Source organism: Kryptolebias marmoratus, linkage group LG23, assembly GCF_001649575.2.
Source record: "Kryptolebias marmoratus isolate JLee-2015 linkage group LG23, ASM164957v2, whole genome shotgun sequence".
Classification (NCBI taxonomy): Eukaryota; Metazoa; Chordata; class Actinopteri; order Cyprinodontiformes; family Rivulidae; genus Kryptolebias; species Kryptolebias marmoratus.
This window is the reverse complement of record NC_051452.1, coordinates 6404466-6472989: the sequence shown is the minus strand read 5'-3', so window position 1 is coordinate 6472989 and position 68524 is coordinate 6404466. Positions and strand designations below refer to the sequence as shown.

General features: G+C 42.4%; 5 protein-coding genes and 1 long non-coding RNA gene across 7 annotated transcripts in view; 2 read left to right on the top strand and 4 right to left on the bottom strand.

The window, feature by feature from the left end:
• pjvk (pejvakin) overlaps positions 1–1313 on the bottom strand; it is a 4333-nt gene extending 3020 nt beyond the window's left edge. Inside the window, exon 1 of the mRNA XM_017440164.3 lies at positions 1088–1313. Coding sequence (XP_017295653.1) covers positions 1088–1298 — 211 coding nt within the window. The 5' untranslated portion in view covers positions 1299–1313. The remainder of the gene's footprint in view (positions 1–1087) is intronic.
• Positions 1314–4415: 3102 nt separating this feature from the next.
• On the top strand, positions 4416–28730 carry LOC108250328 (collagen alpha-2(V) chain-like). Its single transcript, XM_017440163.2, has 55 exons — positions 4416–4622; positions 10048–10266; positions 11717–11938; positions 12023–12039; positions 12109–12141; positions 12222–12254; positions 13248–13301; positions 13673–13765; positions 13848–13922; positions 14014–14058; positions 14134–14187; positions 14264–14317; positions 14398–14451; positions 14542–14595; positions 14686–14739; positions 15423–15467; positions 15549–15602; positions 15684–15728; positions 15941–15994; positions 17142–17240; positions 17329–17373; positions 17460–17558; positions 17631–17684; positions 17762–17869; positions 17954–18007; positions 18085–18183; positions 18731–18784; positions 18895–18993; positions 20003–20056; positions 20139–20192; positions 20274–20327; positions 20789–20842; positions 20938–20982; positions 21084–21182; positions 21266–21373; positions 21822–21875; positions 21986–22039; positions 22445–22498; positions 22588–22641; positions 22734–22841; positions 23035–23088; positions 23170–23223; positions 23950–24111; positions 24185–24292; positions 24375–24482; positions 24692–24745; positions 25772–25879; positions 25972–26025; positions 26116–26223; positions 26725–26778; positions 26859–26966; positions 27048–27387; positions 27471–27661; positions 27743–27982; positions 28055–28730. Exons 1-55 carry the CDS (start codon positions 4535–4537, stop codon positions 28199–28201), a joined length of 4740 nt encoding a protein of 1579 aa, XP_017295652.1. The 5' UTR covers positions 4416–4534; the 3' UTR covers positions 28202–28730.
• On the bottom strand, positions 8333–35636 carry LOC112449875. The gene is made up of 4 exons (XR_005232747.1): positions 35449–35636; positions 34063–34202; positions 17120–17220; positions 8333–8627 (listed from the first exon to the last, which is right to left on the bottom strand). It is a non-coding gene; the product is annotated as an uncharacterized LOC112449875 (long non-coding RNA).
• Positions 35637–41908: 6272 nt separating this feature from the next.
• On the bottom strand, positions 41909–52062 carry calcrlb (calcitonin receptor-like b). 2 transcript variants are annotated; one of them, XM_017440150.3, is made up of 13 exons: positions 51932–52062; positions 49406–49469; positions 47636–47780; positions 46512–46619; positions 46238–46350; positions 46066–46160; positions 45861–45966; positions 45623–45776; positions 45487–45547; positions 45035–45101; positions 44727–44945; positions 44606–44647; positions 41909–43930 (listed from the first exon to the last, which is right to left on the bottom strand). In XM_017440150.3, the coding sequence occupies exons 2-13, from the start codon at positions 49460–49462 to the stop codon at positions 43721–43723; spliced, it is 1377 nt and encodes a 458-aa protein (XP_017295639.1). In that variant the 5' UTR covers positions 49463–49469; positions 51932–52062; the 3' UTR covers positions 41909–43720. The 2 variants fall into 2 exon arrangements, with proteins under 2 accessions (XP_017295639.1, XP_017295640.1); XM_017440151.3 differs by having other exon boundaries at positions 46066–46157.
• Positions 52063–52526: 464 nt separating this feature from the next.
• zswim2 (zinc finger, SWIM-type containing 2) lies at positions 52527–58539 on the top strand. The gene is made up of 10 exons (XM_017440153.2): positions 52527–52645; positions 53427–53582; positions 53663–53739; positions 54586–54626; positions 55376–55604; positions 55821–56072; positions 56784–56868; positions 56982–57064; positions 57133–57292; positions 58072–58539. Exons 1-10 carry the CDS (start codon positions 52631–52633, stop codon positions 58537–58539), a joined length of 1566 nt encoding a protein of 521 aa, XP_017295642.2. The 5' UTR covers positions 52527–52630.
• A 70-nt stretch (positions 58540–58609) lies between these two features.
• On the bottom strand, positions 58610–67596 carry LOC108250330 (protein FAM171B). Its single transcript, XM_017440166.3, has 8 exons — positions 67325–67596; positions 66760–66993; positions 64787–64879; positions 64524–64682; positions 64042–64212; positions 63847–63963; positions 63643–63766; positions 58610–63417 (listed from the first exon to the last, which is right to left on the bottom strand). Exons 1-8 carry the CDS (start codon positions 67542–67544, stop codon positions 62112–62114), a joined length of 2424 nt encoding a protein of 807 aa, XP_017295655.1. The 5' UTR covers positions 67545–67596; the 3' UTR covers positions 58610–62111.
• Positions 67597–68524: the final 928 nt, after the last annotated feature.

Genomic DNA, 68524 nt, shown 5'->3' with positions numbered 1-68524 from the left:
CAGCAAAACAGCTAGCATAGCTGTTAGCAGCGAACTACAAAAAAAAGACCCGAAACAAACCGACAAACAAACAAATGTTGGTAAAAATAAAGGACATGGAGGACATTTTGATGAATACGAAAACAAAATAAACTGTTGGGAAAACAAAAACATTTATCTACATTAAAAAATAAACATCAAAACACCGTTACGCTAGCTCTTTCCCCGTTAGCTAGAAGTTAGCTTAGCAAACAGCTAGTTAAACAACGTTAGAGCTAATTTAGCATGGCCTCCATCTTGTGGCTAAGCTAACAAGCTCATGAAAGCCCATAAAAAGATCCCCTGAAATATGTTTATTTATTTATAAACACAGATAAAAGAAAAAATAAACATTAAACTAAAACAGGCTAATTCGGGGAATAGCTGTTAGCAACTTTAAATCAGTTAGGCTAATTTTAGTAAAGAATTAACCCAAAAAACATCAAACTACTTCAAAATTGAAAGAATCTAACTTAAAGCCAACATGAACGCCATAAAATTATTTTTATTATTATTAAATTTATGCCTAAAACCCTTTTTTTCTCTCTGCTTGTCTAACATCTTTGGTTAAAGTTTACAAACATTACAAGGAGGACAATTAAACGAGGCTTTTAAAGACAAAAACAACCAGATACTTGTTTTTATTACTTTATAACAAGAAATTTTATCACTAACAACAATTAAGCAACTAATAATCATTTTTAAATATGATTTTGTTTCTGAAAATCATCTTAAAACCCCAGAACTGATGATTTTGACAAATTTTTTTTATTGCTGCTTTGTTTTTGGTGATTATTTCACATTTTCTGCAGCACTTTGGTTGTTTTGTAAACGAGTTTATTTAAAAAAACAAATTTTGGCTCGACCTGAAGGCTGACAGGTGGAAATTAAGCAGTTTTTTTGTTTTCAGCATGAAACTAATCGATTTATCTGTAACGACAGCTGTTCTGGTGTCGATCAGAGATGCATTTTGACTCATTTCCTGAGTAAAAACAACGAGCAGAAGACACCCGGATCAGATCTGGGCTCCAGTTCTGTTTCCAGGTTCAGCCCTGGGTCGTTATTTTACCTGCGGTGATCTCTTTATCGCCCACCAGGATGTCTTTGAGGGAGAACGGAGTCGAGGCGTACTTGTTCTTCTTCCAGAAATGCCTCTTCCTCTTCCTGGTCACCAGGCTGAGGGGCTGGTAGCGGTCGGCCTCGCTCAGGCTCGGCACCGGGATCAGCCTCCCCGTGTCGCCGACCTGCTTCACAAAGTTTTTAGTGGCTGAAGCGAACATGTCACTTTATAAAAATCTAAATAAACGGAGGTCAGTGGTGTCCGGCTCGTCTCGGTGAGGAGGCGAACTCAGGAGTGTTCTTTCAGACTCGTGAACTCATGAATGATTCAGGTGACGTGTAAGCGAACCCAGCACCAGGTGTGTGTTACACCTGATCCACGGCTGGCGGCCGGCAGCTTCCGTTCGCGTGACCAATACGACGAACGCCGTCCGTCTTTGACTAAACAGCAACTTCCCCCACAGAAGTTACATGAAACATCTGCTTTACCAAAAATAAACCAGTGTTTTCTTTTCCAGGGTGTCCTTTTTGGTTTATTCTGGATAAAGTCCACTTCTCCTCAGGCCGGCTCCTGTGGGAACGCTAACATCTACTTTAAACAACCAGAAATAACCTGGACTGGATTTTACTTTTCTGTCATTTTTCCCTCCTGGCAAAAAAATAAATAAAGACAGAGGCTCTTATAGTAGCTCAAAAGTATGAATAAAGAGTTAAAATTATATGTCTTATCATTTATTTTTAAACACATTAGTCCAAACATTGTTCAGCCAGCTGCTACCCTGTTAGCTAGCCACAAGCTAACGAGGATTAGCGGCTGCTAACTTAGCCTAGAAATGAAATGAAATGAAATGAAATAAAATAAAATAAAATGAAATAAAATGAAATAAAATAAAATAGCTCCAGAGTTCAGCTCGGTTTGATTTGTTACAGTCTGGTTGAACATTTTTCAGCTCATGAGCTTCAGCCGTAAAACCAAATGGAGTCTGATAAACTTCAATTGTAAACTAAGACGGATGTCCAAAGAAATCAAACCCAAAATGGCCGCTTCTTGTTGATAGTCTGTTAGCAAAATCCGCTAACCGAGCTTAGCAACGACTCTCAGTAAATACGGTATTCTCCAAGGTTAGTTGGCTGCGGCGGCCATTTTAAATTCTCCAGACGTTATTCAGCTGTAGAGGCTCATAAGATATTTTGCTAACAGGCAGACAAACAAGACGAGATGACCGGTCAGAGAAAAGTTTGTAGACTAACTTTTAAAAGATAAAATATTTGTTCTTATCGTTTCATCTTTATGGCTTCCAGTTAAAAAGAGGAGATCTCTGAATATTACTTCATTATAGTTAAAAAACTATAAAAGATGGGTTTCTGTCAGAGACAGGAAGTGTCTTCCCATCTGTCTCCGTCCCTGGACGGCTCTTCCTGTTTCCTTAATGAGAAATCAGTCTGTCCTTCAAGAACCTGAAAAGAGGAAACGAACCACTTTTACTTCGTCCACTGAGACAAACGCTGCGTTAAAACCGAGCGGAGCTACAGCCCCTCACGAAGGGGACCCCGCGTCGCGGTGGACGAGTCCTAGTGTTTGTTTTGTTGTCCTCCTCCGGGACGTCCCTGGCAGACCTTCGTCCTGGAAAACAAATCAAACGGACGCCAGAAACACGCCGTAAACTGCTCAGGCTGGAGCGTCCGGAGGGAGGAAGATTAAACTCAACTAATTATTCCACCCGAGTGGCTCCGAAACCATCAACCAGCTTTAATTTTAGATTAAAGGGCTATAATATATAAATATATAAAAATGTTTGGGTGCTTAACCAGACGTCTGAGCAACACATTGAAAAAATTCAACATTTCATTTAAACATTGATGCAGAGTCCACATTTAACGGTCTAATTCGACCTCCGACCCCTCAGGACAGCACGTCTTTGTTTATTTTAGTTAAAGTGACGATTTAATGACATCCAAACTGGTCCTAACTGCAGCTATCACAGCTTGTCACGGGCGAGGGAGCCATGTTGGATTCTGAGGTTGGTTCCTTGCAGAAAAACCTCAGAAACTGAGTTGGATTTCCAGCATCAAGCGTCGCTCCGGTTGGTTTTTCTGACTTCCAGGTTCGAAGCGAAGAACCAGAAGGACCAGACTTCCAGAGTCTGACGCCACAGAAGAGCGGGGACGTCCACTGGACTCACTGGACTCTGAGCGTTTGTAACCGATGAGATGTTTAGAAAATCCTGGCCCGTTTTCGTGTCCACGGCTTGGAAAACTGGATTTTTCTGCTCCCGTTGTGCCAACCTTGGCAGCCGGCCCCACATTTATGATTTATCTGCAGGCATGTGCTGTTTGAAATGAAGACAGGCAGATTTGGACCAGTCTGTTATTAAATATCAACTATAATCGGTGTGGTTTTTAGGTGTTTGTTATCCTGTGCAGGTGTCAAAATACAGGTTGGAGAGACATCTGTGACAGCTCTGAGAGAAAACCTGTCACAAAAACGTTTTGAAGACGTTCAAAAGTCAAGCAGCAAAATTAAAAACCCTCGCAAACATGGCCGCACATCCTGAAGCCAGCCGAGTGAGGTACAGTTTACAGAAACCGGAAACCAGAAACCGGAAACCAGAAATCTGGACGGGTTCAAGACGCCCGCGACAACCTTGCAGGCCTCGGCGACTCGTCCGAGGAGAACGAGGTGGTTTGGAGACATTTTCTGGACTCTCCTGCAAATGTTGAATCTACAGACGCTAATCTGTAGATTTTCAGTCAAACTAAACTGAAAACGTGTTCAAGTTTGCAAAAAAACATCAAATTTATCAAAAAATTGTGTAAAAAAAACAACCCATTTTGGTTAAGTAGGTGGTGATAACATCCACATTAATATCCATCAAAATACAAAAATAACCCCACACTCTTCATCATTTCCTGTCAATAATAAGTCTAATGGCGTCAGAGGGTTTGCTGTTTAAATCGTCCAGTTAGTGCGGACACTTTGGGTCATTTTTATCCACTTTTCTACATTAATTAGACTAAAATATGAAAGACGGAACATCTTTAAAGTCATTGTTCTTAGACTTTAAAGACGTCAAAGTGACGAGTCATGATAACTCTCCATCAGAAAAAACAAAAATATTCCCTAAAATAACCATCAGGCACTGATTTAAGTGGTTTTCAGGATTGCCCCTTCTTTTTTGATCAGGACTAATTTCAGGCAGCCTTTAATTAGTCCCATCCTTCAGGGCGGCTGCAGAAGCCCGAGGAGGAGGTTGGCTCCGGAATAAAAGAAGAAGAAACGATGAGAGGGAGGGAGGACGGCTGGTAGCAGCAGGGAGGTCTCGGCGAGGAGGTGAGGGGGGGGGGGTAATCGCTCGTCCAGGAGCCCTGTTGCACCCTGGGACATTTGGATTTTCCAGCCTGAACGCTGCAGCTCGGGGTTGGGCTCGTCTGGGACAGTTTGCGAGGACATGCAGACATGTCGCTTTGCTGGAGGATTACGATCTGCCTGGCCCTCACCTTGGCTCAGGTGATCGCCGTGAGCTGCCAAGAGGACGCCCAGGAAGGTGAGTGTCAGCTGCTGTCTGAACGCAAGGACTGGGAAACCAACGCCAGGAAAAACACGGATTGTTGGAGATCTGTCTCCCGTTTTATCAGTTTTCTTTTAAGTGTTTGAAGCTTCTCTGCCTCGGAGCTCGTGAACCTCTCTGACTGGGAAATAAAACCTTAAATCCACCAGAGTGGATTTTACAACCTAATTATAGATCATTTTTTTAATTCATGAAGCTACTAAAAGCCACTAGATGACAAAAAAAATGTCAACTTCTTAATATTTAATAAAAAACTTCAGGTTTGATTTGATATCAGTGCCAAATGTTGAGCCTAAAGTGGCAGAATCTCAAATTTCAGGTAATTTCTGGTTCTCTACCATGTAAAATTCAAAAATAGTGCGTCCCTGGAAGGGTTCCGCTGACTCTAAGGAGCGTGCACGGCTGGCCGGTCTATTTCAGAGCAACGCTGAGGCTGAATGATGGGGTTGCAGATGCCACGGCTATAATGATGTGGCCTTGTGGACGGGACGGACAAAAGCAGGCCACTAATTTTGGTCAGACTTTGTGCCAGAAGCAGACGAGACACACCCAGAGTGAGAAGATGCTGGAGATGAAAATATGCTGCTGCTGCTTTTATCCAGCTTCACCTCCGCTGAAGCGTTCGAGACGCAGAGGAAGAGCGGAAACTTTATTTATAGACGCGCAGCAGATGTTTCAGGTCTGAATCTGTTTAATTAAACGGACGAGGAAGTTTTAGTCCGACGGATGCGTCCCGTTTCTGCCAAAGTCGTAACGATTTAAAGTGTTTGGAGCAATAAAAGTATGAAAAATTAATTAAAGACAAAAACAGCCGACGTGTTCGTGTCCCGACAGGAAGTTTAAAGCTGATGGATTCATGCAGTTCAATATTTAATTTGTTAAAATAAAGACGAACTTCAGGTTAAATAGATTTTATTTGATGTTTTTTTAATTCACAACATATTTTTATTTCTTAGCTTTTTGCTCGGCCTGAGACTTGCTTTTGTTTTTACTTGTTTTATTGTCTTTTTCTGATTTTATTGTTGTTTTAACTGTTTTTATTCTTTGTTTTATAATTTAAATTTGTTGCAGCTGTGGTTGTTTTTATAAAAGAAGTAGTGGAGGAAGCTAATACGCTAACATTTCTGTTTTTACCTGTTTTCTGCTTGTTTGATGAACTCTATGTTCATCATTTCATTAAAGCTTTAAAGCTACAGACAGCAGCTTTATGTTTAGATTGTTTTCAAGTCTTGATTTGGTTTCCTCTCCTAAAGAAAAGTGAAAAGCTAACATGACGTCTCAACTTCTTCATTTCACGCTGAGTCTGAGATTCCCGCCTTTTTCCTTTTGTAGGCTAAGCTAACAGGCTACTCAGAGTTGCTTCAGATTTATCTTTTTTATTTGAATTTTTTTGAAGCATTTATACTCTAAACTCTCCCATATTAAAGGGGCAAGCTAACATAACTTCACCGTTTGGCTTCCATTAATTTTAATTTGTCTTCAAAGCTAACCGTCCGCTAACAGGAGTCTCATCTTCAGTATTTTAATTTTATTTACTGTTGCTTTAAAAGTTAATTCTGTAATCCACAACAAGAAAATGGACAAGCTAACGTAGCTCAATACTTTAGCTAATGTCTTAATTCACATTAAGCCAACAAATCTCATTGTTTTCATTTTCTGTGCTAAGCTAACTGATTGCTAACAGCAACCTTATATTTTGTTTGTCTTGTTTTAAAGAGTTAAAAGTGTCAAGTTCTAAAAAGAGGGGAAAAAACAAACATAACTTCATCTTTCTGCTAACATCTTAAATTCCAGTCACTCGGCAGTTCCCGCCTTTTTCCTTTTGCATGCTAAGCTAACTGGCTACTAACAGAAATTTCAGATGTAGCTTTATTTATTTATTGTTTTTAAGTTAATAAAGTAACTCCCATCAAGAAAAGTGACAAACTAACATCACTTCTTTATTTAAACCGAATCAACATTTTCCCACATTCATCTGTTTGTTTGCTAAGCTAAAAGGCTACGAAGATTTACTTAATTTAATTAAAAGCATTTCAGGAATGTGTGTTTTTGTCCATTAGAGCCTTTTTAATTAAACTCAGAATATTTGATCACTTCTAAAGTTTAAGATTTTATGTTTTTCATTAAATAGTTTCTAGTTTTGGTGTAAATTAACGTTTGACTGATTTCGTCTCGTTATAAAAGTAATCTTCAGACGAATTCAGACGCTGAGGAACTCGTAATCCATGGTGTCAGTTTACATTCATACACATTTCTCCCTGGTTCATGTAAATATTGTTTTTATTCTAATATTAGATATAATTTATTCGACCTAAGGATCCAAATTATGTAAAAAAAAGAGACAAAAGTTGTGTATTCTTTCCAAAATATGAACAAACATGGAGCTTAAACTAGGTGTTTATCATAAAAGTAGAGGTTATAAAACTTGAAATGCTTTTTATTTTATGTTTATTGTTCCTATGGAGGTTATTTTTGGGAGTTTATGTTTATAAATAAGCATAAAGTTGTGAAACATAGTGACTTTTCTGCATTTTGTTTACTTTTTAAAGCTTTCAGACATTAAATTATTCAGTAAGTTTGCTTTATTTGTTGAAATTGGGATCATTAAAGTGTAAATGAGGCTAAAAAACAGGTTTCAGTTTATTTATCTTGACGTATTGGACCTTCAGCTCAGCGTGCGGTGGCTTACTGATAAATTAACCTGGGTTAACAGAGAAAGATGTAGAAGGACGTTAATCAGGCTTTGAATAAAGAGTCGTGGTAAAACAAGATAAAAAGTTGGTTCTGCAGCAGGTTCCTCCGGGTGTGGCCCGACCTCAGCTTTTACCCAAACCCAACATATAATCCAGCCGCTGTGGTTTCCCTGAAATAACTGCAGCGTTTAAACGCCTCGCCACATAATTGGTGCTCAGAGACGAAACTGAAGGTTTCTGAGCAGATTTAATCGGTTCTGTCCTTCTTTTCAGACAAACCTCGTATTTCTGCACGTTCTTCCTGAAATTAACATCAGATATTTGTATAAAAATATGATATAAATGATATAAATATTAAGTTTCAGGGCGATTTTTCTCACCTTAACTGTGAACTGAACCATAAAAGATGTTTTCCCTCAACTAACTTTAACTAAATACTTTATTAAAAAAAACTTTTTATCTCATCTAAAAACTCAGAAACAGGCAGTTTGTTATATCTAATTTTTACCATCTTTATAATTCCTACATTTCTATAAATAATAACTTTATTTAACTGCTTTTTATTCCCAGTTTATTAAGCAGTCAACATTTAACATTTAACTGCCATTACATTTTAATACCCAACTCTAAATTAGAAATAATTACTTTCCAGGATCAAACAATAACTACTTTTTAAAAGGTGACCCATTAACGCGTTAAAGATGTTTTTAAATCCATAATCAAGTTATTTTAATGCCTTTTATTTGAGTTTTTGTGCTTCTAACAGTTTCTACATCATTAAATGATTGTTTTTGAGTTAATATAATTTAAACTGGAGACAAATATCCCTCGCTTTGTTTACGACTCGTAATTGTGACCTGACTCTGCTGATTTCGCTCACTTATCACAAAAAAAACTTTTGGTTGTGAAATTTGCAGATTTAAGGTTATTTTTTAACCAGAGATGATGCACATATTCAAAAAACAGTAGAAACTGGTGTTTTTTAACAGTTTCAGAAGCTTTAACTCATTTCTTCTTATAACCAGGAGCTTTTTATGTCTAACATGAACCAAATCTAACTCATCTGAATCATTTCTTTGATTTAAAATCTTTTAAATGAATAAAACAACAAAAGAAATGTTTATTTTTCCTGTTTATTAGCATTAAAATGAGAGGGTTTCGTCTGCAGACTCACAGTTTCGTACGTTTTGTTTTGTTTGTGTGTTTTTCTGACAGAAATGTTCAGTTTTTGTGTAAAACGTCGGGAGGCGGAGCCGACACGTCCGTCTGGGTTCAGGTTAAAGAGCTCCTGTCAGGGAAGATAAACGAGCTGCAGTTAAAGGATTTAAATTACAGTTAATGACATAAATCAGCTTCGTCTGCACGGGCTGCAGGCAAGAGAATCACGTTTTACGAGTCTTTGCTGCTCAGTTCAAACAGCTTAACTCTAAAAACAAACTTTCAGCTCGGTTCTGGAACAGAACCGGGTCTAAGAACAGAACCAGTCCACATCAGAATTCAGATTTTAGATTTATGTTTTTAAATTAGTTTAATTAGATTCTGTAACACGTCTGAACGCTCATCGTTGAAAGATTAACGAACTAGTTAAAAGCCAAAAGCATCAAAAGGCCAACTAAAAGCTAGGCTAGCTGAAAGCTGAAGTTAGCAGAACCACAGCTACAGGCTAAAAGTAGCAAAAGACTAGCTTAAATAAACAACAGGCTAGCTAAAGCCTAAAAGCAACAAAAGGCCACCTAAAAGCTAAAGGTAGCCATAGGCTAGCTGAAAGCGAAAGGTAGCAAACGCCTACCTAAAAGGTAAGGGAGCAAAATGGTAACTAGAAGCTAAAATTAGCAGAATAGCTCCAAGCTAGAAGCAGCTAAACTAGTAATAGGCTAGCCAAAATCTAAAAGTAGCTAAATGGTAGTTGGAGCCACAAGTAGCAAAGGGCTAACTAAAAGCTAAACTTAGCAGAACCACAGCTGAAGCCTAAAAGCAGCAGAAGATCAAAACAGAGGCAGCAGCTGAAGCAGATTTAAAAGTTTTTGAAGGAATTAAAGAGAATGTCACGTGTTTCTATGAGGAAAACATTTGTAAACAGAGTTAAATATTTAGAAAATTATGAAAGTTACAAAAAAAGCGAGGTGAAGGTTTTCATACAGGAACAGCTGAAATAACACAGAGTTCACAGAAGGACCACAGCTGGTGAATAAACTATAAATAAAACTATAAAAGGCTGTTTCCAGCTGTGGCTTGATGTTCCTGAACTCATCAGCAGGTGGCGCTCTCTGTCCTCCTCCTCCTCCTCCATCTCCATCATAAAAACCGCCACACAAACAAGTCGATGCCTTATATTATTTAAGGGGAATTATTCTGGAAATGTTCCGCCTTGTTCCGGTTCTTTAAATGTGATTTGTTAAAAAGTTTTAAACGAAGGACTGCAGGTTGATAAAAGAGATAAAAACCTGTCAGTGTTTTCCCTGCAGGACAAACAGACCTGATTTATTTTATAACCAGATTTTTCCTTTAGTTTCAAGCAGCAAACCGTCTGATTTTCTACATTAAATCTCGGTTTAACGTCTGACTGGGTGTTTAAAGTAAACCACTTATTTTCAGGATGACAGGCGCCTGAAACCACGAGACACATCAGCCGTTAGACGGCGTGTTGGCTCCCTGCGGCGGAGGTTAACGGTTGAATAACAGAATCTGTCTCCGTCTGTTTGATGAAGACTCCTGCACGGAGAGCGGGAAGGTGTACGCCAACAAGGAGGTGTGGACCCCGGAGCCGTGTCGGATCTGCATGTGCGATAACGGCGCCACGATATGCGAGGACGTGGTGTGTGAGGACCTCGGGGGCTGCCCGAACGCCGCTGTCCCGGAGGGCGAGTGTTGTCCCGTGTGCCTGACTGCCGCTTCAACGCTTCCTCCCGGCCCAGACGCCACCTCAGGTGACTTCTTATGCACTCGTGATCCGGGTCAACCTGGCGTTAGCAAACAACCCAGTTCAAGATGGCTGCGACAGCAAAGCCATCTTTTTAAGCCCAAACATGGCTACAGCTCAGCCGATCCCACGGCGTCTTTGATTAACCTCCGACACGCAAGGCAACGGGCAACAAAGGCTCGTTAACTCGTCTCGTTAACTCTCGTCTTGTTAACTCGTCTCGTTAACTTTCGGCTTGTTAACTCTCGTCTTGTTAACTCGTCTTGTTAACTTTCGGCTCGTTAACTTTTGGCTCGTTAACTCTCGTCTTGTTAACTCGTCTCGTTAACTTTCGGCTCGTTAACTCTCGTCTTGTTAACTCGTCTTGTTAACTTTCGGCTCGTTAACTTTCGGCTCGTTAACTCTCGTCTTGTTAACTTTCGGCTCGTTAACTTTCGGCTCGTTAACTCTCGTCTTGTTAACTCGGCTCGTTAACTCTTGTCTCGCTAACTCTCAGCTCATTAACTCTCAGCTCGTTATTTGATTTGTTAACTTGATTCGTTAACCCTTGACTCGTTAACTCTTGTCTCGTTAACTCTCAGCTCATTAACTCTCAGCTCGTTACTTGATTTGTTAACTTGATTCGTTAACTCTCGACTCGTTAAGTCTCAGCTTGTTAACTCTCGTCTTGTTAACTCGTCTCTGTAACTCTTGTCTCGCTAACTCTCAGCTCGTTAACTCTCAGCTCGTTAACTCTCAGCTCGTTAACTCTCAGCTCGTTAACTCGGCTCGTTAACTTGGCTCGTTAACTCTCGTCTCGTTAACTCGATTCGTTACCTCTCGGCTCGTTACGGGACACCAGGCAACAACGAGAAGAGCAGCTCGCTGTAAGGCCCCGTTCAGACCTCGCAGCACACATCAGTCTTGTCTCGGTCGATTCAAGCGTTCACACCTGGCGGTTAACCCGAGAACGTTTCAGGACATCAGAGACCAGCTCAGACGATTCTGGAAAAACTGACAACACATTCAAACACCAGAGCTATTTTTTTTTATTTTCCTTTATTTGGCTTTAACACGATTCAGAGCCATTTTGTTTTAGTTGTCTCTAAATAAGCTTCATTACGTCATCGATGGGAGGAAAACAAAACAACGATTAGTGGCGTCACAAAGCAAAGACCGAAAGTTTTAACCCATAAAACTCTCCAGAGAAATATTCTCCAGAATATTCCCAAAGATGGCCGTTCAGCCAACTCTTCTTTCGTTTTAACCCCGAGGTGTCCAGGTAATATGTCTGCTGCGGTCGGTCCAGTTGGAGGTCCCGCGGTTCAGACCCCCTCCCGAGGCGGTTTGAGTGAAAACGTTTTCCGCATGCTTTGAGGCTCCTCCCACCTGCAGCCTGGCAGCTCGGGACAGATTTTAGGTTCTTTGAATGAAATGTTCAGTTCTAAAACGGAGAACCCGTGGTTTCTGCGCCACAGCTGCAGACGGCACCGGGGAGAGCTGCGCCGCAGACGGCGAGGTCTACCAGCACAACGACATCTGGAAGCCCACGCCCTGTCGCGTCTGCGTCTGCGACAACGGCGTCTCCATCTGCGACGAGATCGAGTGCAAAACGTTGGCGAACTGCGAGAAGGTCGTGACCCCCGAGGGGGAGTGCTGCCCGGTGTGCGACAGCTTCGCCGGCGCCAGAACCAGGATAGGTGAGGCGCGGCGTTCAGCGTTTATAAATATATTTATAACATTAATGACTGAAAACTGACTGATTTCTTCTCGTTTTATCCCAGAATTGTTGGGTTTTAAGGTAAGTTATTAATTTCGTTCTAAAACCTTGAAAATGGCTCCTATAAAAGCTGGCGTTCTTCTTCTTCAGGGGCAGAAAGGTGAACCAGGTGACATCCCATATGTAAGTAAAACATTTCTGTCAGATCTGGTATCTTTGCAGCTTCCATTCCAGAAATAAACTTTTATTTATTTGTTGTTCAGGCGGTGGGGCTCCCGGGACTCCCAGGACCAGCGGTGGGTGACGAGAACGTTCCTAACGATCGTCAACTTTTTAAAGACTTTTAGCTTCACTTGAAGATAAATATGACCCCAAAAACCAGAAGCAGCTCTTAAATAAACCTTCATCCAACTTAAAATAACTTCAATAACTTCAAACAAAACAATCTTCAAAGGATTTCCCCACATTTAATGTGCATAAGGCAGATATATAATATAGCAAAACCAACAAAAACTTTGGTTTTCTCCAAATTTTGAGCAGAATTTTAAATTTATCCTCCAACAAACAACTTTCCCAACATTCAGTTTTTACAGAATCATCCAGCTGTGATATTCTCATGTTTATTTAATAAATAAAAAGTATCTGAACTAAATGATATCTGGTTATCAAAATAGGACTAATTTACTTAGTTTTTTTTTTATTTCTTGAATAAAACTACGTGCAATAATAAAGATAAAGAACAAACCATTTATGCCCCTCTCTGTCTTCAGATCAAACTCCAGGTTGTCGTATAATTAAACATTATTATCAGACAGTTTTATAAACAGAAGCTTTTACTGTTTTTTACTCTAAATGAAAACTAAATTCTCATCGTTTTGTCCTGAAGAAAACATTAACTCTGGGATTAAAATGAGTCCGTAAAGACACAAACTAGTCTTCTTGTCTTATCATCTCCTTTAAAACTGATCCGTTTTCTCTGCCAGCTGTCTGGAAATCCCTTCGTATAACAGTTTGGGTTACTGTGAAGCTTGGGGATTCCCTCTTTTTGTCCTGACGACATCACTCCAGACCAAAAAGCAGACGATAAATCACCAAATGTCAACAAACTACGGATCGTTTTGAAGCTTTAGACACAGAGAATTTTAATATATAACAGAACCGGACAGTAGAGGGTGCCAAAAACACCTCCGCAGCCATGTTTTCATGACCCGAGTTTCCTTTTGTCTGCTGATGAAAATGTACAAATAAGTGATAAATAAAAATAAATAAATGTTTGTTGTCCTCCTCAGGGCCCTCCAGGAGCTCAGGGACGCTCGGGACCGAGGGGCTTTAAGGGCCGACGGGTGAGTCAGAACCAGATTCAGCTCAAACCTTGAAGCTTTTATTTCTTTCACTGCTTTTTGAAGGTTTAAACTTTGTGGTTAAAATGCAAAAAAAGCCATTTTTACCATTTTATTAATTTGTTTGTTTACATCTCAGAAAGTCTCATAATGAGAGGATCAAACTTTCTTTTCTCCAAAGTTTGTTTTCAGGATGTCAATATTAATTAAAGTCAAAATAACGGCCTTTAAAGCTAAAATTAAAATATATTTTTTTAAATTTCTTATCATTTGTTTTCAGACTGAACAATCAGAAATCAGTTTATTTCTTTTCAGCCTCACTCATTTTGCTTCAGTTTATTCTTTTTTTTTAAACTCATTTTTCAATATTTTAGGGATTCCAGGGACCTCCGGGGTTCGACGGAGAGCCCGGTGTGCCGGGGAACCCGGGAGAACCAGGACCCCCTGGTGACGTGTCTCCTCCCGGGGTGAGCTGCGCTCCACATCAGTTCATCAATTCCTGTTTAGCTTATTTTCTGGGTTTGAACTGAATCGATCTCTTCCTCGAAGGGAAACCTGGGGTCTCAGATGGCTTCGGGCTACAGCGAGAAGTCGGGTTTTGCTCGGATGACGACGGCATCGAGGGTCAGTCCTGCTGAGGCGCCCAGAAACCTTTTACAACCTTCAAACGTTTTGTCTGATTTCATTTACCGAGCATGAAATGCTGCCGTTTCAGGGTGAACCAGGACCAAGAGGACTTCCAGGAGCATCCGGGGCTCCGGTAACTTTGAAGACTTCTTTTACTTTTGCTTGAAGGTCTAGCAGATAAGAAGCTAACTTTAACGTCTCCTCTCAGGGTCCACCTGGTGGACAGGGAATCCCTGGAGAGGCTGGAGATCCGGGACAGATGGTAGGATCGTTTCTACGTCTGATTCTGATGCTGAAGCTTCTTCTCATCCTCAGAAACCTAAATGTGCTTTTTTTAGGGTGAGCCAGGTCATCGAGGGCCCGATGGACCTCCAGGAAAACCAGGACCTGACGTGAGTCAGAAATATACACGTCCTCTTATTGGATCAGTCGGACATATTTAGGTTCTGGTGTTCCTTCTTTTTCTGGCCAGGGAGAACCTGGACCTTCAGGAGCAGCAGGAGAAAAAGGATATCCAGGATCAGCGGTAACCAATAATAAACAGAACTGGATATTAGTTAATTATGGAAATAAATATATTATGAATCTGAAAGGAAAGCCAATGTTTTGAATGCAGGGAGCGAGAGGGTTCCCCGGACTCCCAGGTCTTCCAGGACTGAAAGGACACAAAGTAAAGCTTAACTTTTAAACATCAACTTGAGGTTTTTAGGTGGAAAAAAGAAAAAGAGACCAGAATCTTTGACATTTTGATCTCCAACAGGGAAGTGCTGGTCTGGACGGGTCAAAAGGAGAGTCTGGGGCAGTCGGGACCAAGGTAGGAATCTGTTTCCTGATCCTGTGGTTCCCCAAGTGGAGGGGAACGGTTAACGAGCCGAGAATTAATGAGTCGAGAGTTAACGACCTGAGTTAACGAGATGAGAGTTTACCAGATAAGAGTTAACGAGACAAGTTACCGAGACAAGTTACCGAGACAAGTTACCGAGACAAGAGTTAATGAGTCTAGAGTTAACGAGCTGAGACTTAACGAGATGAGAGTTAACGAGATAAGACTTAACGAGATAAGACTTAACGAGAGTACCGCCAACAGTACAAACTCAGACCATGAGTTACTTCTCACAAAGATCCTGAATACATGTGACTAAAGTTAGAGCGCAGACACAAAGGGTTCCCCTGTGACCTTAACCTTTGACCTTGTGACCTTAAAATCATTAGGGATCATCCTGACACATGGGGTGTTCAGCTGTGCAGTTTGACATTCCTACATTAGACGGTTGTAGAGTTTGAGGATGGACAAGGTTTTCACAAGGGGTTCACCTGTGATCTCGACCTATGACCCTATGACCTTGAAATCAATAGGGATCATCCCCAGCCTTGTGGGGGTCCAGCTGTGCAGTTTGACGCTCCTCTATTAAAGGTTATCAGTTTAGAGCTCAAACAATAAGTAGATAAGTTGTATAAAAACAGGACACTTTAAAACTGTGGTTTTGTGTTTTGCAGGGTTCATCAGGGACTCCCGGTCCAATGGGTCCTTCTGGCCCTCTGGTAGGCAACAAATACAACAGAAAGAAAGAATCCCAACCACTGACCCAGAACCCAAACACTAACACCCGTCTTCTGTTTCAGGGGCCGGCTGGTCTGCAAGGTGAAAGAGGCAGAATCGGACCAACTGGGGCTGTGGTACGAAATAAGAACCACCCGATTCAAAAGTCAAATATCGTCAAATGATGGGAGTTAAAACGTTTTCTGGTTTTGTTTCAGGGCAAACGTGGCACGCCGGGCCATATTGGCAAACCTGGACCTCTGGTAAGTTTACATTTAAATAAACTTTAAGTCATATTAAGATAAGTCCTAAAAATCTGCTGAGAAAAAAAACAGACTGGGTCAATTTTTTTTTAAATCTCACCGATTGGCTCCTTTTAAGCATCTAAACCCAGAGTTTCCCATTTATGACTTTCTGCTTTACTTTAATTGATTTAAATTGAATAAAACATTTAAACACTGTCCTTCATCCACAGGGTCCAATAGGAATCCCGGGAATGCCAGGATTTCCCGGTAATCCAGGAAATAAGGTGAGATTCTTCACTTTCCTTTTAACTCAGGTTTGAACTGTATTTTAATTCAAATCTACACTGAAACCTTTAAATTATAAAAGATGATCATATTTTGAATAAATGACTTGTTTTAGGGGAATTTTCTGGTTGTAAATTAAATCAAATCCAACAGATTATTAAAAATATTCAGCATCCCTTGAAGGAACGCACGTTGCCCGCCAAAGTCTTAAACGAAGGTTTCCTCCGGTCTGTTGGAGCTCAGCTACTACCACACCAAAGCTTAGGTCCATATCTGTAAAACTGACTGAATTAGAGCCGGTTTTGTGTTGCAGATCCAGTGATTATTTTATGACATTTAAATTAAAATCCATCTAGTGGGTCACGAGATATTTTGCTGACAGACGGGCAACCAACAAACTACAACTTGGTGCGAAACTTCAACAGGAATCAGATTTCTACAAACCACAGAGCAGACGGACATCAGAAATATGTGAGGCGGGGTTTTAACCGTGTTTGGATTGTATTTTACAACCAACTATTAGTAAAAACACAAAATACAAAATACACTTTGATCAAATTAACATTTATAATAAACTCTGGTTTAATACTCCGAACTCCATGTCAATCTTTGCACTTTTGGTCAATTCGTACCCAAATCTTTTGGGGTACAAATTAAGCACCTAACAGTGACTATTGTATATAATATATATATAATAATAAAATGTACATAATAAAGTAGGGACAGGGGATATTTGTTGAGGTGTGGACGAAGTGGTAACCGTTTTGCACCCAACTGGTCAAACGGTGTGTTGACCTGAGGGACAAATGGACCTGATGGAAACTCAGCCTTTCATCACATCAGAAACTTAAAACTCTTTTCGTGTTTGTTCTTCTATTTCTGTTTCTTTAGATTAGAAGCTTGGATAGCATCTGTGGAGCTGTGTCGTTTCCCGACTATTATTTAAAACGTACCTTTTCAGACGGGCCAAAACTTTGCTACCCTCCTTAACTTTGGTCCGACCTTTGATAAAACTTGTGTGTCGTGGAACAATATGGCTGCTCATATATTAAGAATAATGTATTTAATCAGCCACCCATGCTGGTGTCCAATCACTGAGGTGTTCTTAAATCGTTAAATCTTACCTGGATGCGTTGGTTGGTTCAGGGGGAAGCCGGACCCACAGGAGTGAGAGGAAGTCGGGGACAGCAGGGACCCAGAGGGGACGCTGGACGAGCAGGACCACCTGGACCGACAGGACAGCAGGTTTGTTATCATCTAAACCCCAGAGTGAAACAGATATTCTCGGACTGCACCGAGCTTCAAATGAAGAACAGTTTTTGTTCCAAATCAGGGCGCAGCAGGATCTGACGGAGCTCCAGGTCCCCGCGGCTCATCTGTGAGTTTTTACAGAACGTCTGAGGAGAAACCTGACCATAAATATGCGTTTCATTAAAAGAAAATACATGCTTTTCTTCCTTAAAGGGACTGGCAGGTGTTCAGGGTCCACCAGGCCTGGTGGGTCCAGCTGGTCCTCCTGGACCTCAGGGAACCACCGGAGTATCAGGACCCAAAGGCCAACTGGTACGGATGTCGTTCGAGTTCAACTCGGTCTCAGTTTAAGCTTTTAAAACATTCTGATCTTTTGTCTGACAGGGCGATGGTGGATTTCCTGGACTTAAAGGAGAACCTGGACTCAAGGGAGAAAGAGTAAGTCGAACAAACACCGAAGCTTCGTCTCAAAGGTTTTATTTTTGGGTTTAAACTGACTGGCTGATCGGTGTTAGGGTGACCATGGTCTTCCGGGTCCATTAGGTCCCATGGGAGAGGACGGAAAGCGTGGACCCAGAGGTGATGGTGGATCCATCGGACCTCCGGGACCACCCGGAGAGACTGTGAGTCAGCTCAGAATACAAATTTTTGTGAAAATCCATCAAAAAACTCCAATTTAGACACAAAAATGTGTGTCTTTTCTTTAGGGACCCCCAGGAAACCGGGGTTTCCCCGGAGCTGACGGTCTGCCGGGCCAAAAGGTGAGTGACGGAAATGATTCGGTTTTTACTTCACGCCTGTTTGTCTCGTTTTAAACATCTGCTTCTTGGCTGAACAGGGAGCTCAGGGCGAGAGGGGGGTGCCGGGATCGGCCGGCGGTAAAGGCTTAGACGGAGACCCAGGACGTGATGGAGAGCCAGGTTTAACTGGAGCACGGGTAAGACGGACACAGGTTCCCACAAGGTCTTAAAAAGATCCCAAAGAGTCTGGAAGTCAGTCGTTTCCAGGTCTTTTAAAGTTTGTTTCTGGACTGGAATCCATTTAATAACAAAATAAATAATAATAATAATAATAATAAATCAAACAAGCGGAATGAATTTCAGCTTCATTATATCTATAATTTGGACAGAATGCTGTGCAAAAGTAACACTTTGTTTTATAAAAGCGACATAACGTTTTGTTTGACGTGAGGAGGCCATTAAAACCATTTTGAGTCATTTCTGAACTGATTAAGGACAGGTTGTAACGACAAAAGATGCTGGGAAAAAGGAAAAATTCACATTAAAGAAGCTGGAAAAGTGCCTGAATTTGGCTGAGACCCAAACCGGCCTCATCGGACTCCTTCTCTTTGAATTCAGATCCATGTTTTTAATCTTCACACTGTGTCATTATGTCCCATTCTGAGTACGCTTCAAAGTTTAACTCAAAGCAAACAAAAGAAACATTAATTCAAATGAAATGGTCTCGTTTGTTTTATATCTCAGGGTCTCTCAGGACCACTCGGAGCTCAGGGAGCAGAAGGAAGACCAGGACCGATGGTACAAACAATCTTACAACACTGTCCCCAAACGGAGATCACATTGTAGAACAAATGTGATGCGTTTGATAGTTTAAAAGGTCATTTTAACATTTCTCCTCGTCTTTTTAGGGCCTAGCCGGAGAAGACGGCAAACCAGGCTCGGCCGGTTCTACTGGGAACAGAGGACCAGCTGGAAACATGGGTCTGCCGGGACCAAAGGGCTTCCCAGTCAGTATGAATGTGTTGGAGATCTGACACAGATAATTAGAATTATGTGACAGAAAGGGCTGCCATTTTTCCTTTTTTTGATGAAAATTAAGTAGAATTTTAAGAGTCATGGAGAAAAGAAAGTCCACCTCTTTCAACAGAACTTCCCAGGATCCGACAGAGGAAAGAAACCTAAAAACACCTGATGTGTTCTGGAAAACAGGAAGTAAAAAAAACAGCTCAACAAAATAAATCAGACAAATAATTTAAAATACCTTGAATTCAAAACAGAAACACAGAAAACCAGATCACAAACCGAGACGACTGCCCATCAAACCAGCAGATTCCCCCTGAAGGTCAGACCGTGCAGTGCTCAGACTCTACAGGCCTCAGTCAGCAGGTCAAAGGTCAAAGGTTAAAGCCTCTTCTCTCTAAAAACAACATGGCAGCTCGACTTGAAGGAACCAGAAGACTTCTGGAGCAGAACCAGACCAGAGGACAGATGTTTACCAAGAATGCACTGCAGCTGTCAGCACGGTGGTGGAGGGCTAATGGTTTGCGCTGATTCTGGAGTCAGATGTGACAAACAGGACAATGATCCCAAACACAGCAGCTAATCTACAACAGAACCAGAACCTCAGAGAGCTGAGCAGAAACCAATGAGCTGAAGCAACGCTGGAAAGAAGAGTGGGCCACAACTGCTCCACAACCATCAGAGACAAACAGGAACCCACTCAGAGTTCTGCTGCTGGAGGAGGTTCTACAACCTGCTGGATCGGGATTTTTCCCAACAGCTTTTCCAGTTTGGTTTAGTTTTTGTTAAATAAATAACTGATAGAATTACTTGCGGTTAGACTGAAATAATTTTAGAACCTGATTGACCAGATCAGTTTTATGAGGTTCTAAAACCTTAGAACTGAAAGAAGGTGGACTTTCTTTTCCCATCGCTGTAAGCTCTTAGATTTCATTTAAAGCGTTTACTCCGAGGAAACAGTTATTTATTTTTGTTTACATGCTTGTTTATTTCCAGGGTGATGCTGGGAAGATTGGAGAGGCTGGAAATCCTGGAGCTCCAGGTCCAAGGGTGAGGTTTTTCTTTAAATTTTTAACAAAAACTGAAAAACTCAAACGTTTTTGGGTCGTATTTTATCATCTTTGTCTTTTAGGGACCAAATGGAAAAGACGGAGAGACAGGCGCCGCTGGTCCACCTGGTCCAGCTGTAAGAAACCAACCAAATAATCTGAGTTTTAATAAATTAAACTAACATTTGATCATTTTAGCCTCTTTTTCTTTTCTCCAGGGTCTTGCAGGAAAGAGAGGCGAGCAGGGACCTCAAGGAGTGAGCGGTTTTCAGGTAAACATCATAAATACGTTGTCTTTGGCACTGAAAATAAAAATGTAATTAATTTATTTAACGAGAAATCAAATCTTAACGATTACAGATCGCATATTTATTGTTTGTTTTAAATGAATTAATAATGTAAACGGTAAGATTTATAACCTTAAAGTCATTTTATTCATTTCCCACCATTTCTGAGTCCTTGTTTTGTGAACTTTCTGCAGTCTAAAATTCCCTGGGGTTTGTTGGCTTTAAATACAAACATTTCTTGTTCTCCAACTAAAAAATAAAAAGTCGACAGTCTCGAAACAAAACAAAACAGATGAAGAAACTGTTTGTTTTTAGGTTTTATGCTGCTGCTTGGTTTTAGTTCATTCTATCCCTGATAAAACAGGGTGAAAGTTAAAGTAAACTTTTAATTTGAGTGTACAGGTGTTAAATTGGAGAGTTGATATTTTTGCGTTGGTGGTTTTTAGGGTCTGCCTGGACCATCAGGACCACCTGGAGAGGGAGGAAAACCAGGCGACGAGGTACGACAAAGAGGAGACTTTAACTTATTTAAAATGTATATGAAATTACATTATTATTTTGATTTTTATTGACTTGTTTTGGGGTTTTTGTTCAGGGTCTTGCTGGAGAAGTTGGTGCTGTTGGAGCAATCGGTCCAAGAGTAGGTCCCCGTCAAACCCAAATGTTCTGATTTACTCGGGCAGATTTAGTTGTTTTGCGCAGTAAGAACGAGTTGCACGTCTTTAACTATCGGCTCTACAGGGAGAGAGAGGCCCACCAGGAGAAAGAGGTGAAACCGGGCCCAACGGGCTGCTGGGACCTAAAGGAAGTCCAGGAGCGCCGGGACAAGACGGGCCGAAGGTATCACTGGGATAAAAAAAAAACCCTGTTTCATTGGACATTTATTTCTAGTGATAACTCCTGGTCTTTATGACCCACCTCAGGGTAACCCAGGTCCTACGGGTGCTGCAGGAGAGCAAGGTGGTCCGGGACTTCAGGGGATGCCTGGAGAGAGAGGCATTCCAGGACCCTCGGGCCCAAAGGGAGATGCTGTAAGTTAAAGAACCAAAAGAGATGATTGGTTTGTTTAACGCTTCTGGTCTTCTTCTGTTTAAAACTGCAACCAACTGCTCAATCTGAACTAACGTGCAAATCACCCTCCCTTCTGAGGGTCCCTGCTGGTCCAAAACCTTCTATCTTCAGACGAGTTTATACCAGTTTTAATCTCTCATGTGGACTGGGCTGACAAAGACCCTAATGACCCTCAGGAGGGAGTGATTTGCATGCAAGTTCAGCTTCCATAAACAGAAGCAAATCATCTTCAAGAAACAAAGGAGGGAACAAAAAAACCCTTTAAGGATTACCATGTCTCTGATGACGGAGAATCTACATAAACAGAATCACATCGTCGGCAAAGAAATAAACCCGACAGTAAATCTGAAGTTTACAGGATCAGTTTGTGAGTTTCTGAGATGTTTAAATCCTGATTTGTTCCAACAGGGTTCTGTTGGAGACAAAGGACCTGAAGGGAAAGCAGGAGCTGATGGCGCGAGGGTGAGACACCTGCAAACAAACATCGCTGCACCCAGAATGACGCAAACGTTCGTTTTAAACTTTGAACTACTTTACAATTTAATCTCACATTGATTATTTTCTTCCTAAAGGGGCTTGCTGGTCCTGTTGGACCTGCTGGTCCCGGGGGACCAAACGGAGAAAAGGTGAGTCTGATTTCAAAATACACACGTCAGTGGGGGTTAGCTAGGGAACAAAGGGTTTGACATTTCTGTTCCTCTGATGTGACGGACAAGGTTTTCCTAAAGGTGCCATCAGTGACCTTGACCTTTGACCCCATGACCTTGAAATCAATCGGGATCATCCTTGACCCATAAGGTGTCCACCTGTGCAGTTTGACACTTCTTTGTTAAACAATTATCGATGTAGAGCTCAGGCAAGAAAGTGTCCACAGACAGATGGACGGACGGTGCCATACCATAATATGCTCCATCTTAGGACGGGCGAATAACAAATATTACAATCAGTAGAGATTTAAAAAAGGACAAAGACTGTTTCTAAACATCTAATTACTGGACACATGAAATGCTTTAAGGACTTTGTCCTTTCAGGGTGAAACTGGACCACCAGGACCAACCGGACGCCGAGGCTCAAGAGGAACTCCTGTGAGCTCAACCTTTTTCTACAATAAATTAACTTTTTCATTAATTACTCCCATCTTAATGAGCGTGTGTCTGTGTGGCAACATTAACAGGGTTCTACAGGGGATCCTGGACCGATAGGGGCTGCTGGATTTTCTGGACCTCCTGTAAGTGAGCGCCAAAACCCAAACAAGAAGAAGAGAAACTGAAATTTAGGTTTTTAGAGGAGATCCTAGTTTCCTGTTTGATTTTGCCTTAGGGCTCTGACGGCGAGCCCGGGGTCAAAGGTGAAACAGGAGAGCCGGGCCAGAAAGGAGAAGGAGGATCTCCTGGACCACAAGGAATGGCTGGGAAACCAGGAGAGCAGGTACCGAAGTGGAGAATGACGAAATCCAGAAGAAGTTCTCTATTTTTTTGCTTGAAAAAAAGCGTAGAAACATTTTTCTAAAGAAAAAGCTCAAATTTAGCCGATGTGTCACATGTTAAAGGTTCTGATGATTCCAGGTTTGGATAACTGGGTCAATATTTCTGATGAAGCGAATCTGCTGGTGTGTCCGTAGGGTCCTGTCGGCGTGACGGGGCTGAAAGGCGGCAGAGGAACCCAGGGTCCAGCTGTGAGTCAAACGTCACATTTCAACCCTCCAGTCCGGGAATAAACTTCTTCTTCTCTGATGGAAAACGATTCCTTTCTGCAGGGATCGCCTGGTTTTCCTGGGCTGCCTGGAAAAGTTGGTCCTGCTGGTCCCACGGTGAGTTTTACCAGCCGAGCTGCTGAACGTCGGACGTTTTAAAGTTTTAAAGATGCTTGAGGAACTGCCACAGAAACGTAGTTTTATTTTTATTGGCTATATTTTGTTTTTAATCAGTGAAACTGAATGAACTGTGTGTTGTTTTCCCCAGCGAAACTGTGTTCCCACACATAAGGTCTGGATTTTTAGGATTAAAAAGGTTTCTGCAGGGACCAAAAAGTCATAAAAAGTTGAAGATCTCAGTCTACATTTAGTTCATCTTGAATGAAAACCAATAAAATTTGATACTTTGAAAAAGAACTGATAATTGATTATTTTTCCTTTTTTATGTAGGTCTTTAAGTTGAACGATTGTCATCTTTAAAACATCTTAAATTTGGCTAAAAACTGCAGAAACTGTCAAAATGAATATTGAGTTGACCTCTGGTTCAAAAAGTTTATTTTTACGAAGTTAAAGACTTGAACTCTTTTAGAGAAAACTAAATTCTTGACGTTTTGATGTGGAGATAAAACTGTCTGACCGTTGCTTCTGTTCACTTTTTAAACCTAAAAGTCATTAATTACATCAGAAACGATACAACTCAGTCAAAACTCACTATTGAATTGGCCATTTTAGAGTTTTAGTCGAGTTTTTATGAAGAACAAACAGAAATTAAAGGTTTAGCTTGAAAACACTAATATTAGATATTTGTGCCAATGTGAAGCTGTTTGGTGTGTTTGTCTTCAGGGTTCTGTTGGGGCAGACGGGCCTTTAGGCACGCCGGGGAAGAAGGGTCCTCCTGGAGTCCGAGGAGAGAACGGAGCTCCGGGTCGTCAAGGGGAAAACGGACCACCGGGACCACAAGGCGCCTCCGGAGAGAAGGGGGAATCAGGAGAGGACGGGCCTCCGGTAAGACGAAGAGGAGCGCTTTGTTTGTCCGCAGGTTTCAGTTGTTAACGCGCTCCTGTGTGTTCCCTGTCAGGGTCCTGACGGGCCTCCCGGACCGGCCGGCACCACAGGACAGCGAGGCGTTGTGGGTCAGCCCGGAGTCAGAGGAGAACGGGGTTTGCTGGGACTGCCTGGTCCAGCTGTAAGTTTCTCTATCATCTGATAGTGTTGGTGCTCTTTTACTTGACTAAGATGTGGACGTTTTGCGTTTATTTGCTCCCCAGGGTCCACCAGGGAAACCGGGAACTCCTGGAGCTCAAGGATCCAAAGGTCCGGCTGGTATGATTGGTTTACCGGGACCCACTGGGCCGAGAGGAGACGCCGGCACAGAGGTTGGTCCTTTAGGGCTCGACAGAAACATTTCCTGCTTCTTTTGGCCAAACTTGAATCATTTTACCATGAATGAAAAGCTGCAGATAAGATGAGCTTCTGTTGAGTTTCTTTATAAAAATGATCTGTAACGAAAACACGACGCAGGTGAGTCGGACTTTTGTGTTTCTGTAGCTGCTTCAGTCGGTGTTTCGTGTCCTTTTTATTCCAGGGTGTCGCTGGAGCCGAGGGCGCCCCCGGTAAAGATGGCCTCGTTGGAGAAAGGGTGAGAATTTGTTCTGCACAGCAACCCCTCCGAGACAGCAGGACGTCCAAAGAGACATTTAACAAACCTTTTAGATTTAGACGTAGGCGTGAAGAATGAAAACAATCACAACAAGAGAAGAAACAGTCGCACAAAAAGCAATAAAATCTGTAACTCTACACCTAAGATGTTATTTATCTCCAACACCGTCCCATAATTAAATCACCGAAATACCCAAACTTCATTAATTTATGTGGTATTTTCTGACATTTAAAGGTATCCTAACAAAACATCAAACATACAGACATTAGTTTTAACCACAAACTGGCACAAAGTTGTAAAAAGCTGAAGATACGCCACTGATGAAACAGGTTTTGTGGTAAATGTGGGAATAAGAGCCCGTCTACGTGACTCTGAATATTTTTGAAACTCCACCTGTTGACCAGAACACTTAAATATTCAAACCAAAGGACAACGAACTTTAAAAAACACAAAAACACTTGTAGTTTTGCAGACATTCGGCTAAGATTTGGTGCTGCAGCAGCTGAGAGTCGCTCACAGCTCACACCAGACTGCGTGACGTTTGTTTGTAAAACGTTTCCATTAACTTTGTTAGCGAAACATCTCATGAACCACTGGATGGATTTTATTTTAAAATGAGCCTTTTAGAAATCACTGGACAAACATCTCTGCTGCTCAACCCAATCCAAGATGTCCTCCACAGCTGGATGATCTTCGTAAACATCCAAAAATGTCCCCAACTCGGTCGGTTTTACGGATATTGAGGTAAAACTTGGCATGGTAGTAGCTGAGAGTCATCCATCATTTAAGGTTTGACCAAAAATGGCTCCTACTTCGTCTCTCCTCATCATTGGATAATCTGGGACCACAGGATTCAATGTTTGATGATAAATAAATAAATCCATCAGAAGAAAATGTCAGCTTCCTTAAAACCACCAAAAGCATCCAGTCGTAGCTCGTGTTAATTCTCCTCTGGTTAGTGGGGGCGTTTATCGACGTCAACGCATCTCTGGTTTGTGTTTGCAGGGAGATAAGGGAGACCCGGGTCCGGAGGGTCTGCCTGGCGTTGCGGGGTCTGCGGGTAACGAGGGTCCAGTGGGACTAACCGGGGGTCCTGGACAAAGCGGCAAAAACGTGAGTTCCACACCGGCTTTTAATCCGGCTTCACATCTGCCGATTGTTTCTCGTCACCTATGATGACGTCGTCTCGTTTGATTCCGGTTTAGGGTGACAGAGGACCTCTAGGACCCCTAGGACAACCTGGAGTCCGGGGCAAAGTGGTGAGGCTGTTTTCCACCTCATAATTGCCAAACTTCACTGCTTTTTTTTTTTTTTATTTAATCTGATGTGTTGAACCGTGGTTCTCCAAGGGCCCCCAAGGACCACAAGGAGAGAAAGGAGGTGCTGGAGAGCAAGGAGAGAGGGGTCAGAAAGGTCACCGGGGCTTTACAGGACTCCAGGGTCTTCCAGGAATCACCGTAAGGAAATTTTTTAAGTTTAAATCACGAAAAAGCTCATTTACAGTCTGTGGAACCGAAACTTGTTCGTGAAGATTTCTGCTTAAAACATAAGACTATAATTTTTAAGTGTTTATATCTTTTAATTCTGTTGCTTAATTAAAACGATGTAACAATAAGCAGAGGTGCAGTAATTGTGCACTTCTGGTTTTCAGACCACCCTCTTCAAAGCCACATTTAAATGACTATTCATGTGTGGTTATATCAGAAATGTATTTTAGTGATGCAGCTTTGGGGGTGAGATGAAAATAAAACTTTACAATAACCGGAGGGTCAACCATCGGTGCGTCCAGTTTGTCAGAAAAAAGCTGCACGACTTTAAATGAACAAACTAAATATTTTAGTCCTTCCAGAAACTGTATTTGGTTGATGGCAACCCATTTCTGTACGCAGCTCAATGAGAGATCTGTTAATAATCCGACCCGAGGTTTGGTCGTCACTTAAAAGATTCCCATGTTTCAGGGCGCCACAGGAGACGCAGGAGATCGAGGAATCGTTGGACCAGCTGGACAGAGGGTACACAGAACAACGTAACCAGATTGTATCATTGTGACGTATCGGTGTGGTAAAACTCCTTCTTGGTTCCACCGACACAGGGACCTCCAGGCGTGCTGGGTCCTCCTGGAAAAGAGGGAAATATCGGCCACCCCGGAGCAGCAGGAGCTCCTGGAAGCAGAGGAACCAGCGGAGATATCGGAGCTCAGGTGACACAAAACGAATCCAGGATTTATAATCCGTTTGTGGTGAGAGCCGAAGATAAAGCAGATTTATTTCATCTTCATCAGGGTCCACCTGGAGAACCTGGACCCCCCGGCCCCCCAGGCTCCCCGGGACCTCCCACCGCAGCCGTGGAGGAGCTCTTCTCAGTGGATTATGAGGGAATCGGCGATGTTCACGAAGGCGTGGACCTGGCGGAGTACGATGTTGCTGCGGATCCTCCTCCGGAGTTCAACAAAGATGAAGCTCTGCCCAATAAAAACATCCTGCATGCTGACACAGGCGTCCGGGCCACACTGAAGACCCTCAGCGGGCACATCCAGGACCTTCGCAACCCAGACGGCAGCAAGATGAACCCTGCGAAAACCTGCCAGGACATCAGGCACTGCTACCCTCAGAAAAAGAGCGGTCAGGGTCTCCTTCCTTCTCTTTAAGAATTATAAAACCTTCACACGCTCTGATTAGATGCATCACTTGTGTCTTTGATACAGGAGAGTACTGGTTGGATCCCAACCAAGGAAGCACCAAAGACGCCATCAGAGTCCTCTGCAACATGGAAACTGGTGAAACCTGCATCTCTGCCAATCCGGCCGACATTCCCCGGAAAGCCTGGTGGACAAAATCCAGCCCCAGTCCCAACAAACCCGTTTGGTTTGGAGCTGATATGAACGGTGGAACTAAAGTAAGGAGGATCTATCTGCACGTGACGGCTCTCAAACCTTTGAAGACTTGAGATTTTAGATCTTTAACTTCTCCGTTTTAGTTCCTCTACGGCAACAAGGAGGAGCAGCCGAACGCGGTGGCGGTTCAGCTGAAGCTGCTGCAGATGTTGTCAAAGGAGTCGCACCAGAACGTCACCTACCACTGCAAGAACAGCGTGGCCGTCAAAGACAAGAACGGCAACCTGAAGAAGGCTCTGGTCCTCCGAGGCGCCAACGGCCAAGAACTCCGAGCTCAGGGCAACCCCAGGCTGAGATACTCCGTCATCGAGGACAGCTGCTCGGTAAGTTGTCGCCCAAATCTCATTAAAAAGCCGTTTTATGACACTTCAACTGGCTTTCTGCCCTTTCCTCAGCAGTCGAACGGAGAGTGGGGCAGGACGGTGATAGAGTACAGGACTCAAACGCCCACCAGGCTCCCGGTCGTGGACTTGGCCCCCCTGGGCGTCGGGATGGCTGATCAGGAGTTTGGTCTGGACATCGGCCCGGTCTGCTTCTCGTAAAAACTCACAATGGACACGTGTAGCCCTTCCTTTTTTTTTTTTAAAGGAGTAAAAAAAGGAATATGGATGAACGTTTGATGTTTCGTTGCCGCCACAGACGGCTGAAGCTGAGAGAGATCTTTACAGTACCTACAAGTTCTCCACACGAACAGGAAACAGGAAGAGGTTTAGATGGACGGGACACAAACTGGAAGAGTGGCGTTTCATAGGAATTTAAAAGCGAGGACGTTGTGAATAAAAGCGTTCAAACCTTGAATTTTTCCCAGTGTATGTACAGATAGAGGCCTGGATGGAGCAGGAGTTGATATAGAAATGGCTGTAACTTTTCATTTTCATGGAATAAATGATGAAAATCAAGCTTGAACCTAAATTATTATTACCTTCAGTGCAGGAAGCCATTTAGTCTTTCAATGGAGAACCTTAATGGTTCTTTTTTTTAAAACTGTAAATGCAACACATGACTGTAAATTGATACATATTTGTTCACTGTTGACAATAGATGTGGAATAAATGTCTCACTTTGAAACAACTCGGTGTCTTGGAACCAGATTTTTGTTGTTTTTGAACTTCAGTTCCTGCCAGGATGTTGTGATCTTCTTCTTCTTCTGTTCTCTTTTCAGGGGTCTCCACAGCGAGTCCTCCTCCATCTAACTCTGTCTTCTGTGTCCTCTGTCCTCCATGTCCTCTCTGACTGCATCCATTTATGTCCTCTGTCTCTAACATCCTTCTGTCCCTCCTCTGCACATGTCCAAACCATCTCTGACCTCTGATGACCTCATTCCTAATCCTGTCCATCCTCGTCCCTCCCAAGGAGAACCTCAACATCTTCAGCTCTGACACTTCCTGTTCTGTCTCCAAACCAACATGGCTGCTCTCACCACTGTCTGGAAACCTTTCCTACGCTGCTAAATAAAGTAGATTTCCTCCAAGGAAAGCTCATCACACGCTGCCTTGCAAGTCAAAGATAATCACACAAACTCTTAGATCTCAGACGACGTGTTGGGGAGGATTCCCTGCAACTACCACGCCAAATTTCAGCGTAATATCTGTAATAAAAGCTGAGTTATTGCTGTTTTTGAGTGTTTTTTTACAGATCGTGTGGCTGTGGCAGCCAAGAGTTTTTGCCAAAGCACTGACATGATCTGTCAGTCCTCGGATTATGAGTTACAGACGACTCTCAGCTACTACCATGCCAAAGTCCAGCTGGATATCTGTCAAACTGACTGAGTTGAAGCCATGTTTGTGTTTAATAGGCTCAGTTAGCTGAAGGTTAATAAGGTTTACGTTCAGTTTCAATAAAACCTGTGCTGTTTCACTGCATTTGATTATTTTCTTATTTTTTAATGTGCAACTTAAAACGTTTGTATTCATATTAAAAATATTGTTTTAATTTAAAGATTTTGTCGCAAAAATCAGACCTTTTAGGCCCCAACAGAACCAAAAACTCTGCAAACTCACAGGAGGATTTAATAAATGTTTCGTTTTGACCAGGAGGGGGAGACAAAGCTTAAAGAATACAGTTTTCACCTTAAGGTGAAGAAGGTTTGTGGTTGATCCAAACCAAACAGCAGTTCGTAAGTTAAAAATTCAGCAAATCTGCATCTTTAATTTGAATAAATATTAGTTTAATTTCATTTCCCAGGTCGTGTTTCCAAACCGGAGTGGAACAAATTAAATTTAAAAACGGAGTGAAAGAGAAGGCGTTCTTCCCGGAGGAAAAGGGGTCAGAGTTCAGGCAGCACATGTTTCTGCGCCGTCCTTTGCCCTCCTCTGGCGCTGAAAGACGTGACGCTCTCGCTGGTTTCCTGCAGCTCCAGCTCGCTGCACATCTGTCCAGGTGCTCATTTTTAGCCAGAGTTTCTATTTTCTCCTCAGCTCTGGAAAGTTAAACCGTAAAAGGTGTGGGTCACAGATATTAATCTGTAACTTGTTGTATTTATAAATCCCTTTATTTGATCATCTTAATAACAGTAAATTAGCTCCTTCCTGTCAGGATAAATCTTTAAACACCTACTTGTTTTTGACTTTGTATTTATCCAAGATTTATTAGCTTATCAAATCACTTTAATGCGATGAAAACCGAATAATCTTTTAACATTAAGGTCAGACATTTTCAGCCACTCATCCCGGTGATAAATGTCATTTATTTGTTTTTTTAATGTTTTTTTTATAAAGTTATTTGGGATTTTCTCTAACCCACACAGAGTAAACATGATCCATCCAGACTCAAACATAAACACTCATCTAAATGTTTTAATAATTGGTGCTGAAGGTTCTAGAAGTTCTTCGAACCTGTCGAGACCAATTAACGTCTCGTTAGCGATCGTGACTGACTGCAGCTAAGGATTTCTCTGACAGCACTCAATATTAGGCAGGATGTTGAAGAACAACCCAGGAACCACCAAGACTCAAGCCTGCAATGAACTGGAACCTGCTGGGACACCTGTGTCCCTGTCCACAGAGGTCCAAGAAAGAAGCTCCGCCTCCAAAAGCCACACTTGGACATGGACGAGCCAAATGTCATCTGGAGAAAAGTTTGATGGTCAGACGAGTCAGATTTTGAGCTGTTTGGCTACAACGACAAAAGGTTGTCAGGCATGGTGGTGGCAGCATCATGCTGAGGACGACCTCCAAACTCTTCATCTTCACCTCAAATCAGCAGCTGGACTGCTGGAACTCGGACACAGTTGGGTCCAACGAGACAATGATCCCAAACATCGGAACTGGTTTCTGATTGGATGAATCAGCCCCCCCGAAGCCCCGCCCACAACCCTGATGAAGCTTTGATTTAAAGCCGACTCGGTGCAGGAAACCAACCAATCTAAGTGAAGAAGAGTCAAACAGCAGCCAGAATTACAGAAGGAGAATCAGCTGAGTTATCCCCACTATTGTGTTTTTGATCTGTTGGCTGTAGCAGCCATGTTGAATTGACTTCATCCAATGGTTCCTGCCAGTATCATTTAAATTCTTCCAGCTGAAAAATTTCGCTAACAAGCGAACACGGGCAACATTATACGGTAATCTGTAATCAACTACCACGTGTTTGTTTACCTACAGCCAGCCTAACGGCGGTCAGTCACTCAAGCTTCCATGTGGTTTTGTTTACGTTGAGTGCGTACCCGCATTTCAAAACAACACATATGCTTTCAAAGGGCACCGAGTATCTTAAATATGAAACACTTGATTCAGCATGTTTTCAGAAACCAACCCAAACTGTTAAATTTAACTTGATAAAAGCGTTTTTTTCTTCATTCTGCGGGGGTTAAATATGTGAATTTAATTCCTGTTTGAAGCTAATCGAACCCCACAAATCAACGACGTTCTTGTTAATATTAGACGTGGACATGCGGGGGGTGCTGGTGCCTCTGGTCCTCCTGGAGAGGAGGAAGTCATGTCTTGTTTCCTCAGGAAACACATGTGAAGACATTAAATCTCCCTCATTTGCATCAATTTGTGCATCAAAGCACGCGCAGAAACACAGATTAAACTCCGGAGAAAGTCCGGGTCGGGTCTGCTCAGTTTTGCTCGTGAACGTTTTGCCCAAACGGGACCCTGAGATGACTTGGCAGTGACGCCCAGTTCCTGCCTGGGGTGTCTCTCGTTCGCTGAGGAACCTCAATGAGATTTCCCAGCTACTCCTTTTCCTTCCTGTGCACCCTGCAACCCCACCTCACTGACGCCCCTCTACAAACACTTACAGAGCTCCCGGGACAGACCATGAGAAAAGATCGAGCTGCTAGCCTGAATTATCCTCATGCGAACGGATCGGGTGTCTCTTTAACAACCCCTCCTAAAAAAAACAATCTGCTGTGTCAACATCTGCTTACATTTCTTCACCTCATCTCTGTTTATTCTTGTAACTTTTTGTCCTTCATGTTTACCTAAAAGCTAAACTGAACCCGATCTTTCAGAATAATCTCATCTGTTTGTTTCCGTATAAACTCTGGACTAAACCTAAAAATAAATAAAATAAAGGTTCAGTTAAATATAAAACAACAGATTTTAGATATCTTAAAATGCAAATAGTAGTAGCAACGTCTGCCTAAAAGTCATGTTATTTGAGTCGCCCCCTGGTGGCTGGTTCCAGTATTGGTCAAAAGCTCCGCCCCTTTTATGTTAAAAGTGCCGTTAAATAAAGGTTTATATTTTTAAATAATGCATTTTGTTTTGTTTGCATGTTTTAGAAACGTGTGACTGAAAGCTGCTCTGATTCGGTTTAGGAACTGGGGGTGAAAATGTGAAACTTTAGTTTTTTTAAAGGCCGTTATCCGTCAAACCAACACAGTAATGAACGTCTGAAACAAAAGACTAACTTACAGAAAAGGAAATCAGATTAATGCTTTTATTAAAGCATTTTAACTACAAATAACTGATTTAATTTTCAGGACAAACTGAGTCACATGGTTTGATATTATTAATAATAATAAACTGATTAACCAAGTCAACCTGAGTTTTAGCTCAATATATGCCAAAGGACAATTAGCTGTGGCGGCCATCTTAAATCAGATTGACCATAAAGCTTTTTGAGAGTTTTAATCATGAGATATTTTGCTAACAAACACACACACACACACTGAAAGGCACACGATCACATGCCAAATACGGCGGCGGGCGATAACGAGGAAACAGATTCCCATCGTTGTGCCGCGCGCACACACACACACACACACACACACACACACACACACACACCCTCCTCTGTGGGCTGAGGCTGATCAAAGGGGAAATGGGCTGCTTTAACATCCCACCTTTTCCCAGATTCTGGGCGGAGTCTGTGCCTGCTGGCAGCCGGGAGAACAATGGCAGGAAACTGGGAGAGGAGAGAGGGAGTTCCTGTTGGCAGGACGGCGCTGAAGACGAGAGCGATGACATGCCTGGTCCAAACAGAGGCCGCCCCGCCGCCCCGGGCAGAAGGAACTGGGCTCTTCAGAGCTGCGATCGGAGCTCATTGTTTGAGATGTTTTCGAGCGCCTTACTGCAAGTGTCTGACGTCTGGAGGGAGGGACGCCCGGGACATCCCGCTGGCTTTTATAAAGAAAAAAAAAAAACTTTTCAAAGCAAATAAACAACCATCCAGTTCTTCCACTGATGGCACCCAGGTTTATCGTTGTCATTACCCAAACTGTCTTATGCAGGGGTCTGTAATCTGTGGCTCTGGGGCCACATGCGGCCCTTTGTCCCTCTGCAGCGGCTCCAGTTTCCAAAAACATGCTTGATAGGTTCATCAGTAACTAAACTGTCCCCAGGTGTGAGTGAGAGCGTAAATGGTTCTTTGTCTCTTTTGTCTCTGTGTGTCCCTGTTCAGGCTGTCCCCCTGCGTCTCGCACAGGGACTCCTGAAGACAAACACAAGCTCCCCGAGACCCAGAAAGGAGAAGCTGGTAACTAACTAAAAGCTGCTGATAGGTCGGTTTGACCAATTATTGCACTAATGGGGGCCAAAGAAATGCTTTAAAAGGACCATATCTGCCCCGTGGGCCACTTCTTGAAGAGGCTTGCCTTACATTAAAGAGATTAAACTTATTTGTTGCGGTTTGTGGGACCTTTAGCCGAATATCAGGATCAAACTCTTCCCAAACCAACACTCTGTGTGACCACCGTCATCCTGTGAAGACATATTCCTCCCTCCATGATTAAACGATGAAGCCTTTGCAGACATCATGATGGTATCATAACGAACACATTTAGGAGTTTTTGAACAAAACAACAAACTCCACAACTGTCACAACAAACAGAAAACACCTTCTGGAAGGGTTGTGATTCTGCAACCAGTGCAGAAAGAACTGAAGCTGTTATAAATACATCACAAGTTTGTTTTTTACTGTAACTCATCACCTTCCCCTCACACACTCATTCGCTTACCTCTGCTGCGTATTCTCTCAATTTCTGAGGAGGGTCGAGGGTCTTCCCCGCCGTCTTTAACGTTCCCACGCTCCACCGGATGGTCGCCGGGTCTTCAGTTTACTTCAGCTTCTTCGCTGTCTTCACACTTCCACCGTGCGCTAAGTTAAAGGATGAAAGCAGCCCAGTTAGGTTTAAAGATAAACTCAAATTAAACGTCAACATTTTAATTTTACAGTCAGTGCAATAAACGGATTAGCAGTTATAATCAAATTTAACATTAAAAATAAAGCAGTTAGACATAAAATACAGACAAAATGAGGCCTTGTGCATTCAACAGCTTGATGTTTGTTATAGTATTACTGGTTTAAGCATCATAAAAAGGTAAAAAGACTTCAGTTCTGTAAGCCACATTTTACACAAACACACAAAACACTGAGCAGCGTCGGCAGATCAACCAACGTCGACCGAGAATCGAGAAAAGCGCAAAGGGATATACGATTTGGTTAATTTTGTATGCTGCTCCATTCCTGCAAAAGCAGACTTGTTAGTGGAAATATATTGTTTTATGAACATAAAAACAAATTGGATGAAAAACGCCTCATCAAATGACCACTGAGGGAGATGGATGGATTAAAATATGTGTCTGTGTCTAATTAAGCACTTTAGCACAGATATGTTTTGACTCAGAGTATTTCCTGTTAGCATACACAAAGTTTCACCTGTTTCCTGTATGTATACACAATGGGCAAGACAGACAAAACTAAGGAAAAGGTCACATTTTTAATGATTTATGAACTAAAACGACATAATACTCAGTAACAAAACACAATGCCACATTCTTTGAAGTACTAATAATGACAAAAGATTGTATGTCTGAGCTGAGTTTAGGTTTTTTAATCTGGTTAGCATCTAAGAAACACCCGTGTTGATGCAGAAAGAACTTTCCAAGATGGCGGCACAAATTCTCATCCCGCTAGCTAAACTCGCACAGAAGCTAGGGTCTGGTTTCAGCGAAACGGGACAAACAATTCGGATTTTTACAAGCTTAAACAGTTGTAGCAGAGTGAAACTACACATTTACACAGATAGATTTAAACCACAAACTGTCAGAAAGTTACTGCTAGTCACCTCACCGAATATTAAAATGTATGAATGATCCAAAAAAAGCTCTCTTCGTTGTTAGCATGGCGGTTAGCATTTTTTAGCTAAACCTTAGGGGTGCGCTTGATTTACGTCACTTGGCGTGTCAACCGGGGGGTGCGTTCAAGTAAACTAAAAGCGCAGCTTCTTAACTTTTAACTGTAACTTAACAAATAGCCGGAAGAAATTAACTGAAACCTTGTTGTATTAAAAAAATTAACATTTGGTTTGTAGTTTACTGAGAAAACCGGGGTTTTTACTCACCTTGTCAAAGTGGCCGCCATCTTCCCGCAGGGCCGCCTTCTTAAAGTCAAATCTCGTCGTGTCGTGATGTCTTCTCGCGATATTTCCAAACAGTTGAAATGGAAGTAATATTATCAAGATTTTATCAAGTTAGCCTGACTTGATTTTTTCCAGTGAAGATAAACTGATTTTTGAGTGGATACAAAATAATTTACATTTGTTTATCTAAAAAAGCTTAAAATATTAGGTAGTTATTACTTTTTAACTATTTATCAAGAGCAACAACCACATACTAATTGAACTGTCTCTTTTGCCATGTTTTTGTTTTTAAATTTTTAAGTTTTTGCTTCTGTTATCTAGTGAATCAGAAGCTAAAAAGTTTGGGAATCACTGATTTTATGGAGAAACTTTCTCTGGAAAATGATTGATATGAGAACCAGACTGAAAATGAGCTAAAAAACTTTAAAGAGCTTCATGAAACCTACTAATCCAGGTCACTTTAAAGGATTACATGAAGCAAAATCTAAAGCAATAAGGACTGGATATAATTTCTTTCTTTCTTGGAACTGTAGGTTTTCTTCCATTAAGCTCATCTGAAGTGGATTATGAGACCTGCAGGAAAAATAATTCAAAATGAAGGCGTTGCTCTGTCAGGGTTCTTCCTCTCTACGACTCTGGAAATGAATCCTCCACATGATGTATTCACACATTCGCGCATGACGTCCCTCCTTAAACCACCAAAGTAGACGGCCGAGTGTTGACATCACCGTACGATGAGCTGCCCAGATAATTCACGACCCTGCAGCCATTTTCAGAGGGCCGTCCAGCGAGCGGCAGACTTCCTGCCGTCCCACCCAGGCTCCGGGTCACATATATAAGCAGCCGGGCCACATCGCTCACCCCAAAAACCCCTCGTACCCTCCTCCACACCCTCGAGCGCAGCCAAGAACTCATTCCATTGTTCTCAGGAGGGAGAGATCCCCATGCACAAGTGGCCAGAGAACGCTGTGAGTCAGATCCTTAAGAAAATGTGCGCCTATTGTTCCAACCAGAAGGTTTCTAATGAGCTGGAAGTACTGGGAACTGCTGCTTTCAGGTTTCGCTGAAATAGATTTCCAGAAATCATTATCTGTTGTTTTCTAATTATTTGTTTGGCTCTACAGCAGTGAGATGATCCTAACATACCAGCAGGGAAATAAAAGGTCCGCTGCATCTTCTGCATGAAAGTTTTTTATGTTTTTTTGTTATTTTCCAAGGATGCAGGGTGAAAAAGTCCAGCTGACCAGCCCATAAACTCACATCTGTCCTGTGAATTTATATGAATATTGAGGAAATTTAAAGCAGAAAAATGGCAGAATTTGGGCTTCTTATGCAGATGTTATTTACATGATCCGAACATGTGTTGGGGACGACTCTCAACTACTACCACATCAAACTGTAGCTCAAAATCTGCAAAAATTATTGAGCAAGAGACATTTTTAGACGCCCATCCTGAGACGTCCTGATTATATTATGGCGTCTGTCTGTGGACAATTTCTCACCCAAGCTCTAAGCTGATACTGCTTTAACAAAGAGACGTCAAACTGGACAGCTGGACACGTCATGGGTCAAGAATGATCTCGAATTATTTCAAGGTCATGAGGTCAAAGATCAAGGTCACATGTGACCCATTTGTGAAAACCTTGTCTGAGCTCTAAATCTGCAACCGTTTAACGTAGGAATGTCAAACTGCCCAGCTGAACACCTCGTGTGTCATGGATTATCTCTATTGATTTCAAGGTCATGTGGTCAAAGGTCAAGGTCACAGGTGACCCATTTGTAAAAACTTTGTCCGTGCTCCACCTCTGGACGCATGTGTTCAGGATTGTTGCGTCAGGTAAATTCATGCTTTGGATTTTAATTCCTGTTATGTACGGTTGGTGGTTCTCTTCTTGTGTTTGCTAAAGTTGATTAGCTGTGGTGGCCATCTTGAATCAAAATAACTTTAAAAGTTAAGTAGCAGTAGATGAACTTCCAACGATTTCTTTAGAGGGGGGTATCATTAAAATCTGTCCATTGGTTCAACAGACAGACTGGGTCTAACCAAAAGTTCTTACATAATTGTGATCCAGTCATGTCCTGCTCAGAGATTCAGACTAAAATCAAAATCTAAACAAGTATAATTATAAGTTTACACAGTTTGACGAAGCAACAGAGGCAAAACATTTTATTTAGAGTTTAGGAACTGCTGGATGTCAGGAGTTAAGCTTTTTCTGGTCTTCTTAAATATAAATGTAACTTAAGCTACTACATTTTAAAATCACTGTTGTAATTAGGGTTAATAGTTAATCTGCATCTCTATTTGGGCAAAATATGTTTATCCAGCATGTATGAAGGATATGTTTTTATTAATTCTGTTTTTTATCAGATTGGAGAATCAGAGAGGAATCTTAACAACAGCCGAGCTGAAAGCTAATCGGAGGAAGACATATTTAAAAAGCAGTTTTTACTATCAAAAAACAACTCAAAATCAAACATTTCTGAGTTGTTTGAGTTAACACAGTATTAAAATGTCTTTATTTTCTCAACTGAATAGTGCCTGGCTCATCGTTTATCTGTTATCCTCAAAGAATAACCATAAGACATTAAAAATTAAAACCAACTCTTGGTGATATATATCTACCTACTTGAATATTCATTAAACAAATGGTGACAAAAAATAAATTAAAACATGCAGCTGTGACACATCGTGGTGATTATTTTGCTTCATCTGCAGGACTGGCAGCCAGCAGGCGACCATCAGCCCTCGACTAATTCTCAGAATTTCGACCAACCTCTGGAAACCCATCGGGATGTAGAACATCGGCTAAACGTTTTAGGTTTCAGTAGAACCAAGTGGAAGTGGAGGCAGTAAACAAGTGTTAGTCATGAAGCTGAGGAAGTGTTTGCTACCAGCACACATGAGCTGACAGAGCAAGAGTTCAATGCCAATGTATTCTTAGAAACAGGAAGCCTGCAATACATCCACCGCTCTGATTCCACTGAGGTAAATTACAGCTCTCTGCCTGATGTTATGATAGGTAAACAACAAAAAACATACAGCCATGAAGACAGTTTTAGGGTTTTTTCCCATCAGGACATAATAAAAACGAGCCGTTCTTTACCAGGTTATTGTCATTTGTCAGCAGCTGTTTTCTGTTTGTCTCTCATGGTTGTGGAGGAGTTGTGGCCCACTCTTCTTTCCAGCGTTGCTTCAGCTCATTGGTTCCTGTTTGTCTCTCTCATGGTTGTGGAGGAGTTGTGGCCCACTCTTCTTTCCAGCGTTGCTTCAGCTCATTGGTTTCTGCTCAGCTCTCTGAGGTTCTGGTTCTGGACCGTTCTGCTGTGTTTGGGATCATTGTCCTGTTTGTCGGACAGATGGCCTCACATCTGACTCCAGAATCAGCCCAAACCATCAGCCCTCCACCGCCGTGCTGACAGCTGCAGTGCATTCTGGGTAAACATCTGTCCTCTGGTCTGGTTCTGCTCCAGAAGTCTTCTGGTTCCTTCAAGTTGAGCTGCCATGTTGTTTTTAGAGAGAAGAGGCTTTGACCTTTGACCTTTGACCTGCTAACTGAGGCCTGTAGAGCACTGCACGGTCTGACCTTCAGGGTGAATCTGCTGGGAGGATTGGCAGCTGTCCTAAATGTCTACTCTTGTGAATAATCTTTCTCTCTGTAGAACGATGGACTCCAGATAGTTTGGAAATGACCTTTGACCCTGCTTTCCTCAGCTGCTCCTCTGAGGTCATTGCTGATGTCTTTCCGCCCTGGCGTTGTGTTAACACACACCTGTAGCAGCAGAACCTGCTGATCCTGAACCTCTGAGATCCTCTGCAAGCAGCGGGATGGTTACAGATGATCCATCTTGGTTGCATAAAACCCTAGAACTGACAAAGGGTCAACTGTCTTGTTAGACATGTTTGATCAGAACCGTTCATCTTACATTTGCACCTTTACGTTTGCCTTCCACTGTAAGTGACGCAAGTGTGCGATCGAAATATAAAGCATCTGTTAAAGCTAAAAGCGTGGTTAGTAGATGTGTAAAATATTTAAGTTTTCTGCACAAAATAACATGGGAGGAAACAGTTTAATGTTTAATGCAAGGATGCTCCGAGTACTGTCCAAAAACCACAAATACGGGACTCCTGTGTGGATTGAGCGCATGACTACGAAAGGCACGCAAGTAAATACGGCTTTAACTACCAAATGGTCACCCACCGTGCACATGTGGTTCTGATCACCCTGTGTTCTGTTTATTTAAGGAGAAAAGCTTCACGTGAAGAGCTTCAAGAGCTTTGAAGTTGATAAATGATGCACTGAAAGGATGGATATAGCTCTTTTCCTTTGGGACTTCCTAATTGTACCTGTTTGCATGCACATATACATTCTGGACAAGGAGCGCACAGCAACCCGCCCTGCTTTGTCTGGAAACAATATTCATTACAGTGGGAAACATTTTCTAAGGTCAGAGAAGGAAATTCCACCCTCAATTAAATATGTGGGAAAGAGAATGCACTCGTAGATTTTCTTCAGTTTGTCAGTGAGGAAATAAACGGAGCCTGCAACGGAAATTCCCTTTTAAACTGAATACGTTTAAATCAACTTACTTTCTATTTTTTATTTACAATATTATTACTTCAGCAGGAGCACAGTTTGAAGGTATTCCTAAAACTAGGTTACAAAAGTCAAAAGAGATTCAAACAAAATAAAGTGTAAAACATTTTTCTTTAAGTGGAAGTCTTAAATCATTGCCTCATAAACACATAAAATCAAAGTTCTCTCGCTGCTTGTTAAGCATAGCTTTGCTCAACAAACTGAGCTTTAAACCTGACAGTAAAACCAAATTAATAATTCCTGCTTTAATCAAGCTTTGTTTGATGAACAAAGCAATAAATGAAAAAGAAAAATGGTCAAAATTGTTGATAAAAGGTAGCAGAAGAGCCTCAGTGAGCAATATTTTATCACAAACTTAAATTATTTTCTAACTATAGGGAACCTAATACACTTTTTTAAATTTTCTGTCATATCTTCAGTACAAATCAAAGGTTTAAACTAACTATGACTGCTGGTGACTCTGCAGGTTTCCAGAGCTGACCAATCAAAGGAGAGCGGGCTTCTGGGTGGGAGGGGCTTACAAAACCAGGAGCTCCGCCCACACTACTCTTTCAAACAGATATTTTTCTTTTCCAGAGGTAAGGGCAGATGAAAGCTCCACAACCACCTCTAAAGTCCCCTCCGCACCAACATGCTTCTTAATTTTTGCTCCAGGTCTTCCTCCTTCTCTGCTCAGCCAAGCTGGATGTTTATCTTTGGCTGTGAAAGCTGTCAGGTGCACAGAAACTCACCAGCCACTTGATTAGGTCCACCCGTTCAACTGCTCGTTAACACAATCAGCCAATCACGTGGCAGCGGCTCAGTGCCTTCAGGCATGTAGACGAGGGGAAGACGAGTTGCTGATGTTCAAACTGGGCATCAGAACGGGGAAGAAAGGGGATTTAAGTGACTTTGAAAGTGGTGTGGTTGTTGTTCTGAGTATTTCAGAAGCTGCTGATCTGCTTTTATGCACAACCATCTCTAGGGTTTAAAGGGAATGGTCCAAAAAAGAGAAAACATCCAATGAGCGGTGTTTGTGTGGACAAAAAAACCTTGTTGATGTCAAAGGTTGGAGGAGAATGGACAGACTGGTTGGAGGTGACAGAAAAGCAACAGGTCTGCAGAACCATCTCTGGGCAGACAACACGTCCAGCCTCGAAGCAGATGGTCCACAGCAGCAGAAGACCACTCCGGGTGCCACCACAAAAAGAGAAACTGAGGCCACAGTTCACGCAGGCTCGCCAACACTGAACAATAAGAACAATATTGCCTGGTCTGATGAGTCCGGATTCACTGGACGCCAACGGTCTCCACAGCCACCAGATCTCCATCCTTGCGGTGGAATCACATCTTGGACGTACAGCTGACAAATCTGCAGCAACTGTGTGATGCTACCATGTCATGATGGACCAGAATCTCTGAGGAATGTTTCCAACATCTTAATGAATCTTCTCCACGAAGAATAAAGGCAGTTCTGAAGGGTCCAACCTTGTACTTACAGAGTACCTAACAAAATGGCCAGTGGTTGTACGTACTAACAGTTTCATTTGTATCTGAGTACACCAAAGGGAGGAGGCCATGTTTCTACTCAAGCACCTCTTTAAATAATGTGGGAAATAATTAATTTTTTGTGATATTTTTTGGAATAAATATTGTATTTCAAACAACGAAAATAGCATTTAAAATTATTGAATGTTTGGTAGTCTTCAGCAAATCTGAAGTTGTTAAAGAAAGTTTATGAAAAAGAGCAAAAAAATATTGGTATATGATGATTTTATAACAGCTTTTTGTGCGTGTACATCTTTGCGACAATGGTGTCCAGAAGGTGCAAAATACACTGACATGGTATAAAACACGTGAGCGTAAAAGACACTGGATTTCAAAAGTTTTACTAAGAGGAAAATATCCTCCAAAAATTCATGCCACAAGCTGTAACACAGCCAAAAAGATCATCAAATCAAATAAAAATGTACAAAAATGCCCAAGGAGGGCCCAAGGATTAAATAAAGTTTCATAATGCCAACATTATTGCTCACATTAATCACAAAGAGGGTCATTGATGCAATAGTTTTTAGTGTGCTATAGCAGACTGGAAAATTATACAGTATTCACAAGTGGAAATACACTGTACAAATTCATATGAGTCTCTTATTCATAAACAAATATTTACAAAAATATGCACTTTCTCCCAACATTCTTCTCTCCAGCATTTGGAATATTTAGATATGAATTAAAACACTGAGCCTCACCTAACCCAGGTTCTGTAGCAAATGTCTGTACACTTTCCCTGCCCTCCTTCCTCAGAGTCATAAGGGCCTTAAACCCTGAGGGTCATTAGGGTCTCTAACCTTCAGGGTCATTGGAGTCTCTAACATTGAGGGCCATTAAGGTCTCTAACCTTCAGGGTCATTAGGGTCTCTAACACTGAGGGTCATTAAAGTCTATAACTTTCAGGGTCATTAAGGTCTTTAACCATGAGGATCATTAAAGTCTCCAACCCTGGGGTCATTAGGGCCTCTAACACTGAAGGTCATTAAGGTCTCTGACCCTGAGGGTCATTAGAGTCTCTAATGCTGAGGGTCATTAAGGTCTCTAACCTTCAGGGTCATTAGGGTCTCTAACCTTGAGGATCATTAAAGTCTTCGACCCTGGGGTCATTAGGGCCTCTAACACTGAAGGTCATTAAGGTCTCTGACCCTGAGGGTCTTTAGAGTCTCTAACACTTAGGGTCATTAAGCTCTCTGACCCTGAGGATCATTAGGATCTATAACACTGAGGATTTTATTAGGGTCTCTAACCTTGAGGGCCATTAAAGTCTCAAACCTTGAAAGTCATTAGGGCCTCTAACCCTGAGAGATTAGGGTCTCCAGTGACCTTCAGATGGAAGGGAAGGGAGAGTGATTTGCATGTGTGATCAGTTCACAGATTGGATTAACTCAGTGGAGTTTTAATGCTCGGAACTCTTTTCACTTTTTTCAAACATTTTTCTGTCTGAATTGATAAAACTCAGACGAGTAGGGAAACGTCTTTAAAAAACAAGCAAACAAAAAAGACGAGTCACCCTAAAAAAACACTTGTAGGATTTACCGTGTCCTGTATGACTGACAATCTACAGTAACAGAAATCAAGTATTTCAACTTTTCTTAATTAAGTATAAGATTAAGTGCTGTTATTAACATTAAAAAGACTTTCTCTCTGTTTCTTGTTTTGCCATTTAATTTCACTTCAAACTTCTCTGACTTTATCCTTTGGAGATTTGTAGCAACGGATCACATTGTTTTGCCCATCTTCGCAACGACATGTGTCCAATTTCTTTCCTGAAATGTCCAAGGTAGACTGTCCAAACTGACAACAAAAACAAAGAGGGGCGTTGTAAATGCAGTCCCAACAGAATGACGTTTAGTTCAACAAAAACTGAAGTTTTATCCACATGATGCAAAAAGAGTAAAATCCTCATGTTAAAGTCTTATTGAACTCATGGTGTCGTCTTCATGTTTCACAATAAAAGCTTTGGCGTCACATTTACAAACAGAATCTTAATGTTTTTGCCTTGATGTTGGAGAAGAAAAGATTCAAAAGAGGAAACTTCGTTCTGAGTTGTCAGAATCAGTCCCTTAAGTCCAAGAAAACCCCGATCTTTTGGTAAGAGAAGTAAAAACGGTAAGAGCCGAACGCCACCTTCACACGAAGGGGCTGTCCGATCTGAAAATGTCCGAGTAGCTTTTCCCGTTTATGTGCTCGGTGTGGCTCTCGATGCTGTAGCAGCGGTGGACCTCGGTAAGTGAGGACGCCACGAAAGACGCAGAGGACCGGAAGAACTCGGGATTGGCGAAAGTGCCGGCAAACTGCAACCGCTGTAGATTCCATTGTCTTCTTAGAACGGTCTGAACCTGTGTGAAGAAAAGACAGGAGCGTTTAGTTCTTGTTCTCAAAGCGTGCCTGTCTCAACTGGGTCTTTTCTTTTGTCCTTCTCTTTGTCTTTCTTCTAACAGAAACTCCACCTGGACCAGTCATTCTGTGTTTGTCTCTTTCCTGTCCTCTCAAACCACAGCCGGTTGAAGAAGATGGCCGCTCGTCCTGAGCCTGGTTCTGGTTCTGATTCTGCTGGAGGTTTCTCTGTTACATCACCTTCTCCTGTCTGGAGCTTTATCACTGGCGTTTACGTCTCACTTCCTCTCAAACATGGCCGACTTCAACAGTTAACGTGAAAGATTTTAGCAATGACCACAACAAGTAACGGAGTACATGTTGTGAAGCTTCAACCGCACCGAAGTTTAGCTCAATATTTGTAAGACTGAATGAATTATAGCCAATTTTGTGTTGTCCACGGTTAATTGGTTGTGGTGGCCAAAAGTCAATCATTTGTAGATGTACATTCATGGATTATTTCCTGACAATAATCCATGAACAAACAGAAAAGAGGCAAAAACATCGTCTGTTTTTGCCTTCTGGTGGCAGGTGATAAAAAATAACAGTGTCTTCTGGTCTGGTAAATTGGGTGATCCAGAGATTTAAATTCTCAGTTTAATCTTCGAATAATTCATTGAGGTTAAGCCGTTACTCACCTCCCCATTGAAGAAGCAGAATATTGTAGAGACCAAGAGACCCTGAATTAAAACAAAGAGAAAATGTTTGGTTTATATTTTGCTTTGACCTTTCCCAAACGGCTCAGGCGTTCTCACCGACCTGGTAATGCATGAGGATGGTCATGATGTACAGGTAGATCTCAAAGAACCAGGGGTCCTGGGGCTTGTACGGCAGCAGGACGAACTGGATGCCGAGCAGAGGGATGAGGATGAGCGTCGCCCTCACCGCCCTCATGTACAGGCTGGACTCGGCCTGGTGCGTCACTCGCAGCTTGGTGATGAGAACCCGAACGATGTTCAGCAGGAAGAAGAAGTTCACCTGGAGTTAAAGGAAGACCGTCATGTAGAGATACAAAACTAACGGTTTGTACTGAGATTGAAGTGCGGTTTTCCAGCAAAGTAACTTACCACCAATGCAGCACAAATTGGAGCGTGAATAATATACAGCAGGGAGGTAGCCGAGCTGACCCAGCAACTGGAAATACAGAAAAACAGGCTGACACCCAAATCAACTCGCATTCCTTGACAAAATGAATCCCCTTCTCTCTGCACACCAATGTTTTAAATAAAGATGTTGCTTGAGCTGATGGTGCTCAGAAGATGTGAGGGGGATGACTGTCAGCTACTGCCACACCCAATTTTAGCTCATTATCTATAAAATCGACTGAGTTGCAGCCATTTTTGTGGGTCCTACAATTGATTAACTGTGGCAGACGACTTTCTGAGAGTTTTAATAAAATCCACCCAGTGGCTCATGAGATATTTTGCTAACAGGCAGGCATGAACAGACACAAACACAAGCATTTTCAAGTTCATTGTGGCGGGTGTTAAAAATGTGGTGAGGAGCGTAAAGGACTCACTTGTCGTTGTAGTAGCAATGACGCGCTACCGAATATATTGTTGCTGGCACGAGTGGAAAACCTGTAAAATCAAGTTGGTGAGTAACACGGGAAGAGCGCAAGTTGTTTTATTTACTCAGCTTTAGCTCTAACCTACCCCAGCCGAGCAGATAATACCACATGAGGTGCTGCTTTTCTGCAAACACCGCCACAACGATCAGCGTGTGCAGGTAGATGCCCTCACAGAGCATCCAGAAGTAGTTACAGCTCAGTATGTACATTTGGATGAACGCAAGAAGCTTACAGGTGGCCTGGAAGGACAAAAGGCAAACTTAGACATCATTCTATGCAGACACATACCGTATTTACTGTAAATAAATGAATAGATTACTCACAGAGTCCTCCTTTTTTACAGAGAACCAGGCAATAGTAATGAGTGAGTTCAGCACAAATGAGAGGAAAAGGTTTTTGTGAAGAGTTATCCTCTGGCAACTCAAAGTCCTGAGGGGAATTTAAAAAAAAACAACATATTAGACAGTTTTTTTATTGCCTACTATCATTATGTAATTGCTTGTTTCAACCTTAATTCAAACTACTTACTTAAAGTAGAAGAATATTCCCAATGAAATGAGGAGGGATATCAGAGACAGTCCATGACCAATCATGATCAAGTAGATGTGAGTCATTGTTGCCTGCTGAAAAAACAAAAGCATTTAATAATCAGTGCTGCTGCCGCTAAAAACGTCTCAAGTTTGATCTGGTTCCTTCTTACCGTCCCGTGCAGCGTCACGTTTGCTTTGCAGTTCGTGAAATCTGTCCAGGTTCTGTTGCTCTCCGGGTTCCGTCCCCACTCACCGGTCTCAGTGCAGACTTTGGATGCCATCTCTGCTCGCAGAGTTAAAAACATGATGGTAAACATCTGTGTACCTCACTGAGTAAATAAATGCGTAAGCTACATTTTCATCAGTTTTGAATTTATGCTTCTTTCTTCTTCTTTTTGCAACCTGTAAGTGCTATTCTCCAAGAAAACAAATGCAGAAATGAACCTCGAATGTCGAAATCATCGTAGTAGCCCGGACAGTTTTGTTCTTTCCTCCCGGCTTCGGTTTCATCCCAGCAGAGCCAACCATCCCATGTTGTGTTGCACACCGACCCTGATTTAAACACAGGAGACACAAACTGTTACGTGTTATCACCCACAGTGACAATTACAAACTCTGCTTTCCCTTTTAACAATTCAAAAATTTACTCAAAATGCAGGACAGTCCAAAATATATTTAGGGGCTCGTCGGATTCAAACCTGGGCCCTGTAGCGTATAAATCAATCCCTCCAGGATTTCGCAGGCACTTTTTGTGATTGTTGCGGCTAAAATGCCTGATTTCGTGGGGCACTCTCCTAAAAGTTGCGATGAAAAGTTGCTTTTTTTTTTTACTAAAATCAATAAAAAAACATAACTTTTAATATATAAACCAAAAATACTTCCTAGTTTTGTAAGATAATCACCAACAAACATTGACATTCTCAAAAGGTGCTTTATTTGAGAACTTTGATAGCTTCTAAACTGACATTCATGACCATTTCTGGATTGTCCCTGGTCTGCAGCTCTCCTCACATGTTTTGCAGACACAAAGTGTTTGTCGATGCGTTTATGTTCCATGATTACACTGCAGGACGTGCAAAACAGCTTCCCCCCCACTCTCCTGCAGCTGGGGAGGAAACTGGTTTGCTGAAATCTTTGTGGGCAAATGTGAAGCATTAGCGCACATTTTGGCTTCGGTCGCTGCTCCTGCACGCTCCCAGCATTCTGATGTTAACAGGAAGTGACGTCACAGGTCTTCTTCCTGAGTTATTTGGGGTTATTTAGTATTTCACGCTACACAAACCCACAAAGAAGAGACTAGACCGCAGAAACGGTGGCAAATCACTTTAGAAACAATAAATATTGGGTTAAAGTTGCGGGAAAGTTGCAGTGTTTTGGGCAAAGTTGCAAAAAGTTGTGATTTCGCGGGGTTTGCTTGATTTTGCGTTAATAGTTGAAATCGCAACATCGCGAAATCCTGGAGGGTCTGGTAAATATGTTCAAAAATGAACAAAAGGTAATTGTATGTAATATGCATGTCTAAATATGTATTTTCAGGACATCTCCATGCTTTCTCCACCTCTGCTCACCGAGGGCTTTCGTTTTGCGGTGAGATTCTTTCACGATCTTCTGGAAACACTGGAACTGGGCGAGGGCAATTTGGTTCCTCATCCACTGAGGTTCGCTCATGTGACTCAGGTGTTCCGTGTGCACGACCTCAGACGCCGCCGACAGCTGACAAATCACATTTAAATAAGCGAGGAAGAAAACGTCAGGGAACAAACTGACAGACTCCTGCAAAATGGCATTTTACAGTTAAAATCTTATTGATGGGAAGTTATAAAGAGTGTTTCACCAAAACCCACCAGAAATCCACTAACTAATCAGTTTGATTAGTTAATGGATGTAATTTGGGACATTTAGGAACATTTAAAGTTCCTAAATATTAAAATTATTTCACCTGAAAGCAATGCCAGTAATTTTAACTGACTGTTTCGAGATTTCCTTCGAAAAACAGTAAAAACAAATGAATTCATTCAGAAAAATCCTGGATTAGAAATTAGAAATTTCTATTTAACTTTGTGTTTGATTTGGTTTATATTTACTTACTGAGACGGTAAAACTTTCTGTCAGTCGTGCTGATTTGTAATGTTGTACTGTTGGTAAAGTGTCATTATTTGCTGTTGTAATAATAAATGTCATCAATATAATCTGGAACATAATGTAAATATAACATATAACATAAAGCAGAACATTGTTCCAAAAATCTGTGAATCACCAGGGTCTTCAGTAATAAAATAATAATAATAAAGACAGATTATGTTTCTACATTAATGTAAATATAAACTCAATGCTGTCTTCTTTAACTTAGGAGTAATGTTGTTAATTTAATATTCAACATTAAAGTGATTTAAAGAAAAGAATCATGTTTATCTGATTAATTTTAAACTGAATAGATCTTTATTGAATCATTATGGAAGCACATTACTGCCACCCCAGCAAAAAACTAAAATAGAATGCTGTCGTGATTTAATTAATCTATAATTAATCACATTACAATATTTGTATTTACAGGCTTATACAAAATAGTGACACATAATCACAATAAAATATTGTCATATTATGATGACATAGTTTAAATGTGAAAATGTTTTTAAATAAATAATCTAACAACATTTTCCTATGATGTAAAAACTAAAACTAGAACAGAAAAATCTAACAACAGGATGTGAAAACTATGTTAAAACAATAAAAGTTTCATACTAAAACAATTACGGTTCTATTTTGTTTTTACTCTGGTGGCAGTAATGTGCTTCCATAGAAAGAAAAAAGAGATTTTAGTTTGATAATTATGGAAGCATATTGCTGCCACCCCATCACATATAAAGTAGAATAATGTCACAATATAATTTATCTTTTTCATGTTTTATCAAAATAATTTGACATTATTGCTGCATACTTGTCACAATAAAAATAATTTTACGTAATCACAACAAAATATTGTCATAATTTCATTGTTCAAACATAAAAGTGTTTTTATAATGTGATAAATATGTATTAAGTAACTTATAAACATTTAAGTTTATTTAGTTATAAGGTGAAAAACATAAAAATATAACAAAACAAAACAATAACGGTTTTAAATGATAATATTTATTTATACTAATAATAAATGGCAGTAATGTGCTTCCGTAAAGTCAAGAATAACTGAAAATTAAACAAAAGCTAAATAAAATGTATCCCATGCAAAAAATAAATAAATTAAAAAATCATGTGCATCACACAATTACTTAAAATGAAACTGATTCAAAAGCAATTTAATGTTTTAAAAATAAACAAAAAAGAAATTGAAGTTCAACCTTGTTGAGGGAGCAGAGTGCCAGGAAAGACAAGAAGCTGCTCAGATCCATCTTCATGTGTTTTCTAAAAAATAAAGTCATAAAACATTGTTGTTACGCAGCAAAATATCTTAAAAATATCAACAGTTTCCCTGGTTCTGCACAGAACCTTACTATAGACGACATAAAACCACAGTTTAACCCGTTTCTTTGAGGCTGTTCCGGTTTATTATGAGTTATTTTTAATTAATTTTCATGAAGGGGTAAAAGATTCCACCAGATAAGATCCCAGCGGACTCAGTTTTTACTTCTGACGTCTCGTAAACACGGCAGAGCGTGAAACTACACGTCCAAACCTTGTGTTTAGTGTTTAAAGGTAAGTCTCCCCTTATTTTTGGGATGTCAGGGTCACAGATTTAGCCTCTGCTTCCTCCGCTCCCCGCAGCTTCCTTCCTGTATGCTGTTTAATGAATGCTGAGCAAGTTTAACCAAGGTTGAGCCAAAAGGCATCAGCAGGTTTAGCAGCACCGAATTTAGTTGCTTTGTGTTGTAGTTCACCATGTTAAACCAAAAACACCCAGTTCAAATTAAGACCTTTAACCAAACTTTTAATCTATTTACATTTTCTCTTTGAGCAGCCTACTCAAGTGGTCTTGATCATGATGGTTTCAGACTTTCTAAAGGTCTTTAAAAGGCTTTTTGGTTGCTTTTTGACTCAGTTTGAGTCCAGTTCCTGACTGTTCTCAGCAGAATGTTTGTTAAGCCATTTAACACCAACGTATGAATCATTCAGATCCTAAACTCAAGGGGTGGACCAGTTGTTGTGTCAACACATAACAGAAAACTTATCAGAGATTCAATTTGAATCTTTAGACGTTTAGTTACCAGCAGTGTGTCACAAAAGGACACACTTTGTGTCCATTTGTTTAGTTGAATCTATATAAACAACCCAAAGATAACCGACAGAAAACAAGATTTCAGCTCCAACAAGGTGATTCCTTAACACCCATAATGAATCACATCTCAGGACCCGTCAGGTTTTTGGTGTGTTTCGTCCTTGGCTTTCAGAAACTGTTTTATTTCCCACTTGTTTCCTCTTCTACCAGCACAATATGAGTTGTTGTCAGGCACTCGGGACTTGACAAATCCTAAAGGTAGTGACATTCTCAAGGGAATGTTTGCAGGAGTTCTCTGTTTCATTTTGGACCCAAATAGAGCATTTCTAGAGTGCTTAAGCTGTATTTTTTTGTCCATATTTATGCAAACTGTTGGCAAAGTCTTGAACATACTTGGCCAGGAGTTTGCTGTGTGATTCCAAGTGAAAACTTGATTTTACTCCTCTTCTTGTGCACTCTTCTAGCCGAAGAGGACGAGTTGGACAGATTCTCGGTCATCCCGGTCAAATCCCGGGACGAAGGCGTCTTTTTTCTTTGTTCTTGAAAACGCTTCTCATTCCAAACTGAAAAGTGCAGCGTTCCAAGCTGTTAAACTGGAGTGAACTGCCAGCTGAACTCACACGCAAATCACTCTCCCTCCCTCCCTTCCCTCCTGAGGGTTGTTAGGCTCAGTTTGCATGTGAGCTCATCTTCTTGAAGGAAGGATATCACCCGCCAGAGTTTTAAACAAAGGCCAGAAATAATGGAGGTAAAATGGTCAAATGTTACAAATTACATTATGAAAATAAGGCAATCTGTTAGTGTGTGTTGGAGATGACTCTCAGCTACTGCCACACCAGAATTCAGCTTAATATCTGAAAAAATGAACAGAGTTATCAACATCATTGTGTTTGCCGGATTGACTTTAAAAAGGTAGGCTGAAAATGAGAAGAAAACGCAACCAGTCCCCAAAAAAGACCTTCAAAAAGTCTGATGAACTTTAAGCTTTTAAAATCAGTTTTAAAATATTTAAATAACGTTTGGCTGCCTGGAAGGAAAATAAAAAGAATGGTTTAAAACTCGCAGGAAGTCTGGGAAGCAACCAGATCTAATGTAAGGAGTAATAGGAAATAAGATGTTCATAAAAGAAGCTGCTTAAAATCTTAGAAATAGCAGAAAATATATCTCTAAGCCTTTTTTTTACAGTCTAATAATCACAGGAAGTAACGTCTTTTCCTTAAAACTCTTCATGACTACCTTAAAATTAACCCCTGATGGTCCTTTTTTGTCAAGATTAATGTCTTTTGTCCAACTCAAACCACCAAAACTAACAACCCCCATGCTGAATCAGAAGGTTTTCATGCTTCTTTAGCACCTAAACATCTTATATACCTAAAAACAATTATTCTGTGTGCTGTTTATGATCTTTAAGATGTCAAAGATTTCCACACTTCTCCATTAGAGGGTTACTGGAAACACATTGGAGCTTTTCACTGCTGGCTTTGGCAGCTTTTTGTTGTTAAATGTGACAGATTTTCAGGTGTTTTAAACCTTAATCTGCTGTAAAACACCAATCTGTGCGTGCAGTTTTGTTCTTAATCAATGCAGCATTAGAAGAAGAAGGAAAAAAAGGCTTAAACAAAAGATCAGATCTTCAATTTGAGGAGCTTACCTTTGAAGAAGCTGGGAAAATAACCGGAGCAAAGAGCAGTTTGGGGGTTTATAGCAGCTGAGGAAGTAAAACCAAGAGGCAGTAGGATATTTTTCAGAGTGTGTGTTTCTCACTGAGCTGAGCTGGGCTGATAAAACCCGACTAAGGCTGGACATGACATCACACGCCTGCCTTTTCTGGTGAAACATCCCAGGAGAGTCATGATGAACAGCCCCAAAGCATCTGTTTAACAACCAGCAGATGTTTTTTCTGTCTGCGGGGCGTAAATTATAAATATACGACAGATTTAGGGGTCTAAAAATGATGTGTGGTATTTAGGATAGAAATAATCCTCCTAAAACCAACTGTTATGTAGGCACATTATTACAGTTGGACACAACCAACACCAATCACAGCTGTATTTATTTATTATATTATTTTGTATATTTGTGTCAAAGTGCAAATAATGACAATTTAATAATGCTATATTCATATAAATGTTTTAAAAGTTTGACAAAATGACAGCTAAAAGCAAAAAAATAGGAAAAAAAAAAAAAGAAAATGGCTTCCGTTTGCGAGCAACAGCGCCATCTGTCGATTAAACGCCGCCTAGCAACGGAGGTCCCGGCGTCACCATGGCAACGGGGTTCCCTGTAACCGTCGCCACCGACACAAACAGGCTGAGTTTACGGGGTTACAACGAGTGAAAATAAGATTTTTATGAAGCCAGAACAGGTAGGAGTTTATTTTTCCTCTCTCGCTGATGAATAAATTGTTTTGTGTTTTTTGTTTCCTTTTAGTTTTAACTCTGTCGGTTAGTTAGCAGGCGTTTTTAGTGAAGTTGGCTTCCTATTTGTGTATCTATGTATAAAAGAAAGGGGCCTTTTTCCACAGAAATATTAGTTAAAATCACTTTTAATTTCAAAATGCACAACATCTAGACTGCTTAAACCTTCTATAACAAAAAGCAGGTACTTTAAAATACAGTTAAAGTTTTGTGAAGATTATTTTATTTGGAAAAAGATCATTTTAGTGCTTATTTTTGGAGCAACTGGAGCCAGTTTAAAAACTAAAACCCAAAGACTGTTTAGACCTAAATTAATGTATAATTTACTAAGATCAGGTTAATTTAAAACACAGTTTGTTTTTATTTATGGTAATTAAAGAACATGCTATTTTAGGTGTTTTGTTTTTTGCATCTGGGGCCACATGGTAAAAAAGGTCCAGGTAAATAATACCAACACTGTTCAGACATGGACTAAATTATCCCTTACTGAAAGCAGATTTTTGTGATTTATGAAGCCTTTATTCTGTTTGTGAAAGGTCAAGACATGGACTTTTTTTTGGGGGGGGGGGGGGCACATTTGAACAGGTCTGGTTTAAAAATGACATTACTTAAAGAGTTTGAACCTGGACTGGACTGTTCTGGTCCAAGTCCAGTTTGAGATCTGTGAAACCTTAATTCTAGTCGTGAAAATGGAAAAAAAGCAACGTCAGTGATTTTTTCTTTATGCAGGACAGGATGTTGAGGAGGACGGGATGCAGGAACACGGCCAGCGATGCGGTCCGCTCCCATCAGGACCAGGCCCTCGACACCACCATGTTCCTGATCAGGTCCTGCGGCCCGGCGGCGTTTCTGCTCAGAGAGAACGGAGAGGCCCGGGACCTGAAGGTGGATCAGCCCGACAGCCCTGACTCCTGCTCCTCACATGTTTGGACGCTTTAAACTCATGCTGTTGGGGGTGTTTTTAGGTCTGCTTGGGCGACCCGCATACGTGCAGCTGTTCTGTTTTCAGCAGGGAGCGAGAGCCGTGCAAACACATCTGCTGGTACCAGTCTCACACACACACACACGAATGATTTACGCAGCAAGGTAATAAGTCGTATTTGAAACAACATGACGTCCAGATCCTAAAGGTAAAGTTGTTTCTACCTAAAGCAAAATATCCCATGAACCACTCATCTCATTTGAATAAAACCTGTAGAAAGGCTGCTTAAAACACACAAAAGTGGCTAAAACTCAGCTAATTTGGTGTGGTAGTAGCTGAGACTGATACACGTGCCTCGGGACGTCCAGAACGATGGGTTCAACGCCCGGCGGTTCATGTCCTGGTTACAGGACGTTTGCGACGGGTTCGACAAACCGAAGACGGGTCCCCTGGTGAGGCTGAAGCTGCAGGAGCTGCTCGGTACCCTCGTACACTAACAGAGTCTTCCTCTTCGGTCAGATCCTTCCTGCCTGCAGACACCAGTACCTCCAATAACTCTTTAACAAGATTACACTGGATCTTTATTTCAAATGTCTCATGAGCCACTGGAGGGATTTTAATGAAACAAGTCAAGATGGCTGCCACAGTTTTACCATCAGCCGACACCGAAAGGACTCCAACTCCGTCAGTTTTACAGATATTCAGCTAAAATTTGGTGTGGTAGTAGCTGAGAATCATCCCCAACTTGTACTCTGAGTGTAGGCGTTCCTTCAAGGAATACAAAATTAACTATTTATGAATTTATGTAACTAATGTTAAGACAAAACCCATTTATTTCTTTAATAAAATAAAGAAGATTAGATTATTTTCTCTTCTGCTTCTTATAAAGTGCACTGATTGACACAACTATTGTTCAGCAGTGTTGTAAATTTAGATTTTTTAAATATTTATTCTTTTTATTTACAGGGTTTTGCTGCGGAAATTCAGACTACCCAGAGAACATGAGTGTAAGTTGTTTTGTTATTTATTTTGTTTATTTATGCTTCGCTTTTTAAAGTTTAAAACCTGAACTTTTTATTACACTTACATTTATTTATTTAACACATAAAGACAAGTTTTACAGAAAGATATCTGGATAAATAAATCCAGTGACACTGAAACTTGACTTCAGACAAATATTCCTTATAAATCTTCAACTTTTTGACGTATCAAGGCCTTAAAAGTTTTTAAAAGCCTGTAATCATCTCAGTTTTCCTGATGAAATCGCTCTGTTTCATTCTGTTTGTACAATTTTTTCCACTCTGTAAGTTTGACTCAAATATCAAACATATTAAAACGAGTTGATGTGGAAGATAACAGGCGGAGAAAAGAGAAACTGTAATAATCTTTAGATCTGGGGGAAGCTGTGAGAGCAGAAGCAGTTTTTATCGGAGCGACTGATTGTGTCGATCAGCAGAGGAGGAACAAATAATCGTTTTTTATCCATTCGTAACAGTTATGGCTAATTATTGCTCTTCTGTAAATCTTCTCAGGACCCCCTCAGGTTGATATTTTATGACCTAAAGTGGGGTTTGGACCCCAGCTCTGTGAAAAAGTGAAGCCAGTTGTGATTGAAGATTTCCTCCTTATATTCAGAGATAATTATAAAATGTTTTTAACGCTGTCAGACCTCAGTTTTTTAAATTCCTGCCGTTTCCGTCTGTTCGGTTTCTGACCCATCCTGCTGACATGCGTGTTAAAAATACCCCTGCTTCAGATTCGTTCCAGCCTGGGCTCGTGGAGAGGCAGCTCTTGGAGCTGCTCCAGGGTTTACACCGAGCCCACCGGACGGAGCTGGATGCCTCCGCCGCCTCAGGGACCCTGGGCCGAGCGGTTCCAGGCCCGGAGGCTGGAAGCGTCTGCCGGAAAGTGATCCAAGCCCAGGATGTGTGTCCCATCTGTCAGGAGGAGCTGCTACAGAAAAAACAGCCCGTGTCTTACTGCAGGTGTGTCTCAGGATGAAGTTCTGCTTCATCGACCAGAACATGACCCTGTGCAGAATTACTGGTCCAACCTCAGCACATCCAGCTGCTGACCCGGAATGTCACATGTAATAAAATTATACCAGGACCTCCAGATCGTGGCAGGAAGAGAATTTTTTTATTCTAGCATTTTGCTGACAGATTTCCTGCAGCGTCCCGTTCTGTCCTTGTCCCTCTCAGGTTCGGCTGTGGCAACAGTGTCCACATCTCCTGCATGAAGGTGTGGGCGGACCACCAGACTCCGTCGGACCAGCAGGAGATGGTGAGGTGTCCCCTGTGCAGGGAGGACTTCTGCTCCGTGAAGCTGCTCCAGGAGCAGGTGAAGAATGCCGCGAAGCTCTTCACTGCTGCCGAGAGAGAAAGAGCAAACAAACACCTGGGGGCGGTCTGCCACAGCTGCCGGGTCTGCCCCGTCTCCGGTACCTGCTTCAGGTGAGACCCCCGCACACCCAGGTGTCGACACAGAACACCTGAAGTTTTACAAGCCTGGCGTTTCTCGGGAGCATTTTAAGACATTTCAGAGACTCCATCGCAAATGTTCGCCAACAGTCGCTGCCCCACCAAGACGCTGGTTTGAATCATCGATGTTGATAAAGACTGATGAAGCATCTCCTCTTCCTCCCGTTCAGAACTGAAGCCCAAACGGGTGCTGCTTTTTTGGCTGCCACCATGTTGGATTTCTTTGAAGCCAGAGGCTAAACCCTTCGATATGAAAGTCCCGCCCACAAACCCGTCCTAACTCGCTAATAGGCTGTCAGTTACACTGTCAAACCTCAAATAAATAACACAAACTAAAAGAATTTTAAAACCGCATATTTGATTGCACAGCAGTTTTTGCCAGGAAAATGTCCAGTTCGTTTAAATGGAGGGGCGGAGCTTAAAAATGCACTGAAACCGGCCAGTAGGGGCGCTTGTCTTTTATGGCTTCAACTTCAGACCTCAGGTCTCTAGTTTTAGTTTATCTCAGTTGGTTTTATCCTTTCATCAGGTGATAATTATGGTTTGAAGCACATTCAGGTGATAAAACCTGAAAAGGTTCTCCTTTAAGACTGCTTCCAGCTTCTGTTTGAACCGACTGGACAAAAGGAAAAAGGTCCACATGTGTTTAATGAGGTCCTTCTTTAGGTACTGTTTGTTCTCCAGGTGTGCCGTCTGCAGTCGGTTCTACCTGTGTGAGGAGTGTGTGCAGAAAGGCTGCCACTCACAGCATCCACTTGCTTCAAGAGCAGTAAGTCGATCGGACCGAGCTCAGTTTTCCACACTGAAGACTGTAGCTTAAAACGAAACAACGCTTCCGGTGGTTGTGGAGTAAAAACATACACCTGTGCTCCTAAAACACAGACAAGAAGAGCGAAGTGGGTTCTTGTGGCGGCGGACCCGACCGGTGATCCGAAGGGAGCGACCTCTGAGCCACAACCTGATGGGTGAGTTGATTTACTTTCAGACGCCCCATTCGGATCCGATCGTTCCTAAACCCGCCTCCTCTCCTCAGGGCGGTTGCAGAACTTTCACCCAGCAGAGTTCTGGAGCGTCTGCCTGCAGTCAGAGTCCGACCCGGGTCTCAGCTCCTGAACGAGGGGCTGCAGTGTCGGATCTGCCTGCAGGGCTTCAGTGTGGGTCAGACCGTCCGAACGCTGCCCTGCCACCACAAGGTACGGCTGCACTTAATATTAAAAATCCACTTCAATAAAATGCTACATTTACAGGAAACTGGAGAAAATCTTCCAACATCTACATCTCTCTCCGTTCAGGGTTGTACGTATCAGGACATAATAAAACTGATTTGGTATTTACAAGGTTCTAAAATGTTTAAATTTAACCTGAAGTGAACAAAAACTCTGACTTGTTCTTTTCAATAACCTTACTTATTTATTGGTATTACTCTGTAGAAATTAAATTTTACTTTGACTCTGAAGTGGCAGTTTATATTGACCAGGACTGATTCATGAGAGCAATAAAGGGGTGAATACTTTTTATCAGCACTGTATTTTAAACTGGCTCTTTAAAATAACCGAACTATCCCTTTACCATTCAGACAGCTGCTGTTAATAAAAATATTCTTGTTTAATCTTTAACAGCTGGTAATTCACTGTTTCCTAACCTAACTTTAGAAAGGCAGCCGCTCTGCAGACAGAGACTGAAACTCCAGTCAGACAAACTGTTTCTGTTGATCCTCAGGGTTATTGTTTGTTTTAATTAGACCGGATCCACTGATCGGTTCTCTGACATGTTTGGGAGTTAATGATGCTCTCTGTTTACGACCCTGGTCCTGGAGGGCCTCCTAAAACATGCTCAAATAAACGTAACTGATATGCCTGATATGAACCCTAGAAATGTCTTTTCCCCAGAACTGTGATGAGAATAAACACAAAGCTGAGTAAAACCTCATCTGACTCTCATTTCTAACCCGTCTTTTGTGCACGCTCCTCAGTTCCACGTGGACTGCGTGGACCAGACCCTCCTGGAGACAAACTCCTGTCCCTTGGACGGATTTATCATTTATGGTCCTCTGACGTGGAGAACGACCCAAAGGAAGACCTGTCCTACGATGGCCTCCAGCAAGCAGCAGGAGAACAACGTCCAGGACCTGTTTGTCCCAGGAGTGGCTCTGCAGGTCCTTCCTCCACGCGGGGCTCTGAACTTCGAGGTACCGACTTCCATGCCACAAAAAGACGCCACAGCAGCCGGAGGGGAGAGGCAGACACGAGCTCCCTTCACGGCTGAAAGCGGCCGTCCTTTAAATCATGACATCTGCTCAAGATCCTCCAAACAGAGAGCAGCAAACATGGCCGCCGCAGCACAAGTCAGGGAGCAGCGGCAGGTGAGTCTTTCCACCGAATCAGAGCTGAGAATGACTGGAGTCTCAGTAAACGCAGCATTAAAGGTCCACAAAAAATAACTTTAATATGCAGTTAGGCAGGTTTTTCTGTCACAAAACAAAACTTTTAATAAACAGACTGAATAATTACTGGTGACGAGTAGTTTTATTAATTTGGAGCACAGAAAACACAAGTCTAAGAACAATTATTACTACAGAGGTGGAAGAAGACGAGGAGCGCAGCGGTGATCGGATCAGATACATTCAGTGGCACAAAGTGTTCACAAACGACCTCTCATCTCACCGCTGAAGCAGGAAAACGTTGCGTTTAAAAGGATTTTAATATGTAAGCACAGAATGATGAAAGTGCTCAGTTTGTTGCTACAGTTAAAACTAAAAACACTCCTCTAAAGAGACCCTCTTTACGCTAACTTTAAAACCGGTAATATCACGTTAAAACAACTTTAAAAGGAGTGGAATCACATAATACAGGTGATGTTAGTATATACAAAGAAAAAAAAAAAGACATTTACAGAATCCAGGGTCAAGTTAAAGAACGTTACAGCAGAACTCTGACGGAAGACTAAATCTGACAGAAAATATTGCTGCTTGAGCCAAACGAGCTCACAGCAAGAATAACTTCGTCCCAGCTTCTCTGTTTTCATTGTTGCCACTTTTATTGCGTCTACCTCTGGGAATGTGGAGAATAAAGTGTGCTTTATACTGCTCAGTTAGTTAGTAAATATTTTTCTTAACTAAAATCCCTTATTGACTAAATATGTAGATGTTTATAGCTCTGCTAGCTGATGGTGAAGATATGGTGGTAAAGCGGGGATATATTTGCAGGATTCACCTCTTTGTGCAGCTTAAACAAACAGTTACGTCGATATTTATTTATTAAATACTAGAAAGTTAAAGTTCTGATTTGCCAAAGGAGCTGGAGAGGAAGAAAGAAACAGACAAACAAAGACAATCTGATTCTTAAAGTGGTCATAATCACAGGTCGTACATCTACAGCTGATTCACCTTCTGAGCCAATCCGATTAACATGCTGTAACACAAAAATGGCTTTAATTTGGTCCATTTCTTTTACAGATACTGGGCTAAAATGTGGAGTGGTAGTAGCTGAGAGTCGTCCCCAAACAGTGACGAGACGAGCCAATCAGAACCCCACAGATATCTTTTTTAATTACAGCTGACTGGAAGCAGGTAATATGCATTCCTTCAAGGAAAAGCTTAATTTTATTTAATATATTTTGGACTTTCTTCATGTTTAGCATTTTTACCAAATATATATTTTACTTAAAAGATAATTTTATGCACTGGCTTGTGTCGTGGCGGTTGTAATAACATAGATGACTTGTTTAACTCGGGAACTTTTACTCCGCTGCCACAGCGGCGCCATCTGGTGGCGAGGAGGGTGATTGGCAACTCATCAAAACAAAATCCAAAAATCAACATTTAGTTTAGAGGAAATGCTGCAAATGTTTCAAAATAAACGATCTCCTTGCAGCTTTAAACAAAGATGTCAGCACTCTCAGCTGCTACCAACATCAAACTGAAGCTCAGCATCTTTAAAACTCACTGCCGTTTCTTGTGTTAGCTGTGGCAGCCATCTTAAACCGAGCCGACTCCAAAAGTTAATCAGCTGTCGTGCATCCAGGGATTCACTTCTGAGAGTTTTGTTGGAATCCATCCACTAGTTCATGAAATATTTTGCTAACAGACAGACAGCTGAGCGCACACACAGTGATTACATGATCTCCCTGCCTTACGTGGCAGCGGGCAATAACTTCTTTCAACCCAACCAACTCCAGCTCCATGACGCTACAGTCGTTTGCTAACGTTGCTAAACTAAACTAAACTATTTCTGAAACAGTAGTCCCCTAATGACCTTTTAGATAACGTTTTCACCATTTTCAGAAAAAAAAGTAAAGAAATACGAGCAGAAGCATCGTCGACCAATCAGCTGACAGATCAGAGCAGACAGGGCCTTCAGTCAGTATCTTACCTGTTGCAGATAGCTCTTTGAACAGCCTCAGATCGTTTATTTCTGAATGGTTTCATGAGCAAACAGCTAATCGGATCACCACAACAACTTTATTTTAACGTTGTATGATAAACCTTTACGTTAACTTAACCTTTATGTTAACGCCTGTTTGGATAAACGATTTTAAAATGGTGGATATCCACCGTGCGGCGCCATTTGCTACCTGTAGTAAAAACATGGTGCGTCTTTTCTTTTCTAAAATAAAAGTTGTAGTTATCATAACTTTGAAATGTTTGATTAGTGTATAAATCTCCAGTGATAAAGACAATGCTAATCGTGTTAGCTCTTCTATGGGATTTTTAATACTAAGTTAGCATCTATGCTAATCATTGGGTTTATGGCTCGTTATGTGATCTCCTTATTAAATAATCAGTGTTTATGTAAATTAAGATTTATCCAATAAAGTTTCAAGTATCAATATTTGTTTCATAATCACATCGCGGCTCTGAATCATAAATGAATCAAAGCGAGAGGCGCCTCAAGATTCTGTTTCTCCAAACTGAGGTTCAATAAAGAGCTATCTACAACAGGTAACTGTTCATAACATTTCTGAAGTTAAAAAGATCCAAAACATGCCTTTAAAGAGACGGGAGTGAAAACGTTGAACGTGATTAAAATGGCTGCAACAGTATATAAAACAGCGTATAAAGCTAAGAGCAGATCAGGTGAACATCCGTGGACTCGTTAACGACAGTCTGGTGCAGAAAACCCAGAGTTGGAGTAGTTACAGATGGCAGCACAACACTGAGTCTCCTCTTTAAGACAAGACAGGAAAATAAAACATTCAGACACTAAATAACCTAAAATCTAAGATGGATTCTTGTTCCCTCAAAACATTCATTTTCATGCATAAAAACAACAACTATAGGCTTCAAATCTTGACAATCAGGTGTGAAAAATGGCAACTTTGTACATCTAAAATCCCTCCAGTGCAGCAGTGTCGGAGTCGATCCCACGAAACGCTCAAAAAGGTTTGAGGCAGTATGGTATCCAAACGGGGCGTGAATACTGAGAGTCAGGAAAGCTTCTTGGTTCATTTACAGCAGGCATTCATGGTGAGGACAGGTGCACTCGTGTCCCTCCTGCAGACAAAAAGCTCGCCTTGTTTTACGCCTACAGGCAGCAGGAAGGCACCTTCAGGGAGCAGGGAGATGTTGTGTTCACGTGGACATTTGCTGTGAAGAATCTCGCTGGTGATCTTCAGATTTGGGTGAATGAGAGAACAAGGTGCACTAATTTGTGTCGCAGCAGCTGAATTAAAGCGGCGTCTCACCGGGCCGGGACAAACGGAGACGATTCGGCGAAGAAGGGGACACCGAAATTACTCGAAACGTTCTCAGGGGGGTTTTCCATTTTCTCACTTGAGGCTTGTTGCTCGGGGTTTGAACATGTTTAAAAAATATCTCTCGAGATCTAAAACCTGGAGCAAGGGAAAAGAGGACCCCTGCGAACGTTTAACTCGTCGCAGACAGCCGCAGCCCAGTGAGACGCCATCTTTAAGCTCTGATGCGACACACAGACGCCGCCGTTGTCTTCGGTTAGCTTATGGTTTCTTTGGCAGAGTTGTACAATCACAGGACAACAACAATGCCTTTGTGAACATCTAACATCTCTTTGTCAGGGGTCTTCCCTCCCGAACGTGCTTCCTCTTTTCCGTCTTCCCTTTCTCCCTCACCTTCCTGAGGCGCCGAGGAGGCGGCGTTCCTCTCGACTCGCTGTCTTCCTGAGCGCTGGATGTATCCATCCCGTCCTGCTCTTCAGGAATATTGGGAATAGCCCCACTGCTCCCGTCTAAAATGTTCCTGAGGGAGGGGTCCTCTGGCGTGCAGGTGGCAGTGGTTCCGCTCTCGCTGCTGCTCAGGTCCTGCTCCTCGCCGTACCTCCCCCCTCGGCCGTGGTGGGGAAGGGAGGAGCCCCTGATGGAGGGCCGGTCGCGCTCCGACTCGCGGATGTTCTGCTGGGGCTCGTTCATGTCCACGCCGGAGTCCAGGCTGGTGTCGTTGCTGCTCGGTGGGCGGTGGCGGCTCTGCAGCTCGATGATGGAATGGCGGACCTGAGCGGCCGGCTTCCCGTCCAGAGAGACGAACCAGGCTCGGGGGTGAGAGGACAAGGACTTGCCCCGGGTCAGCTCCAGCAAGGTGCGCTCAGAAATCCCCTGCAGCTCACTGGTGTGCCCGCTCCCGAAGGCCTCCATGCCAGCTGCCTCGTTGAGAGTCCCAGGCACGGAGACAGAGGATTCAAGGAGGTTACTGTACCGCCCCCACACGCCGGCGTTCGGACCCGGTCCTGGTGGGGGAGTCTCCAGAGGCTGGGGGTCATCCTGATTGCCCTGCTGGGGGCTGCTCCCACCCTGGGAGTGGTGGTGAGGGACTTTGGGTAGCGTCTGGGTGTAGTTGTCCTTACTGGCGGGTTCGGAGTGAGCGTCGTACTCCGCTCCGTTTCTGGGGAACGTGTTGGACTTGCATCCCGGCAGCTGCGGCTCCTGAGCGCCGAACAGCTCCGGGGCTTGTATGATCGCCACCGGCTGGTTGTAGATGTGCACCAGCTTCTCCTGGAAGAAGTTGTCGGAGTTCATGTTGGCCCGGTTCTGCTCGGCCTTCTCCCGGATCCAAGCCACCTCCTCACTGTTGATGTAGTGAGGCGGGAGCTGCGGTCCCTTCATCCGATCTGCAGCGATGTTGTCATAAGGAGGCGCCGCAGTAAGACTCCCGGGATCCTCCACGTAGATGTTGTAGTTGGCTTTGTGTCTGGGTGTGGACGGCTCACAGGGGACGCTGCAGGAGGCGAGGCTGTCCCCCGAGCGGAACAGCAAACCCTCCTCCATGTGGGTGGAGGTGGTTTGGTCTTTCTTCACCACCGTGAGTTTGGAGAAGCGTGCGCGCCTCCTCCTGGGCTCTCGATAGGAACCGCTGGACATGGAAACACCAAAACCCGATCAGTTGAGTTCTTCTTTTCTATTCAGCAACAATCTGAACAATTTCAAACACCGACGCAGAATAGTGTGGATGCTGATTCTGTTTCCCTGGGGTTTTGTTTCAGCAGTCTACTTTGTCTTCCTCTAGTCACTTTTAGCTTTTAGCTTGAACAACTCAGCAGTCAGAAGGTTTTTTTATTACAGTGAGAAGTTTTCTTACCCGCAGTGACACAGAAGCATCGACAGAAATCCAATCACAACGACGAGCGTTCCTCCCAGGATTCCCATCAGAAGGTAGGTGTGGTAAGAGATGAAATCCATGGAGCTGGCGTGTCCGGGATAATCTAAAAGGCCAAATGTTTGCAGCACGTCTCAGTGACACACAGACAGCGCTTACATGTGGTGCTGAGGGGAGATGAGCTACCTTTGGATGAAGGATGCGGAGCAGCGATCCAGTATCCCAGATGGGAGGCAGTGTAAGTCCAGACCAGCTCATCACCAGCTGTTTTAACGATTCCCAGCCCGTGATTCTCCCAGGCACCTTCAGAGAGCATCGGTTCATGTTTACTACAAGCGCGTGTCGGTTTTTGACTCTTAGACCTGTGAGTTTCATTCCCACCTGTTTTCAGGTTGAAGGCCCAGGCCGGTACCGTGTCGGAGGCCCTCAGGCGTGTGCCGTGTCCCAGCGGCAGGCTGATCTGGATCGGCCCTCGGACCTGGAGCTCCTCACCGCCGGAGTACAGCAGGACGCTGACAGCTGCCACCGCCTTCAGCTCGATGCTCCTGAGCACTGCAAAGGTAACGTTAAGCTACTGTTAGCCATTGTAGATCTACCTTTTTTTTTATTTTTACCCGGTCAGACTGATTAAACTTCTTATTTGAAGTTCATCATGCAGAAAAACTTAAACAGTTGCAAAGGTTGCAAAATGTTTGACCAGAATAACAGCTTCTCAGTTTTCTCAGTTTTTTATTAAGAACAGGTCTTAGAGAAAATCAGATGAAAACTACATCAAACTGAGATTAAAACCTACTTTTCCTTTGGGATTAAATGTGAAAACCCTGGTGAGGGAAACCTGAGTCGATCCTCGACAAAACGCCCACCTGATTTGCTGCTGATGATGCCCGGGGTGCAGTTAGCGCAGTCCTTCTCCAGGTGGTGCTGCGGCACGGTCAGGTACGCCATCAGGGAGGAGATGTTGCTGTTATCAGCGATGGTGAGGAGGTTCTTGGGGAACTTAACCTTCGGTTGGGCGGAGCTGTCTGTGTAACGAGAGTGCACACAATAAAGCTGGGTAAGCTTTATTCTGAGAAGAATTAAACATGAAACACCTTTTTATTTTTTAATCTAACAGCAGTAAACTTACCAGGTAGCTTCCCGGTGATGAGCACTGAGTCCTCAAACAGCCAGATGTTGCCCTGACTGTGAGGGAGCAGCAGCATCGTCACAGCCGAGAAAACTGCAGGACCACAAATTAAATGTTCAGGAACGTCACCTTTATGCAGAAATGTTCAAATGTCTTTTTAGGGAAAGGGAAAGAGCTGACCCAGGATCTGAGAGATGTAGCATCCATTAGTTCATCAACTATAAGGTCAGTTTTCATTTATTATTTGGAAAATCATCTTGTTGGGGCTAAACTACTGTTTTTGTCAGTAGGACCGGGGGGGGACTGGCTGTTCCTTTAAATCAACTGCCCCCCTTGGCCAGACAGTTTTATCCTCCCTGAGTATATATCTCAAACATAAAAACATGGTATTTGAACAATTAGTAGTTGGTTTTTTTTATGGGAAGAAAAGAAAACTTTAAAACTTGTCTCAACAGCAAAAGCCAATGTCCTCATCGGGACACAAGGTCTCAGGAGGTTATATAAAAACTACAGACACTGAAGAGTTTGTTTGTAAGAAAGAAAAACTCACAAAGGTCACTGGAATAACTTAAGAGATGGTTCTTCTAGTAAAGATTAAAACTAATCTGTCCACAGGGACATGTCCTGTAATCATCCCAGGTGTCTTCAGTCCTGGAATCGGTCAGTCTGCCTGTTTAAAGGGGGATAGGTAGTCACAGGGCTGTTTGGGATCATGGTGTGTAACACAATGAACATGGGGGACAGGAAGCTGAGGACAGAGTTGTCTCAGGGGCTCAGAAAGACAATGATTGAGCAGCAGGTTGAAGGTAAAGACTATCAGACCGTCTCCAAGCAGCTGGATGTCCCTGAGACTACAGAAGGTTCAGGTCCACAGGACAGGAGACAACCTCCCTGGAAGTGTCCACAAGAGGACAGCTGATGACAAACTGAAGAGACGGATCATATAAATGATAACCAAAGAGATGAGAGGTGAACTCCAAGGTCAAAGGTCATCAGACTGCACCATCAGTCTGTTTGAGACAAAGTGGACATAATGGAAGACGACCAAAGAGGACGGCCTGAGAATCCACAAAGCTTCTGGGAGAACGTCCTTTGAACAGATGAGACAAAACTGGAGCTTTTTGTCAACAAGTCCCATCAGCTCTGTGTCCACAGACCCAAAACTCTTAAAATCTGAAGACTGTCAAGGCCTTCTGGAGCCAGATGTTCTGCTCAGAGTCAGAAAGCTCGGTCTCAGTCTCAGCTCATGGGTCCAACAGGATAATGACCCAAAACACCAAGAACGGGTCAGAACCAAACATTGGACCTGATCTAAATCCTGCTGAACATCTGTGGAAGGAGCTGAAACATCTGGAGAAGGAACCCTTCAGACCTGAAACATCTGGAGCTGTTTGTCCACGTCTGTAAATGTTTTTCATCAAGATCATTTTTAAAGACAGTAAACTTCAGTAAGTTAAAGCGAAAATAAAATAAAAACAGGTGGTTCCTTAATTGTATAATTTTTTAAATATCACAACATTTTAAAAAAAGTCCTGAGGTTTTGTTGTGCCACCCTAAGATCATCAGTGGCTCCACTCCTGCTGTGGACCTGCTATCTTTGGTGTTTCTCAGACTCAACCTTCCTGAGATCCAATTAAAGCCGTTTGGACAACGTGCAGGTCTGTGACGTCACCAGCAGAGGGCGCCCTCACTGTCAAGGCCTCTGTTGTGTTTGTTGTCTGGCTCAGCAGCACAAAAGGGAGGCGTCTCTGGAAATTAGGAGCCACAAAGCACCTGCTCCTTCCTCCCTGTAAACCAGCATCACAATACAACGAGTCCCCCTTTGTCCCAGCATCATGAAGGGGGCCCCCCAGCCCCCTCCTCCTAAGCGGGACAAAGACAGTTGGTTGAGGAGGAGGCGAGCAGACCTCATCATGAAGCTGGCTGACTCAGCTGTGAGTTCACTGTAAATAAAGACGCTTAAACCCACTCACTCGGTCTCTTGGTGGTGCTCCAGGGCAGGGGGGCCAGGACGAAGCCTTCTTTGTGGCCCAGCAGGGTCAGGCTGAGGCCTGGGCTGTACCCGACCCAGAGCAGAACCTCCCCGCTCTGCCCCGTTTGGGACGAACCCCTCAAGGTGTGGTTGATGTAGACATCCACCGAGGCCCCCGCCAGCGGCTGACGGGTCACCAGGTCCCTCAGGAGCACCTTCAGGGCGAACTGGGGCTCTGGAGGAAAAGAAGGATTATCTGCAACATCTGGGCTGCACATGTGTTTGTGCGGGGTAACCTTTATCTGCCCATGAAAAAGTGATGAGGCAGGCACAGCTGAGCTGCTGGGAGGATGGAAAATTACACCAAAACCAAGAGAGAGCAGAGAGGAGCAGAGAGGAGCAACAGCAGCTGGATCTGACCATAAAACCGCTGGATGAGGAGGGTTAAAACAGCCCCACTTTAAGATCAGTATTTAGGTTTCTATTTACACAACAGTCCCGACATAAACACAAAGCCTGCTCTGGTGCAGCTGAAACCCGTTTCCTGCTCCTTTGTGTTGGTTTACCTGCAGTCAGAGCCGAGGGGGTCAGCAGCCTCTCCGGCCCGGACATCAAGTCTCCCACCGCGGCTGAGACGCCATTGTCCCCGGCCGGGGGGGAGGCCGGGCCGCCGCCCTCCCTCGCCGCTCCCGCCGCTCCATCCAGGCCGGAGATCAGCAGCGACGGAGGCAGGAAGAGGAGCAGCAGCAGCGGCGGCGGCGGCAGGTAGCGATCGGCGGCGGGCATGTCGGGAAGGGCGGCAGGCTCAAAGACATAACGAGGCGCGAGGAAGCAGCTCGAGGAGGAGAACGAGGACCCGAGCTGTGTTCGTCCGCGTCACGAGGGCCTCGTCCCGCTCGTGGGGGCGGATGGAGGGGAGGAAACCCCCCGTGGAGAAAAGATGCGCTGGTCCTGAGGCTGGGCGTGTGGCCAAAGATCGTCTATCAGGAGAGGATGGGCCACTCGCTGATCACAACACAACACCAAGCGCAATCTACAGTGGATACCATGAATAAAAGAGCTAATAATCTGAAAACAGCTTATTTAATTTAGCATGACTATGAAATATTTACACATTTAATGAATCGACCGCTGCTCCTGTCGCTCGTTTATTGAAACAGAGTGAGACATCTGCTTCTTCGCAGCATCTTTGGTGCTCTGGAAGAAGCTGGCGTCACTGATTCCTGGTTCCTCCTGTGGACTCAAACTCTTTAAAAACAACATTTAAATCATTTCATTAATTTATATATTTAGTTCAGTAACTGAGACCTGTAACCTGTAACCTGTGGGGGGGAAGCTGTTTTGCACGTCCTGCAGTGTAATCATGGAACATAAACGCATCGACAAACACTTTGTGTCTGCACAATCCAGAAATGCTCATGAATGTCAGTTTATAAGCTAGTTGTTCAGACTGTAGCCCTTTGTTGTAACTAAATACCACAAACAAAAATGCCTGATTTCGCGGGGCAATTTTTTTTCCCTAAAATCCATAAAAAACTATAACTTTTAATATATAAACCAAAAATACTTACTAGTTTTGTAAGATAATTACCAAAAACATTGACATTATCAAAAGGTGCTTTATTTGAGAACTTTGATAGCTTCTAAACTGACATAAACGAGAGTGGGGGAAAGCACTCACTTCCCCCCACTCTCCTGCAGCTGGGGAGGAAACTGGTTTGCGACCGCAGTGAAGTTAGTTTGAAGTTGGATGCTGGATATTCGCG

What these genes read in the sequence shown, in the direction of transcription:
- LOC108250330 (XM_017440166.3), bottom strand. Translation starts at nt 67,544, where the DNA reads ATGCCCGCCGCCGATCGCTACCTGCCGCCGCCGCCGCTGCTGCTGCTC. An exon ending in GAGCACCACCAAGAGACCGA is followed by an intron (nt 64,880 to 66,759) that starts GTGAGTGGGTTT and finishes GTGGTCCTGCAG; the next exon opens with TTTTCTCGGCTGTGACGATG. An exon ending in ATGCTTCTGTGTCACTGCGG is followed by an intron (nt 63,418 to 63,642) that starts GTAAGAAAACTT and finishes TTCCATGTCCAG; the next exon opens with CGGTTCCTATCGAGAGCCCA.
- zswim2 (XM_017440153.2), top strand. An exon ending in GTCTCCGGTACCTGCTTCAG is followed by an intron (nt 56,073 to 56,783) that starts GTGAGACCCCCG and finishes TTTGTTCTCCAG; the next exon opens with GTGTGCCGTCTGCAGTCGGT. An exon ending in CGCTGCCCTGCCACCACAAG is followed by an intron (nt 57,293 to 58,071) that starts GTACGGCTGCAC and finishes CACGCTCCTCAG; the next exon opens with TTCCACGTGGACTGCGTGGA.
- LOC108250328 (XM_017440163.2), top strand. Translation starts at nt 4,535, where the DNA reads ATGTCGCTTTGCTGGAGGATTACGATCTGCCTGGCCCTCACCTTGGCT. An exon ending in CGGGACAAGACGGGCCGAAG is followed by an intron (nt 21,183 to 21,265) that starts GTATCACTGGGA and finishes GACCCACCTCAG; the next exon opens with GGTAACCCAGGTCCTACGGG. An exon ending in AGGGTCTTCCAGGAATCACC is followed by an intron (nt 26,224 to 26,724) that starts GTAAGGAAATTT and finishes CCCATGTTTCAG; the next exon opens with GGCGCCACAGGAGACGCAGG.
- calcrlb (XM_017440150.3), bottom strand. Translation starts at nt 49,462, where the DNA reads ATGAAGATGGATCTGAGCAGCTTCTTGTCTTTCCTGGCACTCTGCTCC. An exon ending in CCGCAAAACGAAAGCCCTCG is followed by an intron (nt 46,620 to 47,635) that starts GTGAGCAGAGGT and finishes TGTTTAAATCAG; the next exon opens with GGTCGGTGTGCAACACAACA. An exon ending in ACGTGACGCTGCACGGGACG is followed by an intron (nt 46,161 to 46,237) that starts GTAAGAAGGAAC and finishes TTGTTTTTTCAG; the next exon opens with CAGGCAACAATGACTCACAT.